Source organism: Odocoileus virginianus, chromosome 4 (genome assembly GCF_023699985.2).
Source record: "Odocoileus virginianus isolate 20LAN1187 ecotype Illinois chromosome 4, Ovbor_1.2, whole genome shotgun sequence".
Lineage (NCBI taxonomy): Eukaryota > Metazoa > Chordata > Mammalia > Artiodactyla > Cervidae > Odocoileus > Odocoileus virginianus.
In genome coordinates this window covers 54,265,208-54,337,296 of record NC_069677.1, presented here as the reverse complement: position 1 = coordinate 54,337,296, position 72,089 = coordinate 54,265,208, and the positions used below count along the sequence as shown (strand labels likewise).

At 38.2% G+C, this 72,089-nt stretch overlaps 1 long non-coding RNA gene across 1 annotated transcript; it reads left to right on the top strand.

Moving 5' to 3' along the window:
* The first annotated feature begins 35,496 nt into the window (after positions 1–35,496).
* On the top strand, positions 35,497–44,485 carry LOC110130333 (uncharacterized). Its single transcript, XR_002311820.2, has 3 exons — positions 35,497–35,695; positions 38,882–39,039; positions 44,293–44,485. It is a non-coding gene; the product is annotated as an uncharacterized lncRNA (long non-coding RNA).
* Positions 44,486–72,089: the final 27,604 nt, after the last annotated feature.

Here is a 72,089-nt window from a genome sequence, read left to right as displayed (position 1 = left end):
AGAATAATAATTATACAACCTCTTCTTTTAGACCACTAGGAATTAGGAAAATAATAACACAGAGAGGGTGTAAAAGTCCCCAAATAGTTGGAGATTACACTTCTAAACAACACTTGGGTCAAAAAATGTATCAAGAGAAAATTTAAAACTATTTTCAACTAAAAATTAAAATACAACTTGTCAAAATTTTGTGGAATGCAACAAAAGCAGTGCTTGTAGGGAAGTTTATAGCATTGAATGCATATATTAAAAATAAAGACCTAAAATCAGTCATCTAAGTTTCCACCTTAGGCAACTAGAAAGGGAGGAGCAAATCAAACCAAATTAAGCAAAAGGAAAGAAATAAAAATCTGAACAAAACTCAGTCAAACGGAAAACAAAAGAAGAAAACCAACAAATGGAAAACTGATTCTGTGAAAAAAGATCAATGAATTCTAGGCAGCCTAATTAAGGAAAAAAAGTGAGACAAAAAGTACTATTAATAACAGAAATTGGAAAGGGGAAATTACTACAGGCCCCATGGACATTACACATAACCAAGGAAAATTCTGAATGACTAGTTAGATTACCTAGATGAAATGGGCCAATTCCTTGAAAGACACTATCTGCAAAAACACACCTAAGAGAAAATAGACAATATGAATAGGCCTGAATCTACTAAAGAAATTGAATAAATAATTAGTAAAATACTAAAACAGAAAGCACCAGGCCCAGATATCTTTACTAGTGAATACTGCCAACATTTAAGGAAGAAATTATATTAATTCTCTATAACCTTTCAGAAGATAAAAGCAGAGGGAATACTTCTTAGTGCATTCTGTGAAGCTACATTACCATAATACCAAAACCATACAAAGATATCACAAGAAAAGAAGACTACAAACCAATATCTACCATGAACATAGAGGCGATATTTTTTATTAGCATGTTGAATCCAACAGTGTGTAAGAAGAATTCTGTTACATGACCAAGTGAGATTTATCTCCGGTATGCAAAACTGGATAATGGTTCTCACATCAATTAATGCAATCCATCAAATTGACAGGCTAAAGAAGCAAAAATCACGATCATATTGATAGATATAAAAAAATCATTTGACAAAATCCAACACCCATTTATGATCAAAGGGCTCAGTGTACTAGGAATAAAGGAAAACTTCCTCAACTTAATAAAGATCATCTGTTTGTATTGTGGTGTGATTTCCAAGTGGTATGATTTCTAAAATCAGAGTTGAATAATCATCCTAAATTAAAAGTTACTTTATAGATATGAGGTGTGAAATTTAAATCAAATATTTTTAAATCAACACAGAGAATTATTATTTAAATTATGTTATAAAGGATTTTTCAATAACTCATTTTCATGTAGTTAAAGAAACTAGGGTTTTTCTTATATCAGTTGTTCTTTAAGTGGAGTAATTTTATTTTGCTCCATATGATAGGAAAGCAAGCAAAAGAAGGCAAAACAAAATAACTGCCTTCCCAATTTTTATTGTATTTGATTCTTTCCAATACTAATATTTCACTTAGGTTTTTAAATGGACAAATGCAGATTTTTAACATTTATACTTTAATGATAATTAGACATTGCTGACTAATTAATTAGATTTGTAACCTATATCTAATGCTTCAGTAAATCCGTCATCTGAACATTTTATGGCAGGTTCTCTTTATTACCTTGAGATAAAATTGATAGTCTCTACTGCTTTGATAGCTGTCAGATGAAAAGAAACTTGGAGATTCTGAGATTATCATGGCTGAAAATAGGTTATTTTTTTTCCCATTAAATACTGAGAGATATTAAAGAATCAATGCATTTGAAATAAGTAAAGTGGTCTGTATGAATGTACACGAATGTGTAGTAGATTTAGACTTTGAATGTTCATTGTAAGAACAGGTTGAGTATAATGAGTGTATCAGCCTGTTGACTTTTTAAAATTTCATAGTGACTCACAATTTTTCCTTGTGTTTTTTAAACCACATAAAAGAAACACATAATTACCAGGAATATTTTTAAATTGTAAAATAAAAATAATGGCTTAGAGAATAATAAAATAAATAAAATAAGTACGACTATGAAGGTACAGAGAATATAATATGCAGACATATACTCACCAAACAGTTTTTCAAATGCAAAACTGCTAAAAGAGAGCCAGTTAGCCCCTCTCTAATCATATCCATCAATCCTTTCCCTTTCTCCATCTTCCACACTACTTACTTCCCATGCTTTATGAATATTTTTACCACATATGTATACATTCCAAAGCAACCTATCCTTTGCTTCTTGTGCTTTTAAGCTTTACACAAACAGTATCTTGATTTCTAAGACCATGTTACATCTCTCCATTTTGAAGTTATTCTCTGGTGCCCTTAAATACTACTTTGTGACTTCACTCATAAATAATTTACTTATAGAAAAAGAAGTATTTTTCTGAAGTTTTTCATATTTTACTAGTGATTACTATGTTTTCTTTTTTATATTAAATTTTTAATTGGTTATTGCTTGTATTAACACTGATATGTCTCATCATTTGTAGATATTCTGGATATTTTAGGCAATGGAATAGTGCAAATATTGAGAGTTTCATCTTTTTCCTTTCTAATTCCTGTGTCTTTTATTGCATTTGGCTTTCTTATTGCCCGGTCTAGGACTTCCATTATATTATTGAATATTGATTTATCTACTGCTTTTTAAACAACTGCAGTGGTAGAAAGCCTTTTCTTGTCTCTGAGGTTAATGCTTTCACTTCAAAACTTTCTGCATTATTTGTTCTTTAATGGAATGCAGAGCGATTTCTTCATTAGCTGTTGATTTACTGGTACTTTATGTATCTTCTTGTGTCAATTTTTGTAAGTTATTTTTTAAAGAAAAGTATCCTTTTTGCCTAAGTATTCAAATGTGTTTATATACAGTGCAGTATTCTTTCTCATGTTAAAAATCCTTGTCTAAAGTTATGCCTTCCAATTTCTTTCTTTCTAATATTTTTATGCCATTTTATAGACATATTTTGAATATTTATCTAGTATTGACTTCAAAGAACCTGATTTTTATGTTGTTAATTATTTCTATTCTTTTTAGCTCATTAATATTTGCCTTGAAAGTGAAAGTGTTAGTCTCTCAGTCGTGTCTGACTCTTTGTGACCCCATGGACTGTAGCCTGCCAGGCTCCTCTATCCATAGGATTCTCCAGGCAGGAATACTGGAGTGGGTTGCCTGCATTGGCAGGCCAGTTGTTTACCACTAGCGCCACCTGGGAAGCCCAATATTTGCCTTAATCTTTATTATTTATTCCTTCAATTTACTTTAGGCTTAACTTACCTATTTTCAATTTTGACTTTTTAAAAAATATGAGCAGTTAAATACATTTGAGACTATAAATTTCCTTCTAAGAGCTACTTTAAGTTGTATTCTCAAGTTTTGATATATCATATATTCATTTTTTCCCCTGGTTTATAAATAGCTTATAATTTTTATTATGATTTCCTCATCTTTAACTCGAGCTATTTTGCTATGTATTTTTTAGTTTAAAAAATGTTTTTTATCTTCTTTAGTATTAATTTGTATGTTAATCACACTGGTCTGGAACCAGTTGAGGTATAATTTTTTAACATGTTGAGACTACTTTTGAAAGTTAATATATGATCATATTTGGCCCGTGTCTAGGTGCACATAAAAAGAACAAAACTTCAATTGGTGAGGTCTTGGATCTCTGTTTATCTTTTAGAATAAAGTTCTTAATTGTGCTAATCATAGCCTCTATATTTTTACTAGTCTTAAATTTGCTTATCTATTGCTTTTTAAACAGAGTTGTGTTAAAATTTCTTATCATGATGGTAACAACTTCCCTGGTGGCTCAGATGGTAAAGAACCTGCCTTCTATGTGGGAGATCTGAGTTCAGTCCCTGGGGTTGGAAGATCCCCTAGTTCAGTTCAGTTCAGTCACTCAGTCGTGTCTGACTCTTTGCGACCCCGTGAATCGCAGCATGCCAGGCCTCCCTGTCCATCACCAACTCCCGGAGTTTACTCAAACTCATGTCCATTGAGTCGGTGATGCCATCCAGCCATCTCATCCTCTGTTGTCCCCTTCTCCTCCTGCCCCTAATCCCTCCCAGCATCAGGGTCTTTTCCAATGAGTCAACTCTGAATCAGATGGGCAAAGTATTGGAATTTCAGCTTCAGCATCAGTCCTTCCAATAAACACCCAGGACTGATCTGCTTTAGGATGGACTGGTTGGATCTCCTTGCAGTCCAAGGGACTCTCAAGAGTCTTCTTAAACACCACAGTTCAAAAGCAGCAATTCTTCAACTCTCAGCTTTCTTCACAGTTCAACTCTCACATCCATACATGACCACTGGAAAAACCATAGCCTTGACTAGACGAAACTTTGGTGGCAAAGTAATGTCTCTGCTTTTTAATATGCTGTCTAGGTTGGTCATAACTTTCCTTCCAAAGAGTAAGTGTCTTTTAATTTCATGGCTGCAATCACCATCTGCAGTGATTTTGGAGCCTAAAAAAATGAAGTCTAACATTGATTCCACTGTTTCCCCATCTATTTGCCATGAAGTGATGGAACCAGATGCCATGATCTTAGTTTTCTGAATGTTGAGCTTTAAGCCAACTTTTTCACTCTCCTCTTTCACTTTCATCAAGAAACTTTTCAGTTCCTCTTCACTTTCTGCCACAAGGGTGGTGTCATCTGCATATCTGAGGTTATTGATATTTCTCCCAGGAATCTTGATTCCAGCTTGTGCTTCCTCCAGCCCAGCGTTTCTCATGATGTACTCTGCATCTAAGTTAAATAAGTAGGGTGACAATATACAGCCTTGATGTACTTCTTTTCCTATTGGGAACCAGTCTGTTCCATGTCCAGTTCTAACTGTTGCTTCCTGACCTGCATACAGGTTTCTCAAGAGGCAGGTCAGGTGGTCTGGTATTCCCATCTCTTTCAGAATTTTCCACAGTTTGTTGTGATCCACACAGTTGAAGTCTTTGGCATAGTCAATAAACCAGAAATAGATGTTTTTCTGGAACACTCGCTTTTTTGATGATCCAGTGGCTATTGGCAATTTGATCTGTGGTTCCTCTGCCTTTTCTAAATCCAACTTGAACATCTAGAAGTTCACAGTTCACGTATTGCTGAAGCATGGCTTGGAGAATTTTGAGTATTACTTTACTAGCATGTGAGATGAGTGTAATTGTGCTGTAGTTTGAGCATTCTTTGGCATTGCCTTTCTTTGGGATTGGAGAGGGGAACAAGCTACCCATTCCAGTCTTCCGGCCTTGAGAATTCTATGGACTATGTAGTCCATGGGGTCGCAAAGAGTTGGACATGGCTGAAATACTTTCACTTGACATAATTCTAGAGGCTTTTTTGGGTCATATTTGAGATTATGTTTTCAAGTACATTCAAGTTTATCACCTATTCTTATTTGATTGTTTCTTTTATCATTATGTGGCATCTGTCTTTGTTCCTATTTAGAAGCAAACACTGCCAATTTGCTTTATTTTTACCTTAATGTTTTCTGACATTAACGGAATCATTAACTTTCTTTTGACTCAAAATTGCATCATATATATTGTCAATTGCTTTATTTTTAATTTTGCAATTTTTGCTTATTATAGGTAACATAGAGTTTATATAGTTTTTAAAAATCTAAAAAACTTTTAAATATAGAAATTTAAAATTTATTTATATTTATTATATTGATATGATTTATGGTTAATTTGTATTTCTATCATATCCTTAGTATTTTCTACTTTATTTGAAATTTAGAGCTCTTTAAGTTGAATTCTTAAGTCCTTGTTTAGTTCTGGATATTTGGTGTCTTCCATTTCTTTTTCCTGTTTTTCTTTTTTTGAATGCTCCTTTAAAAAAAAAAATCTAAACTGTTTTCTTTCTTCTATTTTAGATTTTTCTTTTTTTAGGATCCCAGTTATCTGATTAGTGAACTGTCTAGATTGGTCTCTTCTGTCTCATTTTTTTCTCATAGTTTGTGCTGTATGGTAAAGCTGTGTTGGATTTTCTTCCCCAGTCCTTCCATTTACACATGTAACGTATTTGTCTGCAAATATATGTATATATATATATGTTTGTATACCTGTCCATTTACAATAAATATGTTTTTTTTTAAAATCTAAATAGACTTCTTTTTTCTTCTATTTTTATTTAAAACAAATTATCTTTGGTCTCTGTGACTATATAGACCCAGACCCTGACTTACAGGGCTTCAATTTATGATTTTGGAAATATAAGATGGTACAAGAGTGATATGCATTTAGTAGAAACTGTACTTTGAGTTTTGAATGTTGACCTTTTCCCAGACTAGTGATATGCAGTATGACCGATTCTCTGTTGTGATGCTGGGTAGCGGCAGTCAGCAGCAGATCTCAGTCAACCTCGTGATCACAAACGTCAATACTTACAGCACGCGCACAACCATTATTTTTCACTTTCAGTACAGTATTCAATAAATTACATGAGATATTTAACCCTTTAAAATAGGCTTCATGTTAGATAATTTTGCCCCATGGTAGGTATGTGTTCTTAGCACTTTTCAGGTAACTTAGGCTAAGTCATATGTTAGGTGTATTAAATACATTTTCAAGAGCAATATTTTCAATTTATGAGGAGTTTAATAGGGCAAAACCCCATCCTAAGTGAAGCAACATCTATACTAGTTAGTGGTAGCTGTTCTTATTACACGCTTTTCTATCCTCTAAATTCCCTCAGCGTTTTCGTCTTGACCCCTGTCTTTTGTGCATGTCTGTTTCCTTTTTAAGTCTGCTGACCCTTAGCTGTTCACTTGTGTTTATGACTGAAGCCCTGGGCAGTGGTTCTTCTGCACTGCTGAGCAGTGATTTCTCGGAGCAGAACATCACTGGAGGTCTGGGTCTGGGGGCCTTCCTGCCTGGTGGAAAATGAGATGCTTCACTCATCCAGTAAGGGGTGGGGGAAGGGAGCAGAGGAGGTGAAAGGAAGTGCTGACTCCTGAACCTGTCCCTTTCAAGGATCCTTAACTAATCCCCCTGATTCGTCTTCAGGGGCACTTCAGCTCCCTGTGGTTCTAGGGGGCCACCTTTTCTCCACAGCGCATTCTGTACCATTTACCTAGCTTTATTTGATGCTTCAAAAATTCACCTTTTTCTTTCCTCTTTAATAAATTAGTTGAAGTGTCTTTTGATAACTCCAGCCTAGGTTATTTTCAGTGTTGTGGGTTCATCTGTATTTTGCTTATTGAATTCCTCTGTATCATCACTTATGGCATTCTGAGAGGGAGAGAGAGCTGATATGTGCTCAGCCCATTGATCTGAACTTCCTCCTATTATTACTAATATTATAGCATTTTCACTGATTTTTTTTTTCCTATTTCCACCTCTGTTCATAGGATGAGGTCACTTTCTCTTTGTTTAGGCCATCTGCTCTTAGTCCATGAGACCATCTCTGTTCATTGCTCTGGGATCCTCTTCCATCTAGTATCCCCTCACCTATCTCATCCCTTCATCAGGTAAACACCTTCAGCTCTCTCTCCATTTTTTCTTTTTCATTCTCCTTTAGGTGGCACCTCATCTCTTTATTTTAATTCTCATTGAAGCTTACCAGTGGCTTACTCTGCTTCCTGACTTTCCAAACACTAAAACTTAATGCAGCCTACCTCCCCGGCTGTCTTGTCTGATGCTGTTTGACAGAGCCCATCGACCATCTCCACATTGTCAAATGTAACAGACACATGTAAATCTTCTTTGTGTTACCGTGTTAACGACACTTGGCTTTATCTTCATCCTGGGCTTTTAAGCAAACTTGTGCTCTATCAATTTTCCTCCTTCCTTCATTACCATTTAATCTTTTTTTTTTTCTGTTAAGCTCCTTCTCTTAATAACCCTCAAGCACAGTTATTCAGAATCTAAGCCAACTGTTCTCAAAATTTTGGATGGCCCAAGTATTCTCACCCCTTCATCCTTTTTCATTACTCTATCTGTCTCTAAGTGTTGTTCTTTCTAAATTGAATCTGATAATACTGTCATTTATGTTTACTATTATTCACCCTGTGCTCTGTGCAGCTTCACGCACTATCTTATTTCACCTTCACAGTAACCCAAGGAGATAATTACAATCACCTCATTTTACAGAAGAATAAATCGATACTTCAGTTCAGTTCAATTCAATTGCTCAGTCGTGTCCGACTCTTTGCAACCCCATGAACCGCAGGATGGCAGGCCTCCCTGTCCATCACCAACTCCTGGAGTTTACTCAAATTCATGTCCATTGAGTTGGTGATGCCATCCAGCCATCTCATCCTCTGTCGTCCCTTTCTCCTCCTGCCCTCAATTTTCCCAGCATCAGGGTCTTTTCCAACGAGTCAACTCTTTGCATGATGTGGCCAAAGTATTGGAGTTTCAGCTTCAGCATCAGTCCTTCCAATGAACACCCAGGACTGATCTCCTTTAGGATGGACTGGCTGGATCTCCTTGCAGTCCAAGGAACTCTTAAGAGTCTTCTTAAACACCACAGTTCAAAAGAATCAATTCTTCGGTGCTCGGCTTTCTTTATAGTCCAACTCTCACATCCATACATGACCACTGGAAAAACCATAGCTTTGACTAGATGAACCTTTGTTGGCAAAGTAATGTCTCTGCTTTTTAATATGCTATCTAGGTTGGTCATAACTTTCTTTCCAAGGAGTAAGCGTCTTTTAATTTCATGGCTGCAATCACCATCTGCAATGATTTTGGAGCCCCCCAAAATTAAGTCAGACACTGTTTACACTGTTTCCCCATCTATTTGCCATGAAGTAATGGGACTGGATGCCATGATCTTAGTTTTCTGAATGTTGAGCTTTAAGCCAACTTTTTCACTCTCCTCTTTCACTTTTATCAAGAAACTTTTCAGTTCCTCTTCACTTTCTGCCACAAGGGTGGTGTCATCTTCATATCTGAGGTTATTGATATTTCTCCCAGGAATCTTGATTCCAGCTAGTGCTTCTTTCAGCCCAGCATTTCTCATGATGTACTCTGCATCTAAGTTAAATAAGTAGGGTGACAATATACAGCCTTGACGTACTTCTTTTCCTATTGGGAACCAATCTGTTGTTCCATGTCCAGTTCTAACTGTTGCTTCCTGACCTGCATACAGGTTTCTCAAGAGGCAGGTCAGGTGGTCTGGTATTCCCATCTCTTTCAGAATTTTCCACAGTTTGTTGTGATCCATGCAGTCAAAGCCTTTGCCATACTCAATAAAGCACAAATAGATGTTTTCTGGAACTCTCTTGGTCTTGATCCAGCGGCTGTTGGCAATTGATCTCTGGTTCCTCTGCCTTTTCTAAATCCAGCTTGAACATCTGGAAATTCATGGTTCATGTATTGCTGAAGCTTGGCTTGGAGAATTTTGAGTATTACTTTACTAGCATGTGAGATGAGTGCAATTGTGCTGTAGTTTGAGCATTCTTTGGCATTGTCTTTCTTTGGGATTGGAATGAAAACTGACCTTTCCCAGTCCTGTGGCCATTGCTGAGTTTTCCAAATTAGTTGACATAATGAGTGCAGCACTTTCACAGAATCATCTTTTAGGATTTGAAATAGCTGAACTGGAATTCCATCACCTCCACTAGCTTTGTTCATAGTGATGTTTCCTAAGGCCCACTTGACTTCACATTCCAGGATGTCTGGCTCTAGGTGAGCGATCACAGCTTCGTGAATATCTGGGTTGTGAAGATCCTTTACTGTATAGTTCTGTGTATTCTTGCCACCTCTTCTTAATATCATCTGCTTCTGTTAGGTCCATACCATTTCTGTCCTTTATTGAGCCCATCTTTGCATGAAATGTTCCCTTGGTATCTCTAATTTTCTTGAAGAGATCTCTAGACTTTCCCATTCTATTGTTTTCCTCTATTTCTTTGCATTGATCACTGAGGAAGGCTTTCTTATCTCTCCTTGCTATTGTTTGGAACTCTGCATTCAAATGGGAATATCTTTCCTTTTCTCCTTTGCTTTTCACTTCCCTTCTTTGCACAGCTATTTGTCAGGTCTCCTCAGACAGCCATTTTGCCTTTCTTTTCCTTGGGGATGGTCTTGATCCCTGCCTCCTGTACAGTGTCACAAACCTCCATTCATAGTTCTCCAGGAATTTTGTCTATCAGATCTAATCCCTTGAATCTATATGTCACTTCCACTTTATAATCGTAAGGGATTTGATTTAGGTCATAGCTGAATGGTGTAGTGGTTTTCCCTACTTTCTTCAATTTAAGTCTGAATTTGGCAATAAGAATTTCATGGTCTGAGCCACAGTCAGCTCCCGGTCTTGTTTTTGCTGACTGTATAGAGCTTCTCCATCTTTGGCTGCAAAGAATATAATCAATCTGATTTCGGTGTTGACCATCTGGTGATGTCCATGTGTAGAGTCTTGTGTTGTTGGTACAGGATGTTTGCTAGGACCAGTGCCTTCTCTCCGCAAATTTCTATTAGCCTTTGCCCTGCTTCATTCTATACACCAAGGCCAAAATTGCCTGTTACTTCAGGTATTTCTTGACCTCCTACTTTTTCATGCCAGTCCCCTATCATAAAAAGGACATCTTTTGGGGGTGTTAATTCTAGAAGATCTTGTAGGTCTTCATAGAACCATTTGACTTCAGTTTCTTCAGCATTACTGGTCAGGCTATAGACTTGGATTACTGTGGTATTGAATGGCTTGCCTTGGAAACCAACAGAGATCATTCTGTCGTTTTTGAGATTCCATCCAACTACTGCTTTTTGGACTCTTTCGTTGACTATGATGGCCACTCCATTTCTTCTAAGGGATTCTTGCCCACAGTAGTAGACATAATGGTCATCTAAGTTAAATTCACCATTCCATTCCATTTTAGTTCTCTGATTCCTAAAATGTCGATGTTCACTCTTGCCATCTCCTGTTTGACCACTTCCAGTTTGCCTTGATTCATGGACCTGACATTCCAGGTTCCTATGCAATACTGCTCTTTACAGCATCAGAGTTTACTTCCATCACCAGTCACATACACACCTGGGTGTTGTTTTTGCTTTGGCTCCATCTCTTCATTCTTTCTGGAGTTATTTCTCCACTGATCTCCAGGAGCATATTGGGAACCTACTAGCCCGGACAATTCATCTTTCAGTGTCCTCTCTTTTTGCCTCTTCATACTGTTCATACTATTCATGTTGAAGGGTAGTCCTTGGGAAAAGGACCTATAGTCTGTAAGTCTATATACTTGAAGTTTTTGCAAATGCCCATAGATTAGGAAGACTTTTTTTCTTTTCCTTTTTAAGAATTCAGGCCTGAGCTTGCTCTTTCAAATAAAAGCATATGCGTGAGTACACTGCTAGAGCACACTGGTGCCAAGTCCAATTAAATGTGAGCACAGAAGCGGGTGCATCTGCTCTGCGCACGCGCCCACCAGAGCCCAGCAGTAGTTGCGCAACAATGAAGGAATCGGTGGCAGGCCAAGCCATGATAGTATCTTCTACAGATTTTATCAGAAGGGTTTGTAAGCTTCTTGTTTGACTTTTCGTTTGGTGAAGGTGAGCAGATGGCAGATACTGTCTGGGGATTTAACTTTGAAATAAAAACAGCCAATTGTCTCCTCTTACCGGGGTCCAGATTAGCTCAAACTGAAAAGTGTTCTTAGAGAATGAAGTACAGTGGCAAGTAAAGACTATTTTTTCAACTATACATCTTTGTGAAATTGTTTAATTTCAGCAAAATACAGAAGTACGTGAGCTGTTGGATTGGTGTGATTGCAAATGCCCCTTGTAATGTAACTCGAATTTTCGGTTTCTTATGTTATCCAAACAGGTTCATTGTTCCCATTTGGTGATGTTGCAATATTAAAAATTTATAAATTTGGATGTGTTCAATATCTTTGTACAGAAAAACAACAACACTCTGGCTGTTTTGAACAATTGGAGTACAATGTATATATCTTGGGAAAAAAATATGACTAGTTAAAAACCTTAGAAGCCTCTATGAGATCCCTTCCATACAGATACTTTAATGATCTCTTTATCTTAAAGAATTCCCTGTTGCTCGATGTGCATTTGCAAGAAATGAATGGATAAAAAAAGTCTCTGTTATTATGATGCACAAAATAAAAACAGAGCAAGATGGCATTTTGTTTTCACTACCAAATTTTGATTGACAGATAAAATATAAGTGAGACAAAAACAGTACAATTATATTTATGAAGGAAGATTAGTATTAGCACCAACTTGATGTCTGGAACAATAATTGACACAGGGCAGCTGTTCACTGAAGGGCTTCCCACGTGGCTCAGGGGTACAGAATCCCTCCACTAGGGCAGGAGATGCTGAAGACCCCGAGTCAGAGTCTGTGAGTTAGACTCCGGCATCGCTGCCTGGGAAATCCCATGGATGGAGGAACCTGGCTGGTTACAGTCCACAGTGCTGCAAAGACTCAGACATGGCTGAGCAACTGAGCATGCACACAAGCTGTTCCTTGATCGTTTGTTGGATGGATGATGATTCAAGTATACGAATTCCCAGTGGGGATGGAAAGGGAAAGCCAAATACACTGCAATCAGGGTTGTAGAGATTGTTTATTTGACTAAAATTAAGCAGAGTATGAACCCGTATAAAGAAGTTTCAAAATATTTAAAAACAAAATAAGAATAACAGTGAGCTCAATAAAAACTTGAGGCTCTTATGATATCCAAAATAAAGTTTCACAGCTAAAGAGAAGTTTTGAATAGCTAGACTATCATAACACTCTTGCTACATATCTAGTGTTTGGACCAAAAATAGAATATATTTTAAAATTACAGAAAAACCTGAACACTTCCTATTTCAGAGTGGAGCCGAGGAAAAGAGAAAATGTAACAAAATCTATAAATGAAGAGATTATTAAGTATAATTATTGAGAGTGATTACTACATTTCAGTAAAGTGTAGATAGCAAATAATTTCCAGAAAGCCTATTGGAAAAAAATGAATAGCAGAATCATAAGAGAATATCTAAAAGGAAATTGTGATTATGGAAATCAATAAAAGACATAAGTTTCTAATGAGTAGTGTCTCTCCTTTGGGAGAATTAATCTTTCCAAAAAGAACCAGTGGAAGATCAGTAGCAGGAAACTGATAAAAGATCAGGGGAAAGACCCATCACATCTTCAATATGTAATCATAAAGCTTACAGCTGTAAGGTGTAAGCCCCCAATTCATCCATTTCTAAATCTTGCTTTTCATAGGAAGAGCAGCTTTGTTCCCATTTGATGGATGAGATCACTAAAGTCTAGACTTCTGAGTGAAAAAAAATAGTGCAGCTTTTTAAGGTAGCATTTTCGACTTCTAATTTTGATGTAGGAGCTAGATAGTTTCCAGGCTAGACATTTACAGCTAGCCTCCTGTTTGCATTTCCTGAGACAAGAGGTAGTGGGCTCCAGTTGAGGCATTTACAATCAGCCTCCAGCGTGCCCTCTGAAATGGAAGTAAGAGCAGAAACGAGGTAAACAGTGAGTGTTTGTCTCTTGTAAACACCTTAAGGTAGTGGTCACGGCAAGGACAAAGAGGGGCAAAATCCTATTTGAGTAAAAGATTAAGATATCTCCCTCCCAATCCCTTTTGGAACAAGGGAGACACTACATATGTGCAGAAAGCCTCCTTTTGAGTCCAAAGTCAAGGGATAATGCCAGGCCACAATGAGTCTTGCTCTTCCCAGAAACCTTCACTTCGAGATCCATCTTGGTTGAGAGGTGCATGCACATCCCACTGGAGGGTCCCAGTGTAGGTCAGGGATGAGGAAATAAACCAGAAAATTGGCCTGAAGGAAGACAAAGTCCCGGAAGAACTGCCTTATATAAATGACTTAATGGGCTCTTTAGGGGACTCCTCCTCACTAGGCTGGGTGCCTACACCCTTTCTCTCCAGGTGTTCATCTCTGTCTTGCTTCTACCTCAACTAAACAAACCATTTCTTTATGTGATCTCCCACTTGTTGTGCTATGTCTCTAATAATAAACTTTGTACCTGCATTTACAGTTTCTGCCTCTGTGATAAATGCATTTTTCACTGGGGGCAAAGATGCGGGGAAAAAACAGTTTTTAGCCTCTAGCGCTTGCTGGTCTGGTGGCTTGGATTCATAGTTTTCATCCAGGTTACCCAGGTTCAATTCCTGGGCAGGGAATCAAGATCTCGCTTCATGCCACTGCTCACTGCTGCCTCACCAAGGTCAATTTGAATTTTATTTCAAAAATTTATTGTCAAAATGTGATTGTCAAAAGCCATTAACAATGTCAGGAGACTGCTTTATTGTTTTGTCAGCTCTCCCAATCATATTTAATGTAATGTTAGTTAAGCATCATAAGAAGTACCTAGTGGTTACATGTCAGCCTATGGGGGAGGGAATGCTCTGCACCATCACACCATCTTGCTGTAACTCCTCTGTGCTGTTTCAGAAGTCTCCTGACATCTTCAAACCCCGTCCCTCGCTCCACCTCTTCACTGTGTCTGGTCTTGGGGGGAGTTGGTGCCAGCCTCCCGCAGTGGATACTCCACGTGCCAGACATCCCCTCCCTGCCTATTTGCAAGGAAGTTGGAACAGTATTGCTGCCTTACTCTTCACAGCTCCCAGGGTCTCTCCTGTTTCATAGCCAAAGCCTCTGGCCTCTTCTTATTCTCTTACTCCCCCACAGTTTATCAAAAAATTATCTTTATCTGAAGTTATCCAGGGTCATTTTAGGATGCTTGCAACCAAGGATACTGAGAGTCACAATATTTATTCAGAAAAGACAACGGTCATCTTCTCAAAGTAATTTTAATCCTTCAGAGCTTGGACAGTCTTTAGTGATACTTTAACCAACCCACACATTTTGTGATTGAAGAAGTCAACGTTTAAGAGTATTGTGGGGTGAACTGTGTCTGCTCAAAATTCACGTTGCAACTGTAACTTCTAGTACCTCAGAATGTGACTCTATTTGCAGAGAGGGCCTTTAAAGAAGTACTTAAGTTAAAACGGGGTCATTAGGCCAGACCTAGTCCAATATGCACACGCATGTATGCTAAGTCGCTTCAGTTGTGTTCCACTGTTTGCAACCCTGTGGCCTCTTGCCTGCCAGGTTCTCCATGGGATTCTCCAGGCAAGAATACTGGAGTAGGTCGCCATGCCCTCCTCTAGGAGATCTTCCTGACCTAGGGATCGAAGCCACGTCTCTTATGTCTCCTGCATTGGCAGGCAGGTTCTTTACCATTAGCCCCACCAGGAAAATGGCAACCCGCTCCACTATTCTTGCCTAGAAAATCCCATGGCAGAGGAGCCTAGCAGGCTGCCGTCCATGGGGTTGCAAGAGCTGAACATGACTTAGTGACTAAACCACTAAACCACCACCACCTGGGAAGCCCAATCCGATACAACTGGTACGACTGGTATCCTAATAAAGAGAGGAGATGAGGACACAGAAGCACCAGTCCTGTGCATCCACAGAAAGACGAATATGTGAACAGACGAGAGAAGGTATCCGCTATAGACTGAATGCTTGTGTCCCCTCAAAATTCATGTGAAGAAATCTAACCTCCAATGTGATGCAAAGGCCTTTGGGAGGTGCTAGGTCGTGACAGCTCTGCTCTTATCAACGAAATCAGTGCCCTTATTAAAGAGACCCCAGAGAACTCCTCTGTCCCTTCCTCCATTGAGGACACAGTCGGAAGCTAGCCCTCCATGAACCAGGAAGCAGCCTCTCAGTAGATACTGAATCTGCCTGTAACTTGATCTCGGACATCGGAGCCTCCGGAGCTCTGAGAAATAAATATTTGTTGTTTAAGCCACTCAGCCTACAGTATTTTTTAAAATAACAGTCTGAACTGACTAAGGGGCCAAGGAGAGAAACTTTAGAGGAAACCAGACCTGATAACATCTTGATCTTGACCTTCTAATCTCCAGACTGAGAAAATAAACTTCTGTTGTTTAAGCTACCCAGTCTTTGGTTATTTAGTTACAGCCACCCTGGCAAACTAATGCAAAGCATGATACTGGTTGTCCAGCAGGATGCTGTTAACCACGCTAAAAGTTGGACCCACATCTGAATCGAAAACATCCCAGTCCAGTTGCTCAGGCTGATCCACCCAGGCATTGGTAAACTTGGGTCGTACATACTAAGATTACATAACACTGTTTCTAGCACGATTTGGTCAATAATATGACAAGCACGGCACTTAAAACTTAGGGTTACACTTAACAATCTGTAAAAAGACTCTTCAAGTTGAGACCGAATATAGGAATACAGCAAATCAATATATTAACATTCACACACAAAGTGACTATATTTTCAGGTTCCCAGTTCACGTGATTTCTAAAAATATATTAAATTTGGATGAAAGTTTATTTTTCAAGACCCACATCCTAGAGTATGATTCAGTGGGTCTTAAGGAAAGACCACACTCATCTGTGATTTTAGAAATAAATCACATTCTAATCTTTCACCAAACAGCTTTACAGCCTCTGCCAAAGTCCATAATCAATTATTTTCTTAACTCATTTTGTAACTTAAATGCTCTTAATTGTTACCAAAGGAATAATGCTAAATAAAAATACATAAAAAAGAAAGGAAATGCAGCCCATCCTTAATTCAGTGGAAAATGAGGGTGAGTAAAGCTTCTCTGGGGGAATGAATTGATTCAATTAACTGTCTTAGTTAAATTAATCCCATTAGAGAACCAAACACTATGTAATGCGCTAGAAAAATGTATCTTTCTAAATGGCCCTGTGGTCTCCCAGCAATTAATATAATATTGGTTGGTAAACACTTGTCCCCCAAAGCTTTTTATCCATTATAGTTCAAAGGAGGCTTAATCAGAATATTCTTATTTTCTGTCCTGTCCTTGAAAGAAACTCAATATCTGGGATATTATTGTAAGATGAATCACCCTCAGAAATTTATAGAAAGAAATTTCCCTCATAGCTATCCTCACATTGAGTAAATACCTTTCCTGGGAAATAATTTTTATTATGTAGTCCATCAACAGGACATGTATATTTGTATGAAGGAATGCCATACTCTGAAAATGTCAACAGGAAATCTGAATTGATGAAGATTTGAATATAGTGCCCTCAAAAACCAGGATGGGTGACATATTCTAATGCAAATATGTAGTCTTCTTAGAAAATAAAATTTAAAACTAACATTTAAAATAGCATCAGAAATATAAAATTCTTAGGGATAAATCTGACAAAGATCTGTAAATTGAAAACTTCAAAGTATTGCTTACAGAAGTTAAAGAAAACTGAAATAAATTGAGAGATGTTCTTCATTCACAGGATATGAGACAATATTAAGGTATCAGTTCTTCCCAAATTGATCAATAGAGCCAGTGCAATCCCAACTGAAATGCCATTGGGATTTCATACACGTTCTTGTAGAAGTTGAAGAACTGATTTTAAAATTTCAAACAGAAATGCAAAAGACCTAGAATAACTAAAAGAAACAAAGTTGGAGGACTAACATTATCTGACTTTGAGACAAATTATAAATATGTACGTGTGTATGTTAGTCTCTCAGTCTCGTCTGACTCTTTGCAACCTACGAACCGTGCCCCACCAGGCTCCTTTGTCCATGGAATTCTCCAGGTAAGAATACTGGAGTGGGTGGCCATTCCGTTCTCCAGGGGATCTTCATGACCTAGGGATCTAACCCGGGTCTCCTGCATTGCAGACAATTATTTTACCATCTGAGCCACCAGGGAAGCCCAAATATGTATGTATAAAGCTATAAACACATTGCACAGTGTATCACTGGCATCAGGGTAGACAAATACACAAAAGGAAAAGCATGGAATCCAGAAGAGCCCCACAGATATGCGGGCACTGATTCCTGTCAAAGTTTAAAGGCAAGTCAATGTAGAAAGGCTATAGTTTTCAATAAATGATGATAGATTAGCTCTCACTATGTAAAAAGGGAAGTTTATCTATATCTTGCACCACATAAAAAAAATAACTTAAAATGGACAATAAACCTAAGTAAAGCTTAAACTTATAAAACTCCTAGGAGAAAAATTTCGTGACTTTGCTTAGACAGCATTTCCTATAATGCTAAAAGCAGAATGCAAAAAGAAAATAAATGAATAAACTATACTTCATCAAAATAGGAAACTTCTACTATTTAGAAAATACTATTAAAAGGAAAGCCACAGACTGGGAGAAAAATATTTGCAAAGCCTATGTCTGAAAAAGGGCTTGTATCCAGAATATATTCAGAACTTTCAAACCTCAATAATAAGAAAGGAAAACTCAGTTTGAAAAAGGGACCAAAGAATTGAACAGACATTTCACAAAGAAGATACATAGATAATAAGCAAGGATTTGAAAAGATACCCAATGTCATTTGACAGAGAAATGCAAAAATAATGTGCAATGAAGTATCACTACACACCTGTAAAAATGACTAAAATTAAGACTGATCACTGAAAGTCCATAACTTTTCTATTTTCAAACCACTTTTTTCATTAAGTATTAATTTGAAAGCTATTTCTAGATCAAATTGAGGTCTCTTCACGTTTTTTAACTGCTGCTATCCTCTCAGTTTTGAAAGTAAAAATAAAATTTTCTATAATATCTCACCTAAATTGTATCATTTGATGCTCTTCAATGGAATAATTCAGAATGAGTCAAGTTTATTCCAGCTTTCTAACACCTTTCTTTCCATACCCTGTTCTTTACCCTATAGAAGCCTCATGACTTGTTTCTCCTCTTATATGACCAGCCCAGGACTTCCACTGGTCTTGGGTGCCTCAGCCTACAACAGCTTAAAGCAGGATTTCCGTTCCCAGCCAAGAGCTTGAGGGAGGGCCGCGGGCGTGAGAGCGCCAAATCCTAGCCACTAGACCACCAGGGGCAGTGGCCAGTGACAAGGCCTTGGCCCGTCAGCTGGGTAGAAATGAATTTCCACATAGAGACAAAAAGCAATGAAACAAGTAGAGCATTTATTAGGAAGAAAAGAGTCAAGTGCATGTGAGTATTCACATAGGTGGGCTCAGAGAGAGTTGAGCCCTCGCGGTAGTTTCAATCACTTTTATGGGGCATTTCTTCCAAGTTTCCTTTGGCCGATCACCTTGCTCTGCCTGGTTCTGAGTCTGTGTTTGGTTTATCTCAGGGTCCTCTCACATATGCTCATCTCTTAGGCAAGATGGATTCCAGGGAAGAAGCCTATGAGTAGGTTGACATCACTCACTCCCTTTGGACCTCCAAGGAGCCTTTCTGTGCATATATAGTTGAGAATGTTTCCTTGACTTGAGAATGAGGAATATGTGGCTTTTATCTCTTACCTGGAGAGCTTGGCTTCTCCTCTCTCACCTCATCTTAGAGTTATCTGTCCACAGAAGACAATCGCTGGCTCTTCAGACGGGGGCCCATCTCTATCATGCCTTACCTCTAGGCTCAGTTTGATATACACAACAGCTGGCCATAGCCCCTTCCTTTAGCATTTAGTCACTGTGGCTAGGGTTGCCATTTCCCGTCTACCTCTTGTTTTTTCTACACCCACCTCCCCTACCTACCTAGCCCTAATCTCAAACCAATCCAATATCTTGGGTGCTTGAGTTCTGCTGGAGAAAACACACCACCATGTCAGCAATTGCCCAGGTTCCCACTCACAGTTGGGCTGCAGTCCTCTCGAGCTAACCATTAATGCATGCTTATGAGTAGTCTCTGCCACCACTCACAATGGCAAATCACAACCACTGGGAAACGATCCAGTTGTCCTTTGCCTTCCCCACCGCCCCTGCATCCCACTTCCTCTATGTGAAAGGGATACCAGCAAAGTTGGGGTGGACTTTAATTCAGTATCAAACACTTCAATGAGCAATGTCTGAAAATTTCCTGGGCTTTGATCCCTGGAAGTTTGCCCCAGGAACTGTGCCAAGGCAATGAGAAATATGCAAAAAAGAACAAGGAGAAAGGTATGATGCTAGGTGAGAGGACATTACAAAGGGAGGGGAAATTACAAAGGTGAAAACTTCGATTAAAGCCTTGAAATGAAACTAGGAGGAAAGAGGGAAACGGGCTTTTCCAGTGAGAGAAACAGTAATGCAAATGCGTGGCAGTACAAGCTCATCTGGGGAGTTCTTGAGAGCAAAGAGCCCAAGAGAATACAGCACAGTGGGAAGACATAAGACTGCACTGGAAGCAGGTGCTGAATTTGGAAGCCTTTTTTATGCCACATAAAGACATTTTTACTTCATCCTAGAGTAAGGAAGGTTGTTACCTAATCAGAGAAGGAAATCAGGATCACTAAGATGTTAATAACAAAGGAGATTAACTTTTCCTTTCTGCTGTTTAATAGAAGGTCCACATAGCTGAAAAAAAACCCTCACATTTGAGGAGCTTCTGGAAGGGAAAAATATACTGCCTTCATTATCTACCCAAAAAACGACGAGCTGAGAAGTGAAGACTGATTCTTTGGAGAGAAAAATTTCATTATTTCTGTGTTTGGAATAACGATTATTTTCTTCTCTATTACCTAAAATTTTAAGCAGTTAAACTGTTAACCTCAACTACAAGTGGAAAATATTCTGACAAATCAACACCCTTACTAACATTCCCTGAGCCTTTTTGCTTATTATTAGTGGCTTAACTCCAGTCCCACGGAACCAGACCAAAAGGATATCAAAAGCATTTTCTGTCAGTAAAGGACAAAAGGAGAGTATTATTTAAAAATTTCAGTGTAGTCAGAGGAACCTGTAAAAGGGGTTTTATGGGCAAAATATATTGGAATTTTTGAGCTAAAGAAAGTAGGATAAAATCCCAAAACAAGGCAAAGAAATTAAGATACTGTGCAATTTGGGGCCCCAAGAGAAATGTAGAGAGTTTGGGAAAGATTACTATGAGCTTAAGAAGCATTTTCAGGTACAGTTGTACCTTGGAATCTCAAAACTGTAACATTGTTTGTAGCAAAACACAGGAGAAATAGTACTTGCTATGGATCCCTATGGCTCTGTGACTTTCAGCAAGTTTTAACCTCTCAAATCCTTAATTTTCTAACCATAAGAGTACTTGCCTTATAAATTGTCATTAAGCATTAGAAACAATTAATGCATGTAAAAGACTTAACTCAGTGTCTGGGATGTATTAAATGCTCATCACAAGTTAGCTATTATTGTAGAAGGCAATAATTAGTGGGGAAAAAATCTTGAAACTGCTTTTTACTGAACTGAAACAGAGTAGGTTTTTGAGTTAGTCATGTCTGTAATGATTAAAAGCTAAATGCTTCCACTTTTGTTCATCAACATCTATATCTTTTTTCCAACACTATTTTTTTCCCTAGAAATTCAATAGCAGTATGCAAATTCATTTTTCCCAAAGGCTTTGTGTGCACATGTGCTTAGGGAAACAATATATTTATATATTTCGTTGTTTTCAATTGAATACTTACACATTTATCTTTTATATAAATGGCAATGCTCTCAAACAATAGGATTTTTCATGAAAAGAGAAAGGATTTAAGATATTTAAATGAGCTTAAACTCCACCTGGTTGAGGTCATAAATCCTTCTCTGTTTTACTTTGAGAATCAGCTTCAATGATATACCTAAACATATTTAACTTTATTTTTAAAAGCCATGCCTAATGAATATAAGAGACACAGTGATTAGTTATTTCTTTGGAGAAGAAGATTAGAATTGAAAGTTATCTACACAGGTTATAAAAACAATTTTGTATCATCATTGCTATTGCTACTGTGCTTAACCACTCAATCGTGTCAAACTCTTTGTGACCCCATGGGATTTTTCAGGCAAGAAGTACTGGAGTGGGTTGCCATTTCTTTCTCCAGGGAATTTTTCCAGTCCAGGGATCAAACCCACATCTCCTGTGTCTTCTGCATTGGCAGGTGAATTCTTTACCCACTAAGCCATCTGGGAAGTGGGGAGAGGTGAAATCAGAGATAAACCTTCTTTTTTTGAGAAAGAATGAAGCCTCTTCCAAAGTGCCAGGAAGGCCATAGGCATATTAAGAGATCCTGACCCCAGTTACTTCTAGAATTAAATTTCTGTTCTTTTCTGTATTATTATTAAAATGAAAATTATAAAATTTTCTAAATGTCAATAAAATAATTAATAGCTATAGCTATAAGTGGCAAAGAGATATAAGTTATGGAAAATGGAGGCAAAACATATGCTTTTGTGATACTGACTAGCTAGAAAGGGGAGGATTCCATGTTATATTAATTACCCATGACTTTTAAAAAAATGGATTCATCTTTTGTGACAATGATGAAAGTGGTGGTGGTTTTCTTTCCCTAAAAGATATGTGTGTTTATTGCTGATGTCTTTGTAAACAGAGCTGAGTTGTGTTCCATCTTTATGTAATTCGCCAGGAGCAGGTTTTGTTGTCCTTAAACACCGTGCCAAAGCTGACGTCAGCATCCTTGTTCTTGCAGGGCTCCAGCTGGGTGAACTGTGGGGCATGTGCCCTGACTTCATGTTCAGAGTCAGGGTCAAAGCAAACGGAGTGCTGACAATGATTCAATTGTGAGCTGGCTTTGGAAATGCCATGATGATTCTCTATCAAGCTCAGTGCCCATTGCACCAGCATCCACCCCTCTCCTTCCAGTGAGGGACTGTATCAAATTTTATAATGCAATCCAGATGGGTGAGGAAGAGAGGGAAAGTAGGAAATGTAAGTCAGAACAGTCATTATTCTATTTTATCCAAAAGTGGTGAATCTTATTTTTTCTGCTTCTGTAATTCCTGCCATCTACTCTAGAATATTTTTTTTAGGTTTTTTTTTTTTTGTGTGATGTGGATCATTTTTAAAGTCTTTGTTGAATTTATTACAATACTGATTCTATGTTTTGGTTTTTTGGGCATAAGGCATATGAGATCTTAGCTCCCTGACCAGGGATTGAAGCTGTACCCCCTTCACTGGAAGGAGAAGTCTTAACCACTGGACCACAAGAGAAGTCTTCACTCTAACATCTTAGAACAGATTTAAATGCCATGGTACACACAAGCTGATGGGGAGACGTAGTGTTCAAAGCACTGGTTCTAAGAATAGAAACCAGGAGTTCTCTAACCCATTAAGAGTCAGACTACCTTGTATCTTTTTGGCACACCTTCACATTTGCCAAATCTGGCTCCTTGGTTGAGGAGAACTTATCTGTCTCTGTGAAATATCAAAGCAAGCAAAATATAAAGCTGGTATTCTTTGTAGCTTTAAGAGATAAACTGTCAGAAAAGACATAAAAAACTTTGGAATGGGCAAAACAGATTACTAAGTGCTCCGTTAGGGTTCTCTCTTTCTTACATTGTCTTCAAACTTTTACAACTCTGATAAAAATCCCCAAAACATTCTTATCCATAGAAATATAGATGTGTGTGGTGAAACAATTAGTTTTTGCAAGTGGATATTGGCACTTTCATATCTACTTGTATATTTATGTCCTAAGGACTCTCCTTATGTCCTAAGGACTCTCTAAGTTGTAGCATCTTCTTGGTTTCCTCATCCATGAATGAGTTAAATAAAATTCTTAATACATGTTTGTTTTATATTTGTATGACAAATGTGGCTTTCCCATTTTTTTAAAATTATCTTTTATTTTTTAAAAAAATTTAAGAAAAATTTGTTATCCTTTATTAAAGGGCTTCTCAGGTGGCGCTAGTGGTAAGAAACCCACCTGCAAATGCAGGAGATCTAAGAGACGCGGGTTCAATCCCTGGATGGGGAAGATCCCCTGGAGAAGAGCATGGCAACCGGTATTCTTACCTGGAGAATCCCATGGTCGGAGGAGCCTGGCAAGCTACAGTCCCGAGAGTCGAAACGTGTTGGACACGATTGAAATGACTTATCATGTAGGCACATAGCCTTTATCAAGAACCTAAAACAATCAATAGAACTTTTATTCTTTCTTTGAAACCTATAAGTAAAGGAACTCTCCATAGAATGAGAAGCATTCTGATTCGCTTAATAGATTCTCATCAAATTTTTCTGTCTTTGGTGTTCAAAGATAGTCCTAAAGATAATGAGATGATGTGTTAATATGCTTTGGAAGCTGCCAATCTGGGATCATTGGTCCTTGTAGAGTCCAGGTTAAGATGGAAGAGGCTGTGAGGAACTCTGGCCAGCAGTGCTGGTGAGGCATTCAAGTCAATGTGCTTCTTAAAGGGATGAGTGCGTGCATGCTAAGTCACTTCAATTGTGTTCAACTCTTTGCAACCCTATGACTGTACCTGCCATGTTCCTCTGTCCATGGGATTCTCTAGGCAAGAATACTGGAGTGGGTTGGCATGTCCTCCTCCAGGGGATCTTCCTGACCCAGGGATTGAACCCAAGTCTCTTATGTCTCCTGCATTGGCAGGCAGGTTCTTTACCACTAGCGCCACCTGGGAAGCCCACTCTCAAAAGGATGGAAGTCTCTTAAATTTAATGAAGAGTAAACAGCCAACAGTAAATAGCTCAGATAATTGTTCAACTGGTTTAACTGGTTTGTAGCAAGAATGTTTTTCTCTCCTTCCCTGATATTACTTTGCTCTAAATGGCTCTCTGGGCTTCCCAGGTGGTGCTAGAGGCAAAGAACCTGGTTGCCAATACAGAAGACATAAGAGATGTGGGTTCAGTGCCTGGATCGGGAAGATCCCCTGGAGAAGGGCATGATAACCCACTCCAGTATTCTCAACTGGAGAATCCTGTGGACAGAGGAGCCTGGTGGGCTACAGTCCACAGGGTTGTAAAGAGTTGGACACGACTGAAGTGACAGCATGAATGCAAATAGCTCCCTGCCTTATTATGTTGTCTCCTGCTTGACTCTGAAAACGATTTGAGGAATTGTTAAATTTATAAATATTGATGAACCGTAAAGCCAATGGAGGAATAATAAATGTTACTTTTTGGAAAGCTATTATTTACAGACATTTTACATTTATTACCAGAGTTATTCCTCAGAACAATTCCAGCTGGAAAGTATTATTAACTATATCCCATATATGAGAAAATCAGAGCCCCCAAAGGCAAAATAATTAGTGGAGCTGGGGTTTGAACCAATTTTGGTTTAACTCTGAAGTCAGTGGGTTAAGTCGTTATGCAATATGGAGCCTGTGTCACTGGGTTCTAAGAGTGCTGTCTCACTCTGAGTCCTGGTTCAGCCACTTTAGTTCTCCCCAAGATGACAGGCATTTAGGAGATGGATAAGAAGAGTGAAATGCAAAAAAAAGCCACAAAAGCAAATAGCCACAGAGGGAAGAGAAGAGAGAATTCCAGAAAGGATGGAAGGATCAACTCTTGTGAAAGTGGAGCAATAGGAGGAGATCAATCCCAAGTTCCTCCAGGGAATTTTAGCAGAGTGGAAGCAAAAAACCAGATGAGAATCTGTTGAAGGCAGGTGGAATGAGGGGATATAGAGGAAAGAAATTAAAGACACAGGAGAAAGAAATGCTGGTGGAAGTTCCTAAGAGAACTTAGACAAGTGAAAAACACCCTCTAAAAGAGAGACAGATGCAGGAGCCTTGGACGTCAGAACGGGAAACACCTGGCCAGCTTTAATTTCCCTGTGAATTAGGAAAGAAGAGCGCTGCTGGAGAAAGGGTAGCAGAGACAGTGGAAAACAAGGGCAGTTTGTCGATGGGTTTGGCTCGCTACCGTGACTACCTGTCTATCCATCTATCTATCTGCCACACTGTGGGATCTTAGTTTCCTGGCCAGTGATCCAACCTGGGCTGTTGGCAGTGAACGTGCAGAGTCCTTAGCACTGGACCACCAGTGGAACTTCCCACCATTGTGTTTTATTATGACCATATAAATATTTGGTCAGAGAGGGCTTCAGGCCAGGTATTGACTGGGCATCTGAAACAGTAATTGTCTGCATGGTGGTGTGGTTTCTCCATTATGACTCAGGATCCTAAAATATTGGATTGTATTAAGATTAGAATTTTGTAGGTACCGTGGGTAAGGTGTAAAGAAGGACTAGGTATGGAAGGGAAATGGTGATGCTAGCCAAAGCAACTAAAGAGAATAAGGAGGAGGAGGAGGGATGTGGTCTCACAGTCTGCAAAGCAACTGAGCCTGGCCAGGGAAGGGGGGTGTCCTGAGCTGGTCAAGCAAGAAAAAACGAAGTCCTGAGGGCTTCTGTGGGCGGAAGAACAAGGATGATGATGAAACATCTTAGCTCAGATCTCACCTAAAGAGCAAGGTGAGCGTGCAGAAGACTGTCTGGACAAAACACTGAAAAACTGCCTCTAGCTCAACCTTGAAGATGTTAGAGTGAAGAAATTATTAACTACTAATTTTTCATCCCAATAGCAGACATTTTAAACAGGCTTATCTTCCAGCTGTTTCTGAAATAGCATTAGTATTTAGAATACTTAAAAAGAGTGGTCTGTAGACATTTCTGATTATTTCTTTTTGTATTTTATATCATAAATATCATTTTAGTTTGTCTATACTCTGTTGTTTTAGTTGATAAGTTGTGTCCGACTCTTTTGTGACTCTCTGGACAGTAAGCCAACAGGCTCATCACAGGCACGAGTACTGGAGTAGATTGCCCTTTCCTTCTTCAGGGGATCGTCCCAACCCAGGGATCGAACCCGTGTCTCCTGCCTTGGCAGGCAGATTCTTTACCACTGAGTCCCAGGGAAGCCTGAAAAGATAACCTAGCCATAGGCTATTAGACCTGTCAGAGGGAACAACATAGAACCAACATTTGTTAGCAGTCTATCAAAGGCCCACCCTTGTGCTTTAAATATCTATCTTATTTTAACCTTTAGCAACACTGTTAGAAAGATAGTATCCCATTTGCTATTTAAGAATCCGAGTCTCAGGAAGATTAAGACTTTTACTTCTAGGTACACTTTTAGGCAAGGACTTTCCAGGTAGCACAGTGGTGAGAATCTGCCTGCCAATGCAGGAGACACAGGTTCAATCTCTGGGTGAGGAAGATCCCTTGTAGTAGGAAATGGCAACCCACTCCAGTATTCTCGCCTGGAGAATCTCATGGACAGAGGAGCCTGGTGGGCTACCGCCCAGGGGACTGCCAAGAGTTGTAAACCACTGAGAGACTGATCACCCACTCACTTACTCTGCTGAGAGATGATAATAAATTATCTACCCCCCCCATGCAAAAACAGTGTTGATAGAAAGCATGTTTAAATAATTCCTGTAAACCATGACATTTTTACAGAATCTTCCTGAAAGTAGGAAAGGGGAATGAGAAACCACCATGTGAAGCCAATGAATGTTTACATTTGTCATTATAAACTGTAATCATAATTTATTTCATTTCTGGTCTTGATCAAAGGTAATAAAAGACTATTCATCCTTTTAATCATGCAGAGACAAACAACCCATTTCCAGTTACATCCCTGTTTCTCATGTTAATAGATGGTTGGAAATAAGGGAGAGCAAGCAATTTTGAGAAGAAAATGAGATTAACTTTTCTGTTGTTACACTTCTGTGTGTCTGATACATTTTAGCCTAGAGTTATTTAAGAAATCTCAAAAACTTAAAATTTTGAAAGAAATTTGTCAATAATAAGGGAAGGACTTTATTTTCTTTGCAGTCCTTTAAGGCCTTAGTATTAGCTGCTTTTTCTGTGTCAATAGACATATGGATCCTATAAACAAAACAAAATCTTGAACTTAAGAGTTGTTGAAATCAGCTAAGAAAATAAGACATCTAATTGTTCTGTCTTGAACCAGCTTAAATTCTTTCATCTTTGAGGAAATACTAAGTTAAAGCATCTGCTTGGAAAGCTCATAAGGTAATTTGGGGGGAGAAAAGGCTGGAGGGATCAGAGGAAGTGTTAATGACATACCCTCTGAGATGGAGTTGGCAGCTGTGCAAGTCTATTGTAAGTCATAAGGCTAATGTATGTACACAACTCTATTAAGCTCTTCTCTCTGAGTCAGGCTCAGCATTTTCCCTTCCATTTTTCTATCTGGAAATACTATTAGTCAGCTAATGCACCTTGCTGCAAGGGGCAAGAAAGACTTCAGGGATTTGGGATGTGATGATGCCTTGGGTCATTACACAGACGAATTTTCTGTGTACTTTGCCTCAAGTAAAATGGCCTAACCCCCAAAGGTTATCTTTTGCTAAATATTATATTCAAACTTTTATTTCCAACTCAATATTTAAAATTATGATAATATCATTTTAATCATCTGCTTCTCTATTCAGGCTACCCTGGTTTCTCGGACCAGAAAGAATCCACCTACAATGTGGGAGACCTGGGTTCGATTTCTGGGCTGGGAAGATCCCCTGGGAAGGGAACAGCAACCCACTCCAGTATTCTGGCCTGGAGAATTCCATGGACAAAGGAGCCTGGTGGGCTACAGTCCATGGGGTCACAAAGAGCCAGACAAAAGGAAAAGGAATAAAAATGAAACAAATGCAGGAACTCACATCAGAGTCAAAGGAAGTCAGGAGGAATTTAAGAACCTTCTAAATAGTCATGTTTAATTACTTTAGAAATATTTTGATTTACTAATATTCTGAAGTAAAACATTTTTTTTTAATGGTACACCCTTTTTCTTAAACATTTTCTTTTCTAATTAGCCTCCAGTGTATGTTTTTGGTAACCACCTGAGCTAAACCTTGCTGGATGTCAGAACTATATTAAGAAAAAGGGAGCTGGGAGGGCGATTCAAGAGAGAGGGGACATACGTACATCTATGGCCGATTCATATTGATATATGGCAGAAACCAACACAATATTGTAAGGTAATTATCCTCAAATTAAAAATAAATAAATGTAAAAAAAATTATTTTCATTATATTCTGCTTTCCTGATTCTTATCCTCCCACTGCCTTACATGCAAGTGTTATATAAACTTCACTATCTCAATATCACTCTTCAATTGATATATTCGAACACTAACATGGTAATCATTGTGTTTTTTTTTTTTCTGGGAAAACCTATGTGTTCTGGAAAATTATGTTTTAAAACAAGACTTCTCAAAGTTTATTTTTTAGCCTTTGCTCTGTATGGTTGCCTTATAGCTAGCCTCCTAGCAGTCAGCTTTCTGCGGTTGGTCCTGATGCAAAATGTCAAGTTGTTTGCTGGAAGGAGGGTTGGGGAGCGGGGAATTCTAGAAATAAGTTTAAAGCCCTAGGATGTTCTCATTTTCTCTCATGTCATCTGTATTTCTTGAGACTTCCAGGTATAGACCCTAGGAAAGAAGATCCAGACCATCCTGAAGAAATTCTTGGTTTCTTTAATTCCCATCTTTCAGCCACCCTGAGCTCAGAAATTAATCCATTTTGTGCAGCCAGACTGTGCAAACTGATGCATAAATCACGAGATATAGTTTTATTAGAAGTGGTAAAGAGTTCCCTCACATTTTGAAATGCTAGCAAACAAGTCCTTCAGAGTTCAGAACATCACAAATTGTTGTTAAGATATATGTACTAGTGAAAGGTTGGAGTGATTTTTTAGCAGGCAAATATAATTTTGCATGTCTCCATTTTATCACTATATCTTTGATGTTTCAAAATTCTTTGCTCCCTTTCCAAAAAATTCCTGGCATTTAGTAACATATTGATACCAAGCTACTTTCTACATAAAAGTATATTAGAGGCAGAACTGAAAGACATTTTACAAGCCAAGACGCAGCCCAGACCCTGGAGCCTTCTGTTCCTCTTATAACCACTGACAGCATCGCTCAACCTGAAGCTGCTTGGAGTCAGCAGGGCTCCTCTGTTTTAAATGTTTGATGTTATCAGCTGTAACAGGGAAATCAAAACCAGCCGTGAGTCCTCAGGTTTTGGAACAGTAGAGCGGGAGGAACCATGTGTAGACTATTCTATGAAAATGTGCATACCTCTAATTGCTATAAATCCAGATTCGTGCACCAGCAAATGTTTATCTCTAAAATTGTTTAAAATCCTTTCCCATCACTCTCTTCATGAAAGCAGAGACTGGCCTGCTTACTGCAGCTGCTGCCTCCTTTTGAAAATATTTCTGAGATGAAAGTTAACAAAAAACAGTGCAACAGCCCTCTTCTCTGGGAGAAGCTAGCCCAGATGCCTGAAGGGAAAACACTTAAACTCCTATGGAAATCAGTCTTTGTTCAGAGAGGGAGGCCAAAAAGCAGGCGCTTTTACCAGGAGGAGTAAGTCAAGCCTTCGGCAAACCAAGTAAGAAAGTTACAGGAGAAGGTGAGGGTGGGATGTTTTGAGAGAACAGCATTGAAACATGTATATTATCAAGGGTGAAACAGATCGCCAGCCCAGGTTGGATGCATGAGACAAGCGCTCAGGGCTGGTGCACTGGGAAGACCCAGAGGGATGGGATGGAGAGGGAGGTGGGAGGGGGGATCGGGATGGGGAACACATGTAAACCCATGGCTGATTCACGGCAATGTATGGCAAAAACCACTACAATATTGTAAAGTAATTAGCCTCCAACTAATAAAAAATAAATGAAAAAAAAAAAAGAAAGTTACAGGAGAAGTTCAATAACTCATTAGGACAAAACTTGGGCAGAACTACAGAAAGCACAGGGCTTTCCAGGTGGCGCTAGTGGTACAGAACCCGCCTGCCGATGCAGGAGAGGTAAGACATGCAAGCCTGATCCGTGGGTCAGGAAGATCCCCTGCAGGAGGACAAGGCCGCCCCACTCCAGTATTCTGGCCTGGAGAATCCATGGAGAGAGGAGCCAGGCGGGCTGTAGTATGACTGAAGCCACTTAGCATTCACATGCAGAAGACACATCATTTTCTCTGGAGGCAGGGCTTTGGAGGAAGTGAATTGGCAGTTCCAATGACAACTTTGAGAGGAACACCGACCTGGGCTATATAAGTAGGTTTTGATTCAGAGAAATCTCTTGTAAACTGGACCCCCAAACCCACTTTTTTGTTGTTGTTGTTGAGAATGATTAGGAAAAGTGCCATTTTCTATCCATTTTTGTTCTGTTCTTTGAAATGATACTGGACTTCTGCTGATCCCTTAGTCCAAAAATGTGGCTATCAGGAATGAAAGGCTGTAATAGTCACCCCATATTACTTTTAATTTTGTATTAATGTCAAAGGAGATGAAAGGGAAAAATTTGCACTCATGCTGAAATTGCAAATGGAAATGTATGAGTGACCCCTTGGGTCTTTCTGTTTGACACTAAAAGCTGTGTTTTCTCTGCAATGACCCATATGCTGCTAACCATAATTGGAATTAATTTAGTAAAGCATTTTGCTCTGAGTAAAATAGATATTTTCAACTTTTAAGTGTGTTTAACAGAAAAGGAGGAAAGAATCTAAATTCAGAAATAAGTCCAATGGTCACGTTTCGATGTACTCCATTCCAAATACAGTTTTCTTCCTTTGCATCACACATTCTGTAATGTAAATAAGTCAAATGGGATTGGTGGAGAAAGTGATGATGTCAATATAACTTGAAAGCCCGTAAAGTTCCTATATTATTTCCCCTCAGCATCCTAATGTTTTCTGCTATAACAACATCAAAATAAGGTCCATATAGTCAAGGCTATGGTCTTTCCAGCAGTCATGCACAGATGTGAGAGCTGGAATAAAGAAGGCAGAGCACCGAAGAACTGATGCCTTCAAACTGTGGTGCTGGAGAAGACTCCTGAGAGTCCCTCAGACAGCAAGGAGAGCCAACTAATCAATCCTAGAGGAAATCAACCCTGAATATTCATTGGAAGGACTGATGCTGAAGCTGAAGCTCCAAGACTTCTGTCACACGATGTGAAGAGTTAACTCATTGGAAAAGACCCTGATGCTGGGAAAGATTGAAGGTAGGAGGAGAAGGGGATGACAGAGGATGAGATGGTTGGATGGCTAATTGACTAATGGACATGAGTTTGAGCAAACTCTGGGAGATAGTGAGTGATAGGGAAGCCTGGTATGCGTCAGTCCATGGGGTCTCAAAGAACCGTACATAACTGAGCAACTGAACAATGACAATAGTGTCATATATTTGCAAAGGCACTTACAATCTTCAGACTGCGTCTGTGTGAGGAGTCTTTCAAAGGTCAAAAGTAGATACTACCTTCCTGATGTAATATAATCAGTAAATCTTAATTTTTAATTTGGGTGATATATTTGTTAAAATAAACATAATTGAGAAGTTGCAGCTAGTTGAGAGATGGTACAATATGGCTTAAGAATACAGATTCTGTATCAACACTTCCTGGATCAAATATCAGCTCTGCCATAACTTGGACAGCTCATTTAACTTCTTTGTTCCTTAGTTTTCTCATTTGTAAAATGGAAGTATAATGTTTACCTCCTAGTGCTACTGTAAGGATTAAATGTGTTAAAATACTTTATACTTAATAATGTGTGTTAGTTGCTCAGTCGTGTCTGACTCTGTATGCCCCATGGACTGTAGGCTACCAGGCACCTCTATCCATGGAATGCTCCAGATAAGAATACTGGAGTGGGCAGCCCTTCCCTTCTCCAGGGGATCTTCTCAACCCGGGAACCAAACCTAGGTCTCCTGCATTGCTGGTAGATTCTTTACCATCTAAGCCACGAGGGAACTTAATAATACTTAGTATTATTTTGATTTAAAATATAACTAACTGATCAAATTGTCATACAATATTTGTTTTACACGAGGGTAGGCATTTCTTGAAAGTAGTATCTGTCATATATCTTTTATATTCTCAGTATTAAAATAGGTAAGTTCCAATTAATACTGGTTAAACTGGATTTAATTATTTGATTACTCTTTGTTTTTCTTTGACCAGAAAATTTGTTTGTGGATTAGGTTCTTCCAAAGATAGTCACTTTTCTTCCTGTGTAATCTATGCTATTAAAAAATATTTTAAATTTTAATTCATTTTAGAATTCTCTATCTTATCATTGAAACAAAGAAGAACAACAAGTAGGTATCAAATGGTGAATTAGCAGAGGGAAAAAAGCTGAAAGATCTGAAGGCTAACAGCAGTAAGATTTTTGGATACAAAAGTTTTAAGACCAAAGAAACAACAGTCTCAACTTTTATAGGTAGCTAATATGTCATAGTCAACAAATGCTTTTTAGTCAAACACTGCTGGATGCTGAGGAATCAGGAAAAATGGGCCCCTTTACCGAAAAGCTTAGGATACTATAAAAGGGATGAGACACCTATATGATACTTGAAAAATAACACAGGATCATAAATTTGAATATGAATATATAATAGATAGCTCACCAGATTGGGTTCTGATCTTCAGTCTCTCCAAGCAGCCTCATCTATAAAAAGAGGTAGTTAGCTTAAACTTCCTTCAAACTGTGAAAATCTAGAATTTAATGTCTGTTAATGGATCCTTCAATTTGTACGCTTTGAAATTCAACAGGATTCTCAATTGACAGGCATTGTCTCATATTTCTCGTCAAGTTATCTTTTCTACTAGTCAAATAATAAAAGACTATAATGGGTTTGTCAACAAGTAGATTAGTAACATTTAAAGTAATGGTAGTAGCAAATAGATGTTGTTACAAAGCTTTACAGAGGGAATTGGCAATATATTCTAGATAACACATCTTAGTTTACTTCTCTGTAGATCAGTAAAACATTATTTCTCCCTGTTAGTCATGGAATGCAACCATATTTCCATTCCATATTAAGGAGAGAATTATGAATTAATCCTTTCATATTAATAATATTTAAGTAGATCACTTCTGTTTAACTTCATTATCTCCAAATATGTTTCTAAACTGGTTTATGGTTTCTGTTTTTATCTTTTATAGAGACTGGTATCTCTAACAGGTTCAACATTTCACCCCTCCTGCTGATAATTGCACAATTCTGTAAATGTATTTTAAAAAGCATTGATCTGTACACTTGAAAACAGGTTAATTTTATGGTATACAAATTACAGTAAGTTTGTTTAAAAAAGAGTAAAGCTAAAGTATACCTAAGAACCATAAAATTCATCTCTAGGTACATGCCAGAGGTGCTTACAGTTTTCACAAGGGCCAAAGTCCTGTAATCAGCAGTCTTGGAAAACCTTCTGTGGACTGCTCTGGGTGCCCCATTGTTTCAGTAATGTCCAGTTCTTTTCGACTCCGTGGACTGTAGCCCACCAGGTTCCTCTGTCCTTGGGATTCTCCAGGCAGAAATACAGGAGTAGATTGCTATGTCCTCCTCCAGGGGATCTTCCTGACTCAGGGATCAAACATGTGTCTCCTGCATTGGTGGGCAGATTCGTCGCCACTGACCCATCAGGGAAGCCCCCTTCTATGAATTATTTAATCTCTATATTACAGAGATTCTTCATAAAGTAATTTTTAAACAATACTTAATTAAAAACAAAACCAAACAGTTCAATCAATACATTAGGTTTTTTTTAATTTTCTCACTGCATGATACAGAATTTGTTCTTTTGAAATTATAAATGTTTTAGACACAAAAACCTAAATCTTCATTTGCTTTCAATTAAAAAAAAAGCTAGGAAAAAAATAAAAATATTTTAAAAAGCTAGAATGTAGACCACAATTTTAGATATTATTTGCTTTTTGTTTCATGTCCCAAGAAGCGCACTGCATTATATGTCTCTTAATCCCAGCTCTGCTACCAATAAGTAGGGTGACCTCAAGAATGTTTCATAAATTGTAATCTTTCCTACCCATAAAATGGCAATAATAAAGGTAAAGGTTCTTCACTAATTTGTTAGGAACACTGAATAAGTCAATACATGTTAAGTCATTTTGAAGAGTGCTTCTTAGATAGGAAACATTCACTAAACATATATTATTACTACATTTTACTTACCAAAAGGTGAATTATTTTCTGAACTCTTTTGTGCATGAGAGCTCTATTAGAAGCCATTTAATTGTGGTGTTCTGCTCATTTTAGAAATGTGTGAAGTGAAAGGTAGATACATCTGATTCTAACCAGACATGAAAATGTAGACTATGTTCTTTTAATGGGCAAAACTGTGCACTGACCCTGGAAGAACTTTGTCTACTGGCTTTCATCATGTGATGTGTGGAAGGACCTGCTGCAGCGGGAATCCCGTGGGCGTTACTCAGCAGGGTAGCGTTCCCTCCCTCTTTGCAGCACTGTGCGGTTGGTGGTGTTGGCCACAGCTTTACAAGTAAAGACTTCCGAAGACAGGGAGTTCCCCGGTGGCTCAGGGCTGAAGACTGCCGCCAAGGCTGGAGACACAGGAGAAGGGGGTTCTATCCCCGGGTGGGGGAGGCCCCCTGGAGGAGGGCATTGAAACCCACTCCAGTGTTCGTGCCTGGAGAATCCCATGGACAGAGGAGCTTCGCAGGCGACAGTATATGAGGCTGCAAGAGTCAGACACGACCGAGCCGCTGAGCACTCGTGGCGATGGCCAGGGTACGGACAGTGGCGGGAGGATGAGCTGTGTCTTTAAGGAGGCCGTTATGTGTGGGGCAAGGTGCTAGGCATGTTATTTTTTAAATTTTACTCACTTGTTTAATTTGTGGCTGGGCCGCATGCAGCCGTTCTCCGTTTGCGGCCCGCGGTGCTCCTTTCTGGCCGCGGTGGGCTGACTTCATCGCACGGCTTCTCCGTGGCGGAGGACAGGCTCCGGGGCACGGGCTCGGCAGCCGGCCCGCGCAGGCTGCGTTGCTGTGCCGCGTGTCCATCGCCTCAAAGCGGGGGTTGAACCCAGGCCCATCGGCAGGCAGATTCTTCACCACCGGGTCACCCGGGAAGCTTCTATGGGTGAAGAAACCACAGATGAAGATACTGGCTCAGTCAGGAAGCTAGATAACAGAGACAGGGCTCAGCTGCCCTGGCTGATAGCAACTCCTGCTATCCTCACAATCCTGTCTCTTCCAGATACCAGGTACAGAACTAGATACGTTAAAACAGTTAGTTCTTTACTGTTTGAGATAAGTTGCAAGCTAAGTCTTCCTTCGGTGGCTTAGAATCTGGTAAAGAATCTTCCTGAAATGCAGGAGATCTGTTCGATCTCTGGGTTGGGAAGATCCCTTGGAGGAGGAAATGGCAACCCACTCCAGTATTCTTGCCTGGATAATCTCATGGACAGAGAACCTAGCAGGCTATAGTCCACGGGGTAGCAAAGAATCAGACATGACTGAGTGACTAATACTTTCACCAATCCTTACTTCCTCCTGGGAAGACTTAATGTGACATCTGGGTACAACCTGTGTCTCTTCTTTCTTCATTTTGAAAACTTCCCTTCATCCTAGATTTATAGTTCATTTTAATGGAGTTCTCTGCAGCCCACGTTTTCCTGTTTAAATTTTTCTTCTGACAAGTAATAGTGTATAAATGTAATAACAGATATTAGTCATGACAACTGCATTGAAATAATTTTTATGACAAAATTACTTCTAAATTATTTTTTGGTAGTGCTTGGATTTGCAGCTTAATATTGTATAATTTATATAAGGAATTAGATTTGTCTGTGATTATGAAAACAGGTAAGGGAATGGGACACATAAGAAAATGATTAGATTGTTTAACTTAAAAAAGATAAATTAATTTCTCTATATATAATTATATATCCTTTATAAATTTAAAGATGATAAATTACTAGAGCCAGAATAGGTTTTTTTTCCCCCTGCCACAAAACACTGTTTTAATCAAGTTCCTTCCTAATTAAAAAATTATCGGTAACGTCCAATCACTTTAAAGTGCAAGGCATTTACATCGTCTTCAAGTTATTCATGTGCTTCTCCAGCCACATCTCCCATAGCCTCTCTCAACAACTTTCTGTACAACCCACTGTCTGTCAAAAGACCTGGTACATTTCCACCTCTTTCATTTCACGCACTGTTTTATTTCATTGCCATATCCCACATGTGTCTCTGACTATGTGCCTCTTACTCCTCCTTCAAGCCTCACTTCCTTCATGAAGAGCCTTCCTTGCCGTGTCTTCCTCTGAGCTCTACATGCTTCCTGTAGCCACTACATACATGATGCTGGGCTGGGCTATGGAGCTTTGGTTGTGTCCAACACTTTGTGGCCCTCTAGACTGTAGCCTGCCAGGCTCCTCTGTCCATGGGATTCTCTAGGCAAGAATACTGGAGTTGAATTAGAGATTAATAGTAAATCCTGTCATTTATAGAAAGGAAAAATGAAACCCAGAAAAGTTAAGTGATATGACATGACAACTTTCTGACTGAGCTCATTCAAAATGAGCCTCAGTTTAACTGAGCAAGCAGGTATTGAATGCTGTAATGTGGAAAGCATGAGGCTAAGACCTTCTGGGATGCCAAGTGAATAAGATCACCTATACCCTTGAAATATGAGTTATATACTTCTGGAACAAGGCATGCTAAACTTAATATTAAAATAAAAGAATAAAACATTGTCTGATACTTTCTAGCTCTAGATATGACTCTCAAGGACAATTTGCAGACATCAGGAAAAGATTGACATCAACACTCAGGAAAGATTTCAACTTGGGCCAGTTTGTCAACAAGATTGAAAAGTTCATGTCTCAGAGAGTTATATATCAACTTGGTTAGTCCAGAGTACACAGATTTTTGATCAAAAACATTGAGCTGTTGCTTCGAAGGTACTTTTTAGAGATTATCATCCAAATCAGTAGACTGGATAGATTATGCTCCATAATGTGAGCGGGCCTCATCTACTAGGGCTATGCTTAGTCGTGTCTGACTCTTTGTGACCCCATGAACAGTAGCATGCCAGGCTTCTCTGTCCATGGGGATTTTTCAGGCAAGAATACTGGAGTGAGTTGCCATGCGCTCCTCCGGGGATCTTCCCAACCCAGGGATTAAACCCAGGTCTCCGGAATTGCAGACAGATTCTTTACCATCTGAACCACCAGGGAAGCCCTCATCTACTAGTTGAAGGCCTTTAATAGAAAAGGATTGATGTCCCCTGAAGAAGGGAGAATCCTGAGTATAGTCTGCCTTTGAACTCAAACTGTAGCATCCAACATTTCCTGTGTCTCCAACCTTCCAGCCTACCCTGTAGATTTTGGACTTTCTAGCCTCCACAATTGCATGAGCCAGTTCCCTCAAATTAATCTCTCTCTGTCTCTCTCTCTCATACAACACCCCCCTTCCATACGTCCTTTTGATTGTTTCTCTGGAGAACTTTGACTAATACAGCAAAGGTCCCTTTCAGATCTATCTGCTGGTGATTCATGTATAAAATGGAATTTCTCCTTCAAATCTGTAGTTCAACGTGTTTGTACACAAACCTTTGTCTGTGTTAGTTTGTATCTTACTTTGTATCCTTGAAGTGGAATCACTGCATCAAGAGATATGAACATTTTCAAGATCCTTGATACTTATTTAGATCCTATAAAATAGCATGGGGCTTTGTGGCCTGCTCCTTGCATTTATAATTTTTGAATTCAAATAGCATAGAAGAAATAATTATAGAATGTTTGTAATTTGCATAATCTCATTTATTTTACTTCTCTTTCTTTGTGAGGTTCCCCCAACCTTTCATTCTATGCTTTCATGTATAAAGTTGGCAGCAATACTAGTCTGTGGGTATCAATTTTTTTCCCATAGGCCTTAATCTTCTTGCTTGTTGTGGAAAAGAAACCACGGTCAAAAGCCATTCATATGAGAAATTAGTAGCTCCTAAAATACTGCTGGAGCAAAAAGGAATTTTCCAGTCTGTAAGATAGCATACCCTTGCAAAAAGTTTAATTCATTTCTCCTGAACACTGTGTTTTCATTTTTACTGAACACTGACCTGAATGTGCCATGCACATTCTCTCTGCATTTCTATTATTAAAGTTTGGATTCATTTAATCCTCATTAATTTATTCAGCAAATACTTGCTTAGTTTATTTGTGGGCACTGTTCAGGCACTGAGGATAAAGCGTGAGCAAAACAGACTTTTCTCTGGTTTGTGGAGCATACATTCTAGAAGAAAGAGGAGAATGCCACTGCTAAACAGACCAAACTTTTAAAACTTCATTCCAAAAAATTGAAAAAATAATATGAATGTATACAGAATATTTGGAATTACAAAATAGGGATGACTAACAGCACATTTTTGTTCTCTTATTTTGCCTTAGTTACAGAGACCATGGAAACATTTGTATGTGTGATCTTTGTGACAAATGGAGACATTTGTGACATGGAGAGACCTAGATTACACTCTGGATCCCCTAGTCTTCTCTTGGCTAGCATGGCCTTCCAGAAGGCCAGAAGACCAGCCCTAAGGATGCCATAAGTAAGCATTTTTGGCATAAAGCTTTTAAGGAAGATTTTAGTGCATTTTGTTTTACATTCCAAGACTGAATTACATTCACTGTGTTTTTATTGTTCAGTTAGTAAGTCATATCCAACTCTTTGCAACCCCACGGACAGAAGCATGCCAGGCTTCCCTGTCCGTCACCATCTCCGGGAGTTTGCTCAAACTCATGTTCATTACAAAAGTTTCATAAGATAGAGACTCAGTAAGAAAGAAAAATTGACAGTCTAGCTCACTATTGAAAGAGAACACTGCTTCTAACACTTTAATATATTAAAATAGAATAAATAAAATATGTACATATAAATGTACATACTTTAAAAATCTGGCTTGTGTTATACATAGTATTCTGTAGCCTCTGTTTTTACTTAAAACTATGTTACAGAACTTTTTTCTATCTTGAAGTATTTTCCCAGAACATGATATTGAATGGATGTAAAAGTACTCTAATGTACATAAGCCCTGTGTTATTGTTGGACATTTAAACTGTTTATCTTGTCAGAGCATCTCTGATCATTTCCTTAAGATAAATTCATAGAAGTAAAAGTGTTGGGTCAAAATGAAGGCACATTTTTATTATTTGTGATCCTAATGAACAGACTATGCCAATTTGTACTCCTGCCCGCAACGTATGCAAACACCAAAGAAGTTATATTTATTTTTTAAAGCCCACCAAGGTTGAGCAGGTAAGATGAGCAGGCAGATCAGGGCTGTGCATTCCTACGGGCCTCACACAGTGCGACTCACTGTCTCTGGACAAGGCTGTCTGTTCAGGTAAGAACTGGTCGTACTCATTGCCTTTAAGTCTACGTTCTGGTGAAGCAGATTGGTAGCTGAGTGGGCTGTGTGTGGTATTTTACAAGATTTAGGCCTTCTTCCAGCTCTGGCCTGCGCTGACTCGGTCAGCCAAATCCCTTTCTTGGCATGAAGCTGCCAGAGTCAGAGACTCTTTGCTAGCTTCTGTGTTACATGTATGTAAAGCTTAGAAACCTCTATTTCTTTTGGAGTTTCTCTTTTGTTCCAGGCATCAGAGAAGTGATGGTTTCCTGTTCTATGGAGGCTCTGGAAGCCTTTCAGTCTTCCCAGAGGACAGGTCATTTCCCCACTTACAACAGTCCAGTGACTCTCTGTGCTATTTAGAACAAAGTAAATTTCCCTGTGGTGGAAAGCGTTCCTCCAATGACATCTCTGACTCTTATTAGTATCCTCCAGCCCCACAGATCCCTTTTCAGCCCCTTGATTTTTTCAAGGGCATTCTGACCTCACAGTCTTTGTACTTGCAATTCTTTACCACTCGTTTCTCATATCTTTACTTCTGGGTTATACTCTTTCTGGTATAAATATCTAAAAATAGTTCCCCTCCATTATTGCACTCGCCACTCTCCGTGTACAGTTTTTAAGAATTCTTCTCAATATTCAACATTATTTGAAATCACATTATTCATAGTTTTGTTTTTTTTTTTTTCCTTGCTTATTGTCTGTCTCCTCTTGCTGGAATACAGACTCCTTGAGGGCAGAGGTTTCCTGTGGCTTGTTCGTTGTCAAATCTTTCTATGCTGGGCACTGAGCTAAATAGAATAAATACACATTGAGTGAGTGAAGGAAAGAAGGAGTAAAAGAGATGAACTACTTCTGGGTGGGTAAGACAATCCACTTTCCCCTCCTTGCACTCACACTGACACAGCCAATTTACCCGTTAGTGAGATATATGTCTTTGGTCTCTTCTGCTCCTAGCAGAGTGACATTCAAATGCACGTTAAAAATATCTCAGTCTCACCTGTCTGATGTCTTCTTTATGTTGAGGTGAAAGGCCAGAGATTAGGAGTCTTACCCTTACTAATAGCGAGAATTTTTGGATAATCTTGTGCAAAGTTAGAGTTGTCCCAGTTCCCAATACTGATCTGACAATGTGTTTTAGGAGCTAAATTCATACACAATTTTCTTAGCTATTTAATTCTTTTTATTTTTACATGAAAAAAATCTTTACATTAGTTATGCTTTGGGGGTCTCAGTTCACTTACTATTTACCTAATTCACTTTCCAAATTAAAAATTAAGATTAAGAAAATAGAATACACCTAAGGTCCTAAGGAAGTTGTTTGGCACATGACAAGGTTCCTAAACAGATTAATTCTCTCTTCAGGATTATTTCTGTCTCTGTCTCTTTCTCTCTCTTATTTTTTTTCTAAAAAGATGAAGAATGAAAAAACCAAAAAATGTGTCAGAATGGTGTATGGGGAGAGGAAGTTAATATTCTCCTTTCAATTATCTCTTTATTAAATAATTTATTACCTTTGTTTCCAGTATTTTCTCTTTCAAAATTTGATAAATTGGGAAACTCATATGCACAACAGTTGGAGAACAGTTAAGAAGAATGTATTTATACACTGTCTGGGTTCTGCTTGCTAATCACAATGTGATCTGGTAAACACTTGGAATACCAATTATTCTTGTTAAACAAGAGGTTTCAACTTGGTGGCTCCTGAGTATAATAGTGTCAAGGAAAATATCGTAGATTTATAAACTCAGGTTATTTTACGTACATTCAAAAAGTCTTATTTCTGATTCTCTCAAAAATAATACTAATAGTCAGGAACTCTGGCAACACTGACCCACAATTCTGAATGGCAATATTTGGCTCGAGATGAGCAGTGCCAGATTTGTGTATCTAGGGTGTGTGGTTGGCTATCATACGCGTTTTCATTTGACTTTGCTCATTTATGTCACATCCTTGGCTCTGAAGATGTCAGAGCCTGCTCCGCTTGAATGCCGTGATCTCCTAAGTGCCCTGACGTCCCCCAACACCTCACTCATCTGCCCCCAGCTTTACTTTTTTCTGGCTCCGTGTCACTCCCGTGAGAAAGACACGGCCGTTCTGTGCTGTGTGCACTAGGATCTGTCTGTACCATGGGTGAGGGCTGTGGTTTGTCTTTGCTGTGTCCAAGTTGAGGTGAGAAGCTTGAGAGAAAAAAAGAGGGAAGGGAGATACAAAGACTTGAGAGGAAATGATAGAGAAGGGAAATTAACTAGCATTTGGCTTTTCTCCTTCATCTGTCTGACCAAGTTCATGTTGACTCTGTCTGTATTTAATTTATAATGTGCCACTCATTTATAATAGGGTTCAACAGCCTGAGTCCCCCTCCAATTTTGGCTGTGTTGGGAACTGGAGAATGAGTAATAGCCTTATTATTAAAAAGAAATAAAAAGGAAGCCAAAATTATAGTCATGTATTTTTTCAAGAAAATCATTTTAGTGTGTGTTGAGAAAAGCAAAATTTCAGACATATTTGAAAGAGGTGATTATGAATCAAAAGGTGGATCATATTTAAAAACCAAATGGGAATAATGACTTTGGGAACTGGAGAGACTGGGGAGAACACCGACAAGGACGCATTAAGCTGCTCTTCAGTAGCAGCGTGGATGTGGTCATGGCAAATGAGGACAATGTCTGAAAGAAAGGAAATGAAGGTCTTATTGTAGAAGCCAAAAAGATTTCATTTTTGTTTTCCTCCGAATTATTATTATCAGCTGTGACTGATGATGAAGGACCACTTAACATTCTCTTCAAAGAATATTCATCAACCACTTCTCTGGCCCGATCTCCCATGGACTAACATGACAAAGACAGAATTCTGCCCTAATTCTTAAAAGAACAGGAAAACACTGATGTCATCCGTTTGTTTAATTCTAGAAAATCTTTCCCTGAAGTCTGTTTTTGCACGGCCAAACTGGGAAGGGATGTCTGGGGGAGTAATTAAAGGCTTTAAACATGAAAGAATGAGAAATTCTTAGCGCAGCCTGGAGACTCAGTGAGAATAATGGGAACCAAGGGATGTTGAGATGGGCAAGCCAACGTCGGTGTGAAAACAGGTCAGCATCGTTGACTTGTTTGAAGTTGGTGCCGATGAGAATCGGCAGCTTCAGTTCACCTTTCACAATCTGCGCTGGCAAATCAGTATTTGAAACTAGATGGTCAGGGGCAGAGTAATGTCAGCACAAGAGAACAGACTCGTTGAGGGCTCGGGTTGCTTCCTGTTGATTACAGGTTGGTATAGATAATGCACTTAAAATCTTTCCTTAGAAAGTCTACATTTAGAGCAGCTAGACTTACTGAGGGCTTCCCTGGTTGCTCAGTGGTAAAGAATGTGCCTGCCAATGCAGGAGATGCAGGTACAATCCCGGGGTGGGGAAGATCCCCTGGAGAAGGAAATGGCAACCCACGCCAGTATTGTTGCCTGGCAAATCCCATGGACAGAGGAGCCTGGTGGGCTACAGTCCGTGGGGCCATGCTGTTATGACCTGGATATAAACTGTGAATTTTAAAAATATTATTCTATAATGCTTATTTAAGGTACATATATATGAAAATTCTCAGGCAGTTTAGGCTGGACGTCACCAAAACTGAAGTCATTGTTTGTTTTTCCCCTACTTTACTGGTTGGTTCCCCACCTCCCCATCTCCTTTACTGGTCCTTCCTCTCTTTATAACCCATATACATATGCTTGACTCAGAGACTTCTTACTTCTGAGGTGAAAGCATTGAGGTTCATGATTTTAATCATGTATATACTATGACTTCTACATTCATAACTGCAATGTCAACCCAACCCCTGTGTTCTGGATTTGTACATTCAACTGCTTACCCAGCATCTTCACTTTTCTATATATCATCTTTTCAATATCTAATAGATACCTCAAAGATTACAAATTAGCACACTGTTGAATGCAAACTCGTTACAATTAGAGACTTTGTCTAAAAGTGGTAGGTATATAGTAAAAGCATGCTAAATATTTGTTGAATGTATTATAAGTGATTGTCTTAATTTATCCCCACATCTGCATTTTATCCTGTACCTTTTAAAAAAAATTTTAATTAAATGTATTGTTATCCATCCAACTGGCAAAGGTAGAAAACTTGGTCTTTCTCATTCTTCCTATGTCTTACCTTCCACATCAAATTAGTCCTTAAATCCTCTGAATTATCCCTGAGAAAACGATCTGTAATCCATTTCTTTCTATTACAACTGTTACTATAAATTATCTTCTCTAACCAAAGTATTAGAACTTTTGTCATGGCCTGAATAGTGTTCCCCCAATCTTATATGTTGAAGCCCTAATCGCTCGTACCTCAGAATGTGACTATGTTTGGAGACAGGAGCTCTGAAGAGGAAATCAAATTAAAATAAAACAATTAGGGAGGGCCCTAACCCAACCTGATTTTTGTCACTTTTATAGAAAGGTGATGTTAAGACACACAAAGAGACTTCATGGACATGGGTGTCTGGAGGAAAGACCATGTGAGGACCCAGTCAGAAGGCATTCGTCTATAAGCCAAAGAGGCCTCAGGAGAAACCAAACCTGCAGACACCTTGATCTTGGACTAGCCCCGACAGCTATGAAAAAATAAATTTCTCTTGTTTAAACCACACAGTCTGGGGTAGTTGGTTATGTCAGCCTTAGCAAACTAATATATCTTCCCTAAAAAGATTCTCTAGTCGTCCCTAGTAAGTTCATTTTCTACCTATTTATCTATCTATGATAGGTTGGGGGGAAAAGGAGAATAAAGAAATAAAAATGATTACAGCTTTAAGGATTAGTAGAAAGGAACTATTCTTATTTTTGTAGATAGAAAGATGATATGAGGAAGAACTGCTTTCCAGAGCTGGTAACATTTTATGTTATGAACATTTATAATGGAATAAACAAAGGGAAAAAAACATAGAAGTTCTTTTTTAAAAAATATATTTTATTTTTCATTTCTATTCTATGCTAAGGGTAGTAAGTTTGGATGCTGGACAGAAGGAATACAGTCTAGTGAATTCTGAACAATTGTCCCTTCTCTGTTTCAATATATGTGGAGATCTTGTCTACTTACCATAAGGAAAATATTAAAGAGGGCATTCATATATTATAAGCATTTTTTAAAAAGAGAAATCTATCTTTATTCTGAATTTTATCTTCACAAAGTTGAAATTTTGACTTCTCTATACCATTGAAAGATTTTTTTTTTTCATAGCTCCAAAGATCATAGACCTGAATTGTAAGTAGAGGGTCTTATGGAAAGAATACCTGGTATCTCTAATATTATGGCTCAGTGGGTAAATGCACCCATCTGCTTATTAATTATCTCACAAAAGGACACATTGGTTTTCTTTTTAATAGAAGGTGTTTTTTGTGTAATAATTACAAAGATAGTTAAAGCCTCTAATTCTGTGAATAATACTCCAAGACAGTGGATCATTGAAGAGAACAACTTTCTGAAGCCTCAAATAGCATGAGAACAAATACTTGCAAATGTTCTCCCCAAAGATCTTGCAAGACAGGTAAAAAACCTGAGCACTCAGCATCCAACAGAATTTCAAATACACGAGAGTTTTTATGTTGGCAACTGTGACAATCATTCCTGAAAACCAAGGGGAGCCCTCTTTAACCAGTTCAGCCATATTCCCAAAAGATAGGGGTGCAGAGCCAGGTTCAGCCTCTAAGAAATCATTACCTGTGGGATAAAAGATACTGTAGCTGCTTGTGAGAGGTGACTGGCATCAATTCCAGAAAAGGTGCCATTAATTCTGATGGCTTTGCCTTTGTAAAAATTGGAGAGTAATCACTTTATAATGTTGTGTTCGTTTCTGCTGTAAGACAAAGTGAATCTGCTATATGTATACATATATCCTCTCCCTATGGAACCTCCCTCCTAACTACCCGCCATCCCACCTCTCTGGGTCATCACAGGGTACAACAAAATGAGCAACTAAGAAGCTTGGCAAAGTTATGGCAGTGAGATGTCACAGTCACCAATCCACCCAGGGATTGGTTAAAAGCAGACCTGACAAAATTAATCAGGAGTGATAGAAATTAGATCGGTGAGTATACAGGGGGTTCGGAATGGACTGCCAATGGTATGCATGAACTTTCTGGGCTGATGGAAATGTGCTATGCTTTCACTGGGGAGTTGGTTACATGGGAATATGTACTTGTCAGAACTCATCCAACTGAACATGAATATGGATGGATTTATTGTATCTAAATCAAAGTACATTAATAGCTCAATACAAATTGATTAGAGATGAAAATCAGAATTCAGAGAATGACTGGTTTTGGAGGCAGAGTGCTAAGGCAAAGTGGGGAGGCATAGAGTTTCCTGGAGCTTTCTGAATCTTTTTCCCCTTTCTGAATCTTATGAACCTCTCATTCCTCCTGCTGGCCTAGACATAGGGTTCCCTGGAGGGCTCATCAGGCTGCTCAGGCAAAACTTCTTGTCTAAAATTTGTCCTCTTTCTTTTCACAAAATTCTATCCCTGTTTTCCCATTGTTCTCTTTCTCTCTCTCCTGCCCTCCTTCCTTCCCTTCTTATTCCTTTTTTTCCCATTAAAATCAACTTCTACTCTATATATGTACCACAATTTCCATGTGTATGAAATCTAGAAATATGGTACTGATGAATCTATCTGCAGGGCAGCAATGGATATGCAGACATAGTAAACAGACTTGTGGACCCAGTGTGGGAGGGAGAAGGTGGGATGAATTGAGAGAGTAACATGGAAACATATACATGGCCATATGTAAAATAGATGACAAGTGGGCATTCGCGGTGTGACATAGGGAGCTCAATCCAGTGTCCGTGACAAATTTAGAGCAGTGGGGTAGCGTGGGAGGGTAGTTCAAGAGGGAGGGGACACATGATACCTGTGGTTGATTCATGTTGATTAATGGCAGGAGCCAGCACAGTGTTGTAAAGCAATTATCTTCTGATAAAAAATTAAAAAAAAAATCAACTTGTAGAGGAAGAGTTATCTCCAAGGAAGCTATTTATTCTTCCAGACAATGAGAAAAACACTTCAAATATGAAAACTGAGTCAATTAATTTCTTCAGACTTAATAACTGAGTAGATGACTGAAAGATCTGAGACGGAGAGTTTGCCTGAGCTGTTCATTCTGCGCCTTGCTTCACCCTGAGTCTGACCAGGATGCAGCGTCACAGCCCAGTGAGAAACACAGGCTTCAGAGTCAGTTAGACTTGGGTTTGAATCCCATATCTTTGCCACTTATAAGCCACACAACATTTGAAATGATTCTTAGTATCACCAAACCTGTGTGTCCTCATCTACCACAGGCAGTTAAAACGACCTGTCCCAATAGATTATAAGGATTACATGAGATAACCAGTTACTTGAGGTTTGCTAGCTCCTTTTTCTTTCCCTTCCCCTTTGCCCAGACAGTCCCCACCTTAACCAACCAGACCTTCCAGCGGGAATCCTGAGAGAAAACCAGAGCAGTGTGTGAAAGGACAAGTACAAGGTGAGAAAAATGATGATATGGTCAGGACTATGATGCACTAACCCTGGGCTGGGAAGATCCCCTGGAGTAGGGCACAGCAGCCAACTCCAGTAGTCTTGCCTGGAGAATCCCATGGACAGAGGGGCCTGGTGGGCTATGGTCCCTAGGGCTGCAGAGAGTCGGACACAACTGAAGCGACTTAGCACGCATGCACACGTGATGCATTAAATGACAATATTCTATTCTAAGGTGATAATTAAGAGATAGATGTAGATGTGCTTCTCCTTGAGGACAGGAATATGTATCTGTTTTGTTCCTTGCTCTATTGCTAGAATACAAGACCTGACATAGAGTCAGCAAACACATCTTTGCTGTTTGAAAGAATATGAAAACCAAGATCTGTTGTCACTTTAAGCAAGATTAGAAGGAATAAGTGAAACTCTTCTCTCTAACTGACTTGAGATCTAGATCACCACTGACAGTTTCCAAAATGAGTTTTACCAAAAGTTTTGCTACAAGAGCATTATAACTGTCTGCAAATTTGCTTGAAAGTGAAAGTCACTCAGTTATGTCCAACTCTTTGTGACCCCGTGGACAATACAGACCATGGAATTATCCAGGCCAGATGCTTGGGCACAATATAAAGAAGGAAAGTTCTTGAGTGTCAGAAAACTTCTCTGTATACGAAATATGATTTTTTTTAATCATAAAAATTCTCTGTAAATAAACAAAAGTATAAAGAAGATAAAATCATACTCCCCATATAGACAGTTTCAAGATGTTTATATTTTTTCCTTTCATTCTTTCTATGTTTTCAAGCACCATGTAAATACTCACAAACCTGTCTGCATTTTCAGAATTAAAATTATATTGTGGTTTAATTTTACAATTCTGACTTTTATTACATCATATTATAAGCATTTCACTCAACTTTGCTTCATAATTTTTAAAATTGCTGCATATTCTATGGAATATGTATCCAAAATTTATGAGAAATGAGCCGGCTATCCCATAGTGATGGAGTCCCAGGCAGGTGCTATTTGGCTCAAGTTTGAGGCATGTACTCTGCCCTCTTCCGTGACAATGATGTCATGCTATTTGTGGTCCTGAAAAGCAGCACTTCTGGGAGTCAGACTAAGTAGATTAAAAGGAGACCCGAGGGCCTGGAGTTGAGAGGAAAAAAACTTATGATGAAGAAGACTGACAGGGAGCACCAGAAAATCAATGCTTAATGCCCCGTCAGCCGATCCAAAGTGTTCTTGGCATTGAGAGTTCTATCCATTATTAAGGAATCGAGGTAATGATGCATCTGTGTGAGCGCTGGCATCCTTGTCTCCCTACACACTTGCGCGGCCTAGAAGGAAGACATTTCCTGGTGACTCTAACGACTCTCTAAGATGGATTGTCTTTGCTGTGATGATAAGTAACATTTGCTTCGTGGTTCCTCTGTTCCCGGATCTCTTCTATGTCCTTTCCAAGCATTAACTCATTTAATCCTCACAACAATTTCAATCAACAATTTCCATTATTATCCCATTATCTTCATATCACAGAAATGATAAAGGAAGCACAGAGACATTATACAAATTGTTCTCAGATACTAAGATTTAAGGAGTTTCGGTCCCAGAATATGTATGTATATGTAGTTATTATATATATGAATGTATATGGGCACTTCATATACTACATATATATGTAGTTTATACATTGCACACAGGTATGTGTGTGTTTGTGTATAGCTTTCCCATTTGTGTTTTTCCTACCTACTAAAACTTTGTCTATATTTGCATCTAAATATGATCCAACTCTTTCGTCCTCTGTTTATGAAAACTTGAGAACTACATTAGTTGTAGCTAACTTCCTCACCCCACATGTTTATCCTATCCCACTGAAAATGTGTTTTTCTTCTCTCTGTTCTATTAAGGTAGCTCTTATAAGACCATCAATAGCCCTTCTAGTTTCCAAGGAGACTTTCAGACATTGGGCCTCTTTGTAGCTTTTAAAAGAGGCAGTTTTTGGCTGACTCTTTGGCCTTGAGAGCTCTGTCCATTATTAAGGAATCCCCCAAGATTTTCTTCATCATTTAGTTTTTATACATCCCTGTTTTGTTTTGTGTTTTTATGGTATTTCTTTTTCTATCTGCTTAATGTGTTATTCTCCTTTGGACAGTTAACAGTTGACATTTTCCAGACTTTCAGTCTCATTCAACTATTTTTCTCCCTCTGCACAGTTTCCCTAATACTGTCATTTTTGAACTTTTCATCTCTCATCTTTATGTAATAAAATTCTCTAGCCTGTAAATTTCCGGAACTGGATACAAGTCTATCAAGATTTATTTAAATCTGATTGTCAACTGAAGGTCCCCTGAATAGGGCACCCTAAATGTAACATGTGTAAAGTTCAACTCATTGTCTTTCCCCAAACCTGTTCTATCCTCTATCTCAGTTAATGGTACCAGGCTCTGCCCATCACAAACTAGAACATGAGTATTCTTGTTTTCTTGCCTTACTCTCCCCCATGTAGAGTCACTTTTGAAGATCTCCTTCATTTATTTCCTAAATATTTCCTGAATCTTATGTTAATGATGACACCTTGAGTTGCAAGTGCCATTTTGAGTGCAAGAAACACAACTTAAATTATAGCCTTGTGTTGCTTTGACTGGTGGAAATACAGCTGGGTAACAAGGCAGTCCATGCTACTAGACATCTCTCCAAATCTCTCACTCTTTGTCTTGTACCCACCCCACATTGATCTCTCCTGCTCTCTCTGTGCTGACTGCATCTCTATTGCTAAGTCCAGATTCACAGTTGCATATAGACAGAGAAAGAAGGTACTTTCACTCATAACTTCCATCCTGGGAATGATTCTGATTGGGCCAATTTTTGTTATATCTCCACATCTTGATCTAGCTACTGTGATGGGCTATGGAGTGAGAGGACAGGAGGAGTTATTATAATAGATTTGTTCCATCTATGTAATGGCCAAAATTGGCATCCTGGAAGTCACTCTTCTCTCTTCCCTGTCTCTCACTGTTCTGTCAACCACCAAATCAAATTGGTCTTTCCATTGGATATCTGTGCAATCCATCCACTTATTTCTTTCTCTTTTGCCACTGTCACAGTCTAAGTCACCATCATCATCTTTTCTGCATTATTCTAATTCACTTGTAAATGGACCCTGGCATTCACTTTTGCTCCTATCCAATCTAGGAGTCAACCCGGTGAATTCCTTAAAACGCATTGATCTGATTCTTACTCCCAGGCTTAAAACTCTAAATGATTTCTCATTGCTTTTAGGACAAGTTCCAGAATATATTTCAAATGGCCTGCAAAAGCTTGCTTTCCTCGTCAAGCTCATCATTACTTCTCCTAGATTTGTCTATATATCAATCGTGAAAATTTCCTTTTGTTTCTCAAAAAATACTTCTTTTCTACTTCAGGGCCTTTGCATATACTTTCCCCTCATGTTTCTGTTTATATAAATAAAATATACATATGGTTAAAAAAATCAAGCAGTACAAAAAATATATAAAATCAAAATGAAAAATCTTTCCTCTCACTCCTGTCATGCTTACCTAAAGTATCCATTGTGCTGTTTATATATTTTCCTAAAATATGTTTGTGTGTGCATGTGCATTTTTTTTGGAAGGAGAAGGAAAAAATGGGTTTACTCTATATTCAGCAATATAGTATTAGATTAAAATACAAATTCTGGAAACTGACTACCTGAATTCAAATTCCATCTCTCTCACATGTTAGGCTTGTGGTCATGGACAAGTTATCTATTCACTTTGTGTCTTAACTTCCTCATCTGTAAAGTGGGAAATTAACATGATGTACCTCATAGGTCATTGTGAATATTAAATGGATATACACATGCATATAAAACACATATGGATGCTGATTCTGCCCATAGTTGAGCATATTTATTTCATCAATACAATCTAAACTTAGAAAATAACTATAGGATGGATACATAGGCATACCATCCCCACTAAGAGTTAGTCCCAAGCCTAAATCCCATTTATCACCCAATTTCCAAAGGCTTAGATTGGCTGGTAACATTCTAGGTAAACTAAAAATCCTGAAAGACTGGGTGTTTCCTTTACACAGATGTGTACTACTTGGCCTTTTTGCATTTCTTTTTCTTGGGGACGGTCTTGATCCCTGCCTCCTGTACATCATGAACCTCCATCCATAGTTCTTCAGGCACTCTGTCTATCAGATCTAATCCCTTGAATCTATTTCTCACTTAAACTGTATAATCATAAGGGATTTGATTTAGGTCATACCTGAATGGTCTAGTGGTTTTCCCTACTTTCTTCAATTAAGTCTGAATTTGGCAGTAAGGACTTCATGATCTGAGCCACAGTCAACTCCCGATCTTGTTTTTGCTGACTGTATAGAGCTTCTCCATCTTTGACTGCAAAGAATATAATCAATCTGATTTCGGTGTTGACCATCTGGTGACGTCCACGTGTAGAGTCTTCTCATGTGCTGTTGGAAGAGGATATTTGCTATAACTAGTGCGTTCTCTTGGCAAAACTCTATTAGCTTTTGCCCTGCTTCATTCCATACTCCAAGGACAAATTTGCCTGTTATTCCAGGTGTTTCTTGACTTCCTGTTTTTGCTTTCCAGTCCCCTATAATGAAAAGGACATCATTTTTGGGTGTTAGTTCTAAAAGGTTTTGTAGGTCTTCATAGAACTGTTCAACTTCAGATTCTTCAGCATTACTGGTCGGGGGCATAGACATGGATTACCATGATATCAATGGTTTGCCTTGGAAACGAACAGAGATCATTCTGTTGTTTTTGAGATTGCATCCAAGTACTGCATTTCAGACTCTCGTTGACTATGAGGGCTACTCCATGTCTTCTAAGGGATTCTTGCTCACAGTAGTAGATATAATGGTCATCTGAGTTAAATTCACCTATTCCAGTCCATTTTAGTTCACTGATTCCTAAAATGTCAACATTCACTCTTGCCATCTCCTGTTTGATCACTTCCAATTTGCCTTGATTCATGGACCTAACATTCCAGGTTCCTATGCAATACTGCTCTTTACAGCATCAGACTTTGCTTCCATCACCAGTCACATCTACAAATGAGTGTTGTTTCTGCTTTGGCTCCATCTCTTCATTCTTTCTGGAGTTCTTTCTCCACTGATCTCTAGTAGCATATTGGGCACCTACCAACCTGGGGAGTTCATCTTTCAGTGATTATGATTATGTGATTATGTCATAGTTGAAAATAATATTTTTTTATTATAATTGAAACTATAGTTAAAGGAACATTAAATCTGGTAAAAGATCAATAGGCAAGCACAACATAATATGATGGCATGTTACCAGGGCATGTAGGGGGCACCACTTTCTGGGAAAAGCCCCAAAGTGCACAATGTCTAGCTGAGTTCTGGAACTCTAACAAAGAATTACTTTTCTGGTTTAGAACAATTGGCAAAGACTCAAAAGCAAAATGAATTAGATATTGAATTCTAGAAACTGATTTAAAATGTAGTCAAAACTTATAATTTTTCCTAATTTAAACTTGCTGATGAAATTTAATGTTTGGAGCTATCTTATAGTGAAGAGTACAGATAATTAACATGCCCTCCAGTTAATTAGTGGAAACAAAATATCATGGTATTCTAAATAAGCCCCCAGTAGCTTTTATACTATAAGATTTTAATTTTAGAACAGCTTTATGTAAATTTTGGAATTAGATCTTCTTCATGCTAAGGTCCAGTCAAGGCTATGGTTTTTCCAGTGGTCATGTATGGATGGGAGAGTTGGACTGTGAAGAAAGCTGAGCACTGAAGAATCGATGTTTTTGAACTATGGTGCTGGAGAAGACTCTTGAGAGTCTCTTGGACCACAAGGAGATCCAACCAGTCCATCCTAAAGGAGATCAGTCCTGGGTATTCATGGGAAGGACCAATGCTGTAGCTGAAACTCCAATACTTTGGCCACCTCTTGTGAAGAGCTGACTCATTGGAAAAGACCCTGATGCTGGGAGGGATTGGGGGCAGGAGGAGAAGGGGACAACAGAGGATGAGATGGTTGGATGGCATCACCAACTCGATGGACATGAGTTTGGGTAAACTCCAGAAGGTGGTGATGGATGGGGAGGTCTGGCGTGCTGCGATTCATGGGGTCGCAGAGTCAGACACGACTGAGTGACTGAACTGAATTGAATGCTAGGGAAGAAGAACTCAACTGAAAAATTTTTAATGATACATGACCGACTGTTAGAGCATCTTATTCAGACAAATGGATACTGGTCTAGAAGTTATAAGTTGAGGACAGTAAATTTACTTGAGTACTATGGTTAAAGTAGAAAGTATCATATATGACAATATCCATCCTCATAAATTTTCAGGCTTTATTAAGTGGTGGTACTAATGATGTCTTTAGAAATTGTTTCCAGAGATGTACTGGGCTTGTAAGTTTAAAGTCATATCTAACTTATAGGCCTCAGATGACATTACTAATTTTGTCATAAGTTACACACAGAAAATTTCATCTGAGATGACTCTTTGATGTTTCAAAACTCAAACCTACTCTTTAAGATTAAATATTTGACACCTTCGGGGATAAGTGTAAAAAATGGCTCTGAAGGTAATTTAAATTAATGGCAATGACAGTATCGTTGGAATAAATACTTGGCCTCTTGGGATGATTATACTGAATAGAAAAACACTCAGCTGGATGCCTTGCTAAAAAACTACTAGCTGTCCTTTATATCCATTTTTCCTTGTTATGTGGTAGAAGAGTACCCGGTATTTAGCTGGCTCCATGGTCACAGTATCCCAGGTGGCGCTAGTGGTAAGGAAACTGCCTGACAGTGCAGGAGATGTAAAAGATGTGGGTTCAATTCCTGGGTCAGGAAGATCCCTTGAAGAAGGGAATGGCAACCCACTCCAGTATTCTTGCCTATAAAATCCCATGGACAGAGGAGCCTGGTGGGCCACCATCCATAGGGTCACAAAGAGTCAGACATGACTGAAACAACTTAACACATATGATCACATGAGATAAGGACTATATTTTCCTGCCTCCCTTCAAGCAAGATGAAACCATGTCACTTAGTTTTGAATATAAGCAGAAGTATCATGTGACTTTCCTGAATTTGCCTTAATAGACAGTCATCATGGATCATTTGCCCTTTCTTCTTTGTTCCTTTATCCTTTTTACAAGCTAGAGTGCTACAAAATTGCTGGAGCTAAAGCAGCTATTTTGCCCCATGAAGTGGCCTTGGGATTGAAGGGCAAATAAGTATTAAAATAACAGGATGGAATCCAGGTGCTAACAATATTTTATGAAATTGTGTCTTATACAAGTCCTAGACTGTTCACCTCCAGGCTTTTATGTAAGATAAATATCTCTTTTTGTAAAGAGACTCTCATCTAGGCACTCGGTTACTCAAAAGGAACTTCATCCTATGTGATACCTGTAAGTTCTAGTGTGTTTGTTCAAGGTATCATATTATTTTCCAGAGTCAATATGTACTTTAAAAAATAACATCAAATCAAATATATTTTGTAATATAACAAACTCAATTAAGCTTTATAGTTCCATTAGCATATTATCATTTAAATATTAATTTTCAAGAAAATTTCCAAGTTGGGAAGACATTGGTGTACCCTAAGGATGACCAGGGAGAGGGGAGGTGGTAAAGAGAAGCTGCATTCCAGATATCCTTGTACAGACTTTAGGGGAGGGGATGATGTCTCTTGTGGTCTTCCTGAAAATCTACTGTTGCTCGGTCCTTACCTATTTATTCTACCACAAATGTTTATTTGGTTCTTATTGTGCTATAGGCATTATTTTTGTGGTTCAGTCACTCAGTCATGTCCAGCTGTTTGTGATCCCATAGACCGCAGCATGCCAGGCTTCCCTGTACTTCACTATCTCCCGGAGTTTGCTCAAACTCATTTCCATTGAGTGGATGATACATCCAACCATCTCATCTACTTTCACCCTCTTCTCCTCCTGCCTCAGTCTTTCCCATTTCCCAGCATCAGGATCTTTTCCAGTGAGTCGGCAATTCGCATCAGGTGGCCAAAGTATTGGAGCTTTAGCTTCAGAATCAGTCCTTCCAGTGAATATTCAGAGTTGAGTTCCAATAGGATTGACTGGCTTGATTTCCTTGCTGCCCAAGGGACTTTGAAGAGTCTTCTCCAGCACCATCAATTCTTTGGTGCTCAGCTTTCTTCACATCCTTACATAACCTCTGGAATTATTTTAGGGACTGACAATAATATAATGATTACAACAAAGTCCCAATTCTTATGGAACCTATATTTTAGTGCATGGGTATAGATGATAAATAAGTAACCCAATAAATGCATACTATGTGAGAGATGATAAGTGTTATGCAGGGAACTAAGGCCAGACTAAGAGGTAGGATAGATTAAGAGTGTGCTGGTGGCACTGTTTATAATAGCCAGGACATGGAAGCAACCTAGAAGCCCATCAGCAGACGAATGGATGAGGAAGCTGTGGTACATATACACGATGGAATATTACTCAGCCATTAAAAAGAATTCATTTGAATCAGTTCTAATGAGATGGATGAAACTGGAGCCCATTATACAGAGCAAAGTAAGCCAGAAAGATAAAGACCATTCTAGTATACTAACACATATATATGGAATTTAGAAAGATGGTAATGATAACCCTATATGCAAAACAGAAAAAGAGACTCAGATGTATAGAACAGACTTGTGGACTCTGGGAGAAGGCGAGGGTGGGAATGTTTCAAGAGAACAGCATCGAAACATGTATACTATCTAGGGTGAAACAGATCACCAGCCCAGGTTGAGTGCATGAGACAAGTGCTTGGGCCTGGTGCACTGGAAAGACCCAGAGGGATCGGGTGGAGAGAGAGGTGGGAGGGGGTACCGGGATGGGGAATACATGTAAATCCATGGCTAATTCATTTCAATGTATGACAAAAACCACTGCAATGATGTAAAGTAATTAGCCTCCAACTAATAAAAATAAATGGAAAAAAAAAAAGAGTGTGCTGGTGGGAGAGTTGGGTGAAAATTCAGAGATTCTCCTTTGGCCTGGAATAAAGCAAACGTTTAATGATCATATACTTAGGTCTATTGCTTTTAATATGTTTCGGCTCTTGCACCCTCAGAGATGATTGCATACTGACATACCAATGACCTTCTCCTTTTTGCTCCAAGAGCCCTCTAAAGAATCAGAAACTTGGATCTCCCATAGTGGGGAGATTCTAAGACAAGAAACATGAGGTTCCACATCCATTTTCCTGTTTCAGGTTACTGTTAGGGTCAAGCATACATCTTGACAATTGCATTTAATTTACAAGAGCCTAACCTATGTTCAAATTTCACTTTTCACATACTATCCAGAGATGATACTTTTATTTCTCATAATGTTTCCCAGCCTAGGTAACTACATTAAAAAAAAAAAAAATCACTTAACGCTGGGAAAGTAGTCCTGTGGGAAAAAAGAAGCATGGAATTCAAGGTGGGGAGAGAACTGCATGTGTACACTGGCCATACCTTCCCACTCACGCCCGAGCATCATTGGCAAGTGACCAAGCTCATTCTCCTCCTATAAGATGGAACAAAATGTACCAGCTCCTCCAGTTAAAGGAGAGCCTCTCAGTGGAGAATGTGAAAGAACTGTAAAACTCTAGACACTGTCAGTTACTATATTTACTATTCTCGCAAGGACTAGGACATTTTAGGACATTGAAAGTCACTGAAGCTCATGCGAAGACTGTGTGGGCTGAGAGCAGCAGGTCCTGGTAGGCAGAGTTTGAGTAAGCACATTTTTGTTTAAACTTGTTTCCTTAATTTACTAGAATCATTACTCTGTGCCAGTAAGAGCATATTCTCAATGTTCTGTGAATAGTTGCAAATAAATTGACTAGGATGAGCCCATCTCAGTATTTTATCTTTAAACATATATCTGTACATATTATATGTTTATAAAATATTTGTTTTATTTGTGTATAGAAGTGAAAGAAAGCTTCTAAAAAATTATAAAGTGATGTCAAGACAGGAGAAAAATTGCAACATATGTGACAACCAGGGTTAATAATCCTTACAATAGAGGAGACTGCAAAACTATAGGGAGGTGGTAAATATCTGAGACAGGTAAGAAAATATCTGAACACTTAATTTCGATGAAAGCTTAACTTGCCATATGAGAAACTTTCATTTCCTTTGGTTTTCCAAGAAAAAAGATTGTTTAAAAACAAGATGCCATTGTATCTATTGGCAGAGATCTTACAAATTTTTTTTTTTTAATTGAAGGTTTTTGAGAGAAGAGAGAAATGGACTTTCTCATACCCTGCTGCTAGTTACATACATCAGTCCAGCTGTAACATGAATAAAAACTGATGAAAATGTGCATAAGATTGAAAAGTCTTGAAAATGGAACTCTATTGTTTTCTTCCTATTAATTTATCTACTTAGAATTACAAAGATGCACATAAAGTTTTATGTAACTAAACTCCCATCAAAGTGTTATTTAGCATAGGAAATAGTGGAAACAATCTAAATAAACAGCAACAGGGTGTGGTTCAGTCAATTAAGGGATGAATAGTAAGAACACAATGGTCTTAAGTTGTTTAATGAATTTAAATATTGTTTAATGAAAAACATGTTTGAGTTAATAAGCACAGCACATGCTTACTAAATGAATATATGGAGAAATACACTCCCAAATTATGGGAGAATAAAGTGTTTTTGAGTTGAATTATATATCCCAAGTTATCTGCAATGAATATGTGTTACTTTATAATTGTAAGTAAATCCCAATAAACAGAATGATTTCTTTTAAAAATTATTAAAGGTTGGAATCTTAAACTTGTAAACTTGGATAGAAAGTTCAACTCAAATACACAAGAAGATCACATTGTTTTCTCAAAGGGACTTCCTCCTTCTCTTGAACCCATATGCCCACTAAACAGCCAAGGTGAGTTTATGGTGGGTCAGGGAGGTTAAACATTTCCAAGTAAATTCATGTGAGCTTCTGGTGGGGGAGGGTGATGCTCTCCCCAGAGTCTGCCAAGCCTCCCCTGTCTAAACATCAGGAATGCATAACTAATACTGTCTCCTCCTTTTCTCCACTCATCCTTATGGGAACTTCTTCCTCCTGGTCTCCACGCAGCTGATATCCACGATTAATGCTTGCTGTGGACTCTACCCTTGATTCAGTCACAAGGACGCATCTCCAGTCAGTTTCTTTCTTTCTTTCTGAGTTTTGAGGGTTTATTTATTTGTAGGTTTATATTGGTTAATTTTTTATTGTGTCCTTTTTTCTTGGGGTATAGTTGCTTTACACTGCTGTGTAGGTTTCTGCTATACAACAAAGCAGATCAGCCATACATATACATATAGCTCTTCTTTTTTGGATTTCCTTCCCATTTAGGCCACCATTAAGCACCATGAGAGTTCCCTGTGCTATAAAACAGGTTCTCATTAGTGATCTGTTTTGTACATATTAGTGTATATAGGTCAATCCCAAACTCCCAATTCATCCCACCTCCCTCTTTCCTTCCTTAGTGTCCATATATTTGTTCCCTATATCTACGTCTCTATTTCTGCCTTCGAACAGGTTCATCTGTACCATTTTCCTAGGTTCCACATATAGACAGATGGCCAAAAGGCACATGAAAAGATGCTCAACATCACTAATTATTAGAGAAATTCAAATCAAAGCTACAATGAGATATCACCTCACACCGGTCAGAATGGCCATCATCAAAAAGTCTACAAACAGTAAATGCTGGAGAGGGTGTGGAGAAAAGGGAGTCTTCTTGTACTGTTGGTGGGAAAGTAAATTGATACAGCCACTATGGAGAACAGTCTGGAGGTTCCTAAAAAACTAAAAAAATTACCATATGACTCAGCAATCCTGATACTGGGCATATATCCTGAGAAAGCCAAAATTCAAACCAACACATGAACCTCAATGTTCATTGCAGCACTAGTAACAATAGCCAGGGCACGGAGGCAACCTGAATGTCCATGACAGGGGAATGGATAAAGAAGACGTGAAACATATATATATATAATGGAACATTAGCCATTAAAAGGAATGGAGTTGGGTCATTCAGAGACGTGGATGAACCTAGACGCTGTCATACAGAGAGAAATTAGTCAGAGAGAGAAAAACAAACACTGTATTTTAATGCATATATGTGGAATCCAGCCAGTTTCTTGTCTGAATTTGCCTCCTCTGGTCCCTGGTTCTCTTGGCATTTCACTTCACTTTGCATAGGCATATGGCATTGGCAGGATCTTCCCTAAACCGCACACATCCATAGGGAACTGGGGCCAAAACTCAGGCCCGTTGCCTGAACACTCATGTTTTGTTACTTTGCTATAGTCGGGGGCACACTGTGGAGACTATTGTCCCAAAATCCTACCCAAAGGCAAGATGACACAAGCCTGCTATGGCAATCCCCCTCAGCTGTGTTTCAGGGAAACAGACACGTGAATCTGATTTCCTGTCTTTTTTCCTATCGTTTTGCCCTTCCTTTCTCTCCAACTGTATCTTTCCAAATTTATTTCCTGCTCCAGGAGAGCTTTCATTCTTCTTTTCTTAGGGGAAATTAACACTACAACCTCATTCCTCCCTAATCTATGGCTTGTAAAAGCACTTCTCTAATAGAATCAACACAGCTCAGCTATTATTACTGGAGCTGTGAAAGGACAAAGAACCAGGTTCTGCTAGTGATAAAAACACAATCATTTAGAATATCACAATATTGTTCCTGCTATAATCTCCCCCTAGTAAGTTGGCATCCCCACAAAGGACATTCATCTCTTGTATATACCTTCTCTTTCCAAAAGGATATCTTCTCAGACTCTTACACTCTCATCTCTTCAAGTTCATCTGGGTAAACATCATACTGGGCAAATCCTCACCTTTCTTGAATAAAAATTGTTATCATTCCCTAGGATGCTGTGAGTGAAAGTCACTCAGTTGTGTCCAACTCTTTGCGACCCCATGGACTACACAGTCCATGGAATTTTCTAGGCCAGAATACTGAAGTGGGTAGCCTTTCCCTTCTCCAGGGGATCTTCCTGCCATCTACTTGACTACTGGAAAGCTCAAACAAAGCAGTAAGCAAAGTCTCCCCTAAAATGGCTTAAAACTTTGACAAACCTTCAAGAGAATTTACCATCCATGACTATTACTGAAAGAGTTAATGAAGGAAGTAACTCAAGAACTAGAAATGTGAATCCTGATGGAATGATTGAAATGTAGTCAACAATGAAAAGAACCAAACATTTTAAATATGTTGGCAAAAACAATACACACAATGTTGTATGTTTTTAAAAATTTAAACTAAAGATAAATCAGGCAATACCTTAAATAAATTAGTCAATGAACTATTGGCTACCATGTGCAAAATTTTTATGAATTTGGCTTTTGACTATAAATTTTATTGTGTTTTTCATGAAAAGATGCTCAACATCACTCATTATCAGAGAAATGCAAATCAAAACCACAATGAGGTACCATTACACGCCAGTCAGGATGGCTGCTATCCAAAAGTCTACAAGCAATAAATGCTGGAGAGGGTGTGGAGAAAAGGGAACCCTCTTACACTGTTGGTGGGGATGCAAACTAGTACAGCCACTATGGAGAACAGTGTGGAGATTTCTTAAAAAACTGGAAATAGAACTGCCATATGACCCAGCAATACCACTTCTGGGCATACACACAGAGGAAACCAGATCTGAAAGAGACACGTGCACCCCAATGTTCATCACAGCACTGTTTATAATAGCCAGGACATGGAAGCAACCTAGATGCCCATCAGCAGATGAATGGATCAGGAAGCTGTGGTATATATACACCATGGAATATTACTCAGCCATTAAAAAGAATTCATTTGAATCAGTTCTAATGAGATGGATGAAACTGGAGCCCATTATACAGAGTGAAGTAAGCCAGAAAGATAAAGACCATTACAGTATACTAACACATATATATGGAATTTAGAAAGATGGTAATGATAACTCTATATGCAAAACAGAAAAAGAGGCACAGATGTATAGAACAGACTTTTGGACTCTGTGGGAGAAGGCGAGGGTGGGATGTTTCAAGGGAACAGCATCGAAACATGTATATTATCTAGGGTGAAACAGATCACCAGCCGAGGATGGATGCATGAGACAAGTGCTCGGGCCTGGTGCACTGGGAAGACCCAGAGGGATCGGGTGGGGAGGGAGATGGGAGGGGGGATTGGGATGGGGAATACATGTAACTCCATGGCTGATTCATGTCAATGTATGACCCACTGAAATGTTGTGAAGTGGTTAGCCTCCAACTAATAAAAATAAATGAAAAAAAAATTTTATTGTGTTTTTAAATATATTGAAGTTCCATATGTTTCAATAGCAAATCTGTCTGCATTCTCCTTTATTCTTTTAAAAAATTTTTTTATTTGTTTTAATTAGAAGCTAATTACTTTACAATATTGTCATGGTGTTCTTTTTTTTTAAATTGACCTATTAATTAGAAGGTCTCATTCATACTCTAAGGTTCTAAGAATATTTATGTAATTTTAAAGAACTAACATTTCTTCTATTTACAAGAGTAAGAGTATATTGATGTAGAAATAGAAATATACTTAGATATTGAAAAATTGAAGTAGAAATAATAAAGTTAAAGAATACTAAGCTAAAAGGAGAACTGTTAGCATAAAACCTTGAAGCTCCTGATGAAGACTTTACCATGATAGTTGATTGCAAGGGTACCAATTATTTCTTCTAGTGCTGAGAAACTGCTGTGCTTCCAGAGAAAGAACAATCCTAGTCTTACTGCTCTGGTATTTTTAATTAAAGATTGAGAGCATCAAATATGACAAGACATTGTATTTTCTTTTTTCAGATATTTTAGATTGCATTTTTAAGTGCTGAAAAACAGTTTAAATGTGTAATGGAATTATTGGGTTGGAAAAACTTCCAATTTGATGACAGTTGACTGAAGCAAAAGGTTAATTTTATTAAAGGCTCATGTAACTGTACCAAAAAAAAACAAAAAAAAACCTAAAAATTTCCTTCCTATCGTCAGACCCTTTAGTATATATATATATATTTTTTCCAGTGTGGGCTGTAGGCCACTTTCACATATATATTTATATACGGTAACTAAAGTCAAGTATAGAATATTGGAGGAAAATACTTTCCAGATTCTCATGTGTCTCCTGATGTATTTTGTTTATACTGTGGGATGGAAGAAACACAGCCTTTGAGGCCAGATGGTCCCAGATTAGGGTTGCCAGATTTAGCAAATAAAAATACAGGATGCCCAGTTATATCTGAATTTCAGACAGACAATGGCTAATTTTTTTAGTGTACATCCTATGCAATATTTCATCAGGCAACTCTATCCTGGATTGGATCTGAGCACCACCTTTCCTGCTGTGACTTGAGAAGTTACCTAATCTCTCAATGTCAATCTCCACAATTTCCAAATGGGAAGAATGATCATTTTTCAAGTTTTGTAAGTCTTGGCATATATTTAGCACACAAAAAACCTTGAACAATAATCTAAAACATGATAGGTGCTTAAAAAACACGAGATTCTTCTCCCTCTTCTGAGACTCTGTCCAGCCACATGGAAATAGCCACAGCTGTCAGTTTACAACCCTTCATGTCAGGAAGTTTGTAAATCAGTAGAGAATAAACTAGTGAATTCGGATGCTGCCAGCCAAGATTTTAAGCCACTTTTTAATTTCTGGTTGCCCTGGTTATTGCACAACAAGCATTAATAGAACAGATAACTAGTAAAGACCTACTGTATAGCACAGGAAACTTTCCCAATCCTCTGTAATGACCTATATGGGAAAAGAATCTAAAAAATACTGGATATATATATTTGTATAACTAATTCATGTTGCTGGACAGCAGAAACTAACACAACATTTTAAATCAACTAGACTCCAATAGAAATTATTTTAAAAATTGAAAACAAAATCTTCTGGTTCCGAGAGCTAGGAGGGTGTTATGGGAGTTAGATTAGAACATTTAGGTGTTAAATTTTAAATATCAAAAGTAGAATATTTTGTTCCCTATTCCCATCTAATTGTGTTTCAGATTTTTCAATTTCAGTGAAAAGTGAATCATTTATCCAGTATTCAAGACAAAATCTAGGATTTCAATAAAAAATACAGGGGTGTTGGGTGGGGGTTGTACAGAAATACAAAGAATCTAAAAAGACAATTTTGAAAAAAAAATTTAAAAAGGAGAGAGTACACCTAGCATCCAGATTTTGGCTTCTAATACCAAAAATACTTTTTTCATTAAAAAAGAAACTAGAGTTTCTTGGATAAATGATTAGTTCTTGAACAGGGGCAGGGAATACACCAGAAGAGCCTGAAAGTATCTTGTAGTGCCATAAAGTAAGAAGAACTAAAAAGTTACAAAACAAAAAAACAAAAAAAATCAACTGTGCATCAATAAGTATTTCTCAAAGTAGCATAGATGTGAACAGGAAGAGTTCTCAAGCTGGGGAAAAAAAAAAAAAAGAGCAATGAAATAAATAAAATAGTGTTGGGTTATCACCCAAAATAAGAAATAAATATTTATGAATTAATACTAATATAAATAAAAAATTAAACAAATAATAAGGGATAAGAGATAAATCTCTTCTGCAGAACAATTCCAAATAACTTATTTAGATACTCTGCCCTGAAGAAGGTGGAGCGGAACTCCCTACTCCTTAGCTGCATATAGTGTATCGTGACTCCACTTCAGAGGGTACCGTACAGATAGAGGGAAAAGAATAACTTAACGGTGGTGAGACCTGGCAAACTCTACCTTAACCAGGTGGTCAAGGTCAATAACAATGGCAATAAATCATGTTGGCACAATGGACCCTTGATATAATGTGATGAAAATGCCCCTCCCTCTGCGGCTGTCATTTAAACTTTTCATGCCTTAGGTGTCTTTTACTGAAGCTAGCAATAGTCACAATAGTCCTTATCTCATGGGATTGTTCTGAGAGTTAAATAAATAAAGGTATGTCATCTGGGTAGAGGCTGCCTGGCATACAGTAAGCTCTAAATAAGGAATAACTGCTCTCTTTACCCTTTGTTTTTCTTTTTTCTTCAAAACCCTCATTCAATAATGACAGTGATAAATCCTATCACTTTCTGTTCCAAAATATAAAACACCTTTCTCCGTTGTTTTTTTTTTTTTTTTTTTTACTCCTAGTACAAACAGCCCTTTAATTTATCTCTGTATTTATTCCTATCTCCCTTCTCTGATGAATGAGTTCATATTACATTCTTGCTAAAATTCTTCAGTGGTTTTTCTTGGCATCTCAAATAAATTTCCAAATTTTCTATCATCACCAACGAGGCCCCTCTTGAGAGCCTTGTCCTGCACCTTCCATGGCTCCTCCCTTACCCACGAGGCTCCAGCTATACTGGACACTGACTTTTTACCCTTGGAACTCAACTAAGACTCCTTCATGCCTCGGGCTTCAGCACCAGCTGCTCCTTCTGCCTGGAATACTTTTCAACCAGATTTTTGAGTGACTGACTTAACTCTCAGTTTGAAATGCTGCCTTTTCAAACAAAATTTCCTGACAACACAAATTTAAAGGAGTTGCCCATATGAAGTTTGCATGTACTGTATTATCTTTTTACATATTCTTTAGTTTGAAGCAATCACAGAGAAAAAGCAGAGTGTGATACAAGGAAAATTTTCCCTGAACCACTTGAGAGTAAGCTGCTGACATGACGCCCCAATCACTCTCTACCATTTTAGTGGCTATTTTCTACCAGCATGGACATTCTCCTACACAGCTGCAAGACAACCCACAAAATCAGAAAATGAACATCAATGCATTACTGCCATTTAATCATTTGGCTTTGTTTACATTGTCCCAATAATATCTTTTATATTCATAAGATCCCAATGAAAATCATGCATTGCATTGAGTTGTCCTTAGACTCTTCAATGGAGAAGAATTCCTCAGTTTTTCCCTTGACTTCACGACCACATTCAGTCCAGTTCAGTTCAGTCGCTCAGTCGTGTCTGATCCTTTACAACCCCATGAACTGCAGCACACCAGGCCTCCCTGTCCATCACCACTCCCGGAGTCCACCCAAACCCATGTCCATTGAGTCGGTGATGCCATCCAACCATCCCATCCTCTGTCGTCCCCTTCTCCTCCCGCCCTCAATCTTTCCCAGCATCAGGGTCTTTTCCAGTGAGTCAGCTCTTCACATCAGGTGGCCAAGTACTGGAGTTTCAGCTTCAATATCAGTCCCTCCAATGAACACCCAGGACTGATCTCCTTTAGGATGGACTGGTTGGATCTCCTTGCAGTCCAAGGAACTCTCAAGAGTCTTCTCCAACACCACAGTTCAAAAACTTCAATTCTTTGGTGCTCAGCTTTCTTTATGGTCCAACTCTCACATCCATACATGACTACTGTAAAAACAACCACATTACAGGTCAGGTATTTTGTAGAACGTGCCTCAATTTGGATTTGTCTTATATTTCCTTATGATTAGATTCAGTTATGCATCACTGGCAACCACATCACAGAAGTGATGCTGTATCCCTCTCATTGCTTCCTCCCAGGTGACATATGAGTTTGATTCTATCCTTTACAAGTAATGATCCCTGCGATCACCTGATCAAGGTGGTGGGTGTCTGCCAGGCTCCTCTACTATAAAGTCACTCACTCCATTTTGTAATTTGAAAGCATTTTATGGGGAGGTACTGAACCTGGCTCCCCTGGCGACTCAGTGGTAAAGAATCTGCCCGCAATGCAGGATACATGAGTTCGCTCCTTTGGTTAGGAAGATCCTGTGGAGAAGGAAATGACAAACCATTCCAGTATTTTTGCCTGGTGATTCCCATGGACAGAGGAGCCTGGTGGGCTGTCGTCCATGGGATTGCAAAAGAGTCGGATGTGACTTAGCAAATAATAACAACTGAAACTGTAAATATTATTTTCCTTGTCAAATTTGCCATTTTTTTCTTTTACTTATTTATGTCTAGGCGAACCAATGGTTTCCCTATTTTATTCCACATGTTATAACCTATTGCTATTATGATTTATTTTGACACTCAAGCTGCCCTAGGTTTTACTGGTGGGAGCCTCTCCAAGCTGACTTCTTGAGACATATTTCAATCATCATTTCTATGTTTTCTTGCTTTCTGGTATGATAAGACATTCCAGGCTTATCTTAGACTTTCCTTGCTCCAGCTGTGGTATCAGATATCTTTTCAAGGAGCCCAACTTTTTTTTTTTAAAACTGGAAAATAGTATTCAGAATTCAAGATCTCAGGCTCCAAGTACATTCATTGTTATTAGAGTTTGGTGCTTGAGCCCTTTCAGTAGAAAGATCCAGAGATTAGATATTTTATACATCATATATTCCCTATATCTTTCCACTGAGGGGACTGAAATGTGTATATTTTATATATTAAAATATAATTTATTTGTATTTCCCATCATAATTAGCCTCCAACTAATAAAAATAAATGGAAAAAAATTAAAAAAAATATAATTTATATTAGAAATTCTCATTATATTATGACATGTATTTTATATACATTTATTTCCGTATTTATCTACACATTTGTTAAAAACTATAAATTTTCCAGTCCAACCATACATGCAGAATTCATTCTAGCTTTCTCATTTTCTGAATGTTTAGCTCCCTTTTCCAACAGTGAGAAACCTGACTTCCACTATCTTTAGTACGTTTTCTTATATGAGAAATCTCCTGGTATGTAACCGGTAGCCAACCTCTGCCATCCTGGCCGGCCCCTGCAGGCGTTCCTCCCCTGCTCACTCTGATGACCTGTGCCAGGGGTTGTATCCTGCTCCTGCTCCTCACTTTGTGCCATCAATAGTTGCAGGACTGAAATGTCCAGGAAGGGAAGAGAAGCGAAACAGAGGAAGAGGAAGTATGTTCCATGTTCTTCACGGAAGTTACCACAGCGTCATTTACTCTTTTTAACTTTCCTTCTCTTTTCCTTTTTTTTTTTTTATGTTAAGTCTGTAATATCAGGTACATTTTCTGTCCTGGTACTGAAAAATCTGGGCATTTGGGAGCCAGCAGTGTTTTTTCTGCAATGCACTCATATAAGATTGAAAAAACTTAAGGGCTTATTTTTCTTTGAAATTAGTTAGACTAAAGTCTCTATAACAACATAGATAGTGATCAGTTTAATTGCAGATTTCACATCCAAACAGGTTGTTTTAGACTTGTAAAGACATAGTTTTAAAATGATAATTTTGTCAGCTTTGGAGTTACTGCCACCAGGATAAAAATATTTCTACTTCTTGATGTTTAATGGTTAATAACTTATTACTTGAATTTTAGAAAATATCTAACCTACTGCACTTCCCCTCAAAGATAATTCAGTTGATTGGGCCTGTAAATAAGTCAACAGAATGTTTAGAGGTGAATTCAATGAAAAATTTACTATGTACAGCTAAGTCAAGTTTCTTTATGTTTTTGTTCTCATCCTTGCAATGTACATATTGCCATTTTGATCCATTTGTAGCAAAGAAAAACTGATCTAAATATAAATTATCTTCCACCTGTCAGGAAAGTAAATATCTTGATTCATTATGTGAAGAGATTGTTTTTTCCCCTATTTCCTGATGTGATCTCTTGCAAAAGGACAAGCTTTTGACTTGGAGACTTTTTGCATGCTACAGCATGTCCCATGTGATATGCTAGTTGCTAAGGTAACTGTATTTCCCTGAAAATACCAAACTAAACAGGAATCTGAATCATCAGTGTGCAGTTTGATGCTATTATATTCATTGAAATTTTCCTTAGCATTTAAATAAACACATCATTCATCATCATTTAGTTTCTAAGTCATGTCCGACTCTTTTGGATCCCCTGGACTCTAGCCTGCCAGGCTCCTCTGTCCGATTTCCCAGACAATAATACTGGAGTAGGTTGCCATTTCCTTCTCCAGGGGATCTTCCCGAACCAGGGATCAAACCCAGGTCTCCTGCATTGAAGGCGGATTTTTTACTGTCTGAGTTACCAGGGAAGCCTTCATAAATAAACACATAATGCCCAGATAATTCTGGATCCTTTCTCTGATGTCCTTTATTGTTGCTTTGATATTCAAAAGCACAATCACAGAGTACTCAATGACACTAAGAGGTCAAAATATTTTATAAGTTAGAACTCAGATAGTTTCTCAGGTTCTACTAATTAGGGGATATGTAATTGTTTGCTATATATGGGATATATCTTTGTACTGTCTGCACACAAATTTGATAAACAAAGTTGCAGAAGAAATCAGATTGCAGGACATCTAAGAGGTTAAACCACTTTCAGAATCTTAATCCATTGTTGTAAACAAATTAAAATCAAATCATTTTGGAGAAGAACTTCAAAACATTGTCTCCTTATTTTTAAATATCTTCTTAAAATAGTATAGTATCTATGCACATTGATAGCTATATATATATGTATTATATTCATTTGAAATTAATAAATCTGAAAGTCTTTTTTTCCTATAGGTCATACATTTTCTACTTTAGACTCATTTCCTCAATTAACAAGTTTGTGTAATACAGCTTTTATTCAGTGAAGCAACTTAATAAAACAGGTAGGATTTTATAGGTTTGGTGACTCTGCTTTTGAAATTGATGAAACCTTACATTGTTGATTAATTTCTGTTAGCTAAAAGCATACTTTACAATTCTCAATTTCTCTTGCAGCTTTTCTTGATTCTCTGCACATTTTTATCAAGAATCTTAACTTTGAAACCACTGACATACATTCCCTGAAAAGATTTGGGTTTAAGAGAGTACACAGTAACATATGTGAAAAATGAACATTGCTTTTGGAGACACACAGCTATCTGATGACAAAGACATTTACCTGACTCAGAGATTTCCAGTGTCTCCAGACTTGAACGCCAGAATTCAAGTTCAGCTCTGCCCCTTGAGTACAGTAAGAAGTGGGACAAGGCAGGAACAGAATGTTTTCTCATCAAAACTCTGGGGATATAATAATATATGTGTACTTAGGATTGTTGGCAGATAAAGTTCAATAATCTCTGTAAGGAAACCAACATTGTGCTCGATACATGACAAGTGTTTAATAAATGTTATTTGCTATTATTTCTATTATCGTAATTAAATACATTGGAATGAGACATTCATTTAAGACATTCTTTCATATATTGAATATAAATGTTTGGGACTCAGGCACTGTAGATTTCATCAAGAGCTATTTTTAGTTTCCTGTAGATGTTGACTTTATCTCAGCACTTGGTGAGGCTTCTTTTGTGAAAGCTCAATACCAGTTTCATAAGAAAATGAAGATTCAAGCAAGTTAATTTTTGAGAGTGAAGCTTGACTCCTCCCTTAAATGACAAAGCTTTATAGTTTAAATTAATTTATTACACACCCCCCAGTCTTAGTCAAAAAGGAATATTTGAACATTGGTTGACATTTTCTTGATGACTCACGCTGCTCCCTACGAGGCAAAGTGCTGCAATCTGGCCTTGCCCTTGGGGAATGATGAAATACATGGGCAGATCTGTCCTGGATGGCTGTGATTTTCTGTTTGATGTGTATTTGGACTCTTTGTTCACTGTCAGTTGTCACTCTATGCCTTTAACAGTTCTGACCCTGTCTTGTTTCTAAGGGAGCTTTTGGATGGAGACCAGGTTACCAAGTGAAAGGAAATGCCTGAGCAAGTAGAACATGTGACAAGTGTATATACAAGGGTAAAGCAGTTGGACCTGAGATGACTGCTCTGCTCTCTGTGGGTATTCTGAGCTGGGAGGTTTGAGGTTGCTGAAATTCTATCAACAGTCTAAAGGAGACAGTTTACAATTCAATCTAGAGACCTTGTGTGAACATAAATATGTACTATTGAATAATGCTTAATTTACTGGGGAGACTAATGATGCCTGTCGACCCCACTCTCAGTAGCACGAAATAAAAGTGAGTCATGCTTGTTGCATAATCTGTTTGACTTCTGAGTCACACAAGTTCTTCAGAATCGGCTTCACCTGCTTTTCTACAGATAGTAACCTAAGTGTTATTTTAATTACATTTACAGTGTCTGAATTTTGGCTTATACTTTGTAGACTGATGCAGAAATTAGTTAATTTGAAGCTCCTTTTAAGTTTTCTCTTGATAAAGGAACTTCTTGTATATTTTTATTAATTAGATTCTTTGTCACTTGAAATCATTACATGTTGAAATCTGTCGTCTTTCAACTCTGGAAATACTTTTGGAGATGTACAATTTTATATCGATACCAAGTCTCATAATTTAACTTCTTTTTGGTAACAAAAATTTGAAGGTATACTGTCCTTGAAGGTATACTGCATACTCAATCATATTTTTTACCTACTATAACATCTATTATTTTTGTAAACAAGATGTTATTATTTTGTTGATTCAACATTTCTGTGTATTCAATGACCTCTTAGAGCATAATGATTTAGTTACTTAAACAAATATCCATTATGGTCTTTTTGCTAATCATTTTGTGTATTACTAGCAGCTAGCAGAATGTCTGGTATTTAGATACTCAATATATGTTCATCATGAATACAGAAATAAAAGCTGATACCAGGCCCAGTGTTACCTTAGTTGTGACACTGAAGAACCTGATGAAAATGCCTTTACTGTTGTTTTACATGGTATATTTTTACCAATCCATCAGTTTATTCTCTTATTTTTTGTCATTATTAAAGTTTTGCAGGATATGATTTTGTCAATACAGAGGAATGCCGAAGAGAGGGTAGGTCCATCAGCTCCTTTGTATACCAAGCTTCTTACTAGGTATTAGACACACAGTAGATACTCAATAAGTATTCACTCAGTGAATGAATTCAGAAAACTCATAATAGGATGATGAATAAAGAAATAGAATTCTAATTCATTTGTTTGTGGTGTGTACTAAGGGTATAATCTTCCCTTGACTACTTGATCCCATCACAAGTTCATTATATCTTTGTAAATAATTCCATGTGAGAAGACAAAGGTCAACTATAATTGTCTTCAGAATTGGGAGATGACTATGAAATGCCTCCTAACTTCAGCAGACTTCTTAAAGAGTATGGAAGCAAAGCATATTCCAGTCATTGGGACTGTATCAATCCATGGCTTTAAAACATATCCTCCATCCAAGAGTCCAGTCATTTCTGTGTTTCATGAGTTATATTTCGTTGCTAACTGTCTCACCTATGATAACCATATGACCTTTGAAAACCATACACTTTGTTCAACTATGAAAACCACTGTCTTTAAGACCACTCTAGTGTTATCCATGATTTGTCAATCTTATAGCTCACACTTTTGATGGCAAAACCATTACTTTTAAGTTCAGAGAAGTCCTCAATATCTGTCTTATTCACTCACTGGAAAAATAACTAGCAAAGGTATAGACTTGTAAAAGCAATAGATCTTTAAATGAACTATACTTTTGTTGCTTGCTACTTTCCATCCTAACTCAAGATTTCAAGACCAACATGATTCCAGTCTACATGTCTATGGTTCCTTCTTACACACCATTTTTTTTAAGCACTTCTGTTAGATCACAAGGGATGGTGGAGAGAAAATATGTATAAATAACATATATAGAGTATATGATGGTAGGACACAGTACTATCAATAAAACAGATGTAGGAGTTAGGACAGGCAGTGGGAAAAGGCTGTGGAAGGAGACTTTACTCAACAAATAGTTATTGAGCACTTACTATGTGTAGGCAAATTTACTTGTTGTGTAC